Here is a 64494-nt window from a genome sequence, read left to right as displayed (position 1 = left end):
GTCCTGAGCCTTTTAATCCTCTTCCCAGTTTGATTTTCAATTAGGCACTTCCACTGTTTAAATGTTTTGAATGCATCACTTTTGTGTTTCAACATATAGACCCATACCTTTCTGGAGTAATCGTTCACAAAAGTGATGAAGTAACTCGCCCCACCCAAAGTTTTCACTGAGGTAGGGCCCCATATATCAGAGTGAATATAATCAACTGTGCCTCTGGTGTTATGGTTTCCAGTGTTGAACCTTACACGAGTTTGTTTCCCAAAGACGCAATGTTCACAAAAATCCATTTTATGAACATAATCTTCACCAAAAACGCCTTGTCTATTTAGTTCATCGATCCCCCTCTGGCTGATGTGTCCTAGTCTTAAATGCCACAGTCTGGTCATGTCGTTCCTTGTCTCAGAGAGTAGATTGTTCATGAGTGGGACGGTGTTACCTTGTAGGATGTACAAACCGTTTGTCTTTATGCCCTTCATTTTCACCAGTGCACCTGATGTTACCTTTAGGACTCCATCTTCGGCTTTGTATGAGTAGCCTTTAGCATCTAGGCTTCCAAGTGATATCAAGTTTCTCTTGAGGCCAGGAACATATCTAACCTCTGAAAGTGTTATGCAAGATCCATCTGTCATTCTAAGCTTTATGGAGCCTATACCAGTCACCTTGCATTCAGCATTATTGCCCATGATCATTTTCCTCCCATCACATTCCTTGAAAGCTTCAAACCACTCTCTGTTTGGGGTCATATGAAATGTGCATCCCGAGTCCATGATCCAATCATTTTCCACTCGATCACTTGTGACGGCCAACACATCTGAGTTTTCATAGCCATCAGAGACCATGGCTTCATCTGTAGAATCTGTTTTCTTTGTCTTCCCCTTCTTTTTCCATTCGAGACAGTCTCTTTTGAAATGTCCTTCCTTATGACAAGCATAGCATTTCAACTGTGTCCTGGATTTTGATCTGCTTCTACCCTTTCTTCTATCGTTATTGTGATCCCTCCTTTCGTGTCTTCCTCTTGTGAACAATGCTTCAGGATCTCCTTCCTCCTTTGATGTCCTGCCATTGATTTCTTTGGACTTAAGAGCAGTCTGTACTTCATCCAAAGATAGAATTTCTCGAGCATATTTCATTGTGTCAACAAAGATTGAGTAAGTCTTGGGCAATGAAATCAAAACCAATATCGCCTTGTCTTCATCTTCTATTTTTATATCAAGATTCTCCAAGGAGATAACTATTTTGTTGAATTCATCCAGGTTATCCTCAATTGACATGTCCTCTATCATTTTGAATCCGAACAATTTACCTTTCAGATGGATTCGATTGAAAAGGGTATTTGTCAAGTTCAAGCTTGAGCCATACCCCTGCAGCTGTGGATTCTTTATCCACCTCACGAAGAACACGATCACCAAGATGTAGGATAATTGAACTGTAAGCTTGTTCGAAGATATCAGCCCTTTCCTCGGAGCTTAGATTTGACGGTAATTTCTCTTCTCCCTCAAGAGCTTTAGCAACTTTCATTTGTACCAAGATTGCTCTCATCCTCTTTCTCCAGATTGAGAAATCCGTCTTCCCATCAAATCTTTCAATATCTATCTTGGTTACCCCCATTCGGGACATCTTCGTGGAATCCTAAGCCTGGAGCTCTGATACCAGTTTGTTGTGAAACAATCACGGAATTTATCGATCAAGATGAATCTAAGAACTCAATTACACACAAAGATTAATCAATCGCACCACTGTATAAAATCAGAGACACAAGATATATAGTGGTTCGGCTAATAGCCTATGCCCACTTTCGAACCAGGAGCAAAGGATCTTATTAGAATTCTCAAGAACGAATTTACAGGGAAAGATTCTGTCAAGAAGAAGAAAAACAAATGCATGTGCAAGCTGGAAGAAAAGAAAACCGAAGGAGACTGATCTCATTTATTCACATCAGCCCCACATATATACAAGTCAAGTGTCTAACCACTTTTCTAACCGCGAATCCTCTACTTAGCCAACTGAGCATCCTATCAATCTTCATCTTGACTCAGGTTGACCTGTACATGCCTTTGAGAGCCGGATATAATACATTGGTAATTGGTCAACAAAAATCCGGATATCTCCACACTGGTATGATATTGTCCACTTTGGGTTTTAACCCTCATGGTTTTGCTTTTGGAACCATCCAAAAGGCCTCATACCAATGGAGATATCATTCCATCTTTATTAACTCATGATCTTTCTCTAGATCTTTCAATGTGGGACTTTGGTTGTATCCCAACAATCCTCCCCTCAAACGAAGTTCTACTATTATTCTCATGGTCCGAGCCTCCCCTCAAGCCTTATTCGTCCTCCAATCGAGGTTACTCCACTTCACTGCGTTGGAGCGCACGCCTTACATGAATACTTGGAGCATAACCCACCTCGAGAGTTTAATCAAGGATTTTTACCGGGAGCCTTCACCTCCTTCGTTTAGGTATCGAGGATTCTACCCACACGGCTCGATCTAGACCATGGCTCTGATAACACTTGTTAGGACCAATGGAATCCGGATATCTCCACACTGGTATGATATTGTCCACTTTGGATTTTAACCCTCATGATTTTGCTTTTGGAACCACCCAAAAGACCTCATACCAATGGAAATATCATTCCATCTTTATTAACCCATGATCTTTCTCTAGATCTTCCAATGTGGGACTTTGGTATCCAACATCTTCTCCAAACATATTTCTAAACTTTGCGTTTTGGTATAAAAAGTCTCCCATAAAGCGGAGTCTTGTTCAAAATTGGACCGGCGTACGTATGTTCCCTCGAATCCAGCAGCTACATGATGCATGGAATTTTCACTCCATAACTCAATTTTTACAACACTGTTCCCTAACGAAGAATCTGAGAGCTATTCAAGTATTCCACGCTCATTTACTGAGAACAGGCTTGTTCTTCGTCTCCCCTAACCTCCAGACCAAGCTCATATGCACATACACCACATGCCTTGACAGAAACAGTATTAAAACGCTAGCCTATTTCTTGAAATGTCTCGATCCCAAAAACCCATTGCCCTTTAATTCGATTATATCTCATTTTTCGCAACATGGGTCCAACTGTTTTGCCCTCCACACGCTTTCTTTCATGCATTCAAACGGTGTGTTTGTTGATTCTTACGCTTTCTGCTGCGCTTTGAAATCAATTTCGTGTTTGGAAAATGTTTTCCTTGGTAAATTGATGCATAGCTATATAAAGAAGTCGGGTTGGTTGGCTAGTGTGTTTGTGGGTAGCGCTTTGGTAGATTTTTACGCGAGGATGTCGTGTATTGATGACGCGGCTATGGTGTTTGATGAAATTCCAATGAAGAATACTGTATGTGTTAATGCGCTTTTGTCGGGTTACACTGGGGCAAAAATGTGGGATCAAGGGGTTAAACTGGTCAGGGGAATGCAACTGTTGGGTCTGGAAGCTGATAATTTTACATTTTCTGCAGCCTTGCAGTCATGTACGGGGTTATATGATGTAGAATTGGGTAAGCAGATTCATGGGATTGTTATGCGAAAAGTTATAGAATTTAGAACTGATGTGTTTCTGCAGAGCCTGTTGATTGAAATGTATGGGAAATGTGGACTCTTGGAGAGTGCAAAGAATGTTTTTGATATGGTGGGATATAGAGAAGGGGAGGAGATGCGGAGGGATGTTATTTTGTGGACTTCGATTTTAGGAGTGCATGGAAAAAACGGAAATTATGGAGAAGTCGTTAGGCTGTTCAATAGCATGCTGAATGAGGGGATTAAACCTGACGGAGTGGCATTTTTGTCAGTTATTTCTGCTTGTGCCCACACTGGCCAAGTGGACCTTGGGATGAAGTTCTTTGAGTCAATGACTCTAAACTATGGGTTAAGTGCTGGTCAGGAGCATTATAGTTGTCTTGTGGACTTGCTTTGTAGGGCTGGCGAGCTGGAGAGGGCATGTAAATTAGTAAATGATGTATCAAATGCTGGATATGAGAGCTGCACTGTTTCCTTGTGGGGGGCGTTGCTTAGTGCTTGCACCGAGCGTGGAAATGTCAAATTGGGAAAGGCGGCTGCTCAAAGAGCTCTGGAGTTGGAGCCTGGCAACGTCGGGATTTATGTTTTACTGTCCAATATGTATGCTAAGAATGGTATGTGGGATGAGATTGAACAATTGAGGGAGTTGATGCAAAGAAGAGGATTGAAGAAAGATATTGGATGGAGTTTGATAGATGTAGTGACTTGATGACATGTATCAAGTGCCATTAGCTGACTGCTATGATTTTTTATTTTCTTTGCTCGAGTGTACATACTATAGGACTGGTATGTGCAGCGGTGATATCAAGTTGAAAGGGTTGATGATGGACATTCAGTGGAATTAGTTAGATTTTGGTTTAAAACCAGTCCCGTCATAAATCTACGTTAATGAAGACTACTCAACAGTTTGCTACATGAGTAAACCTTAATCAGATCAGTTTGATTTCTCAAGTTACTTGAAACCCTATGATTTGAGTCCTAATTTGGATTGAAAGGTGAGTTGGGAGGTTTGATTATCTTGAAACTCGGTAAATGAGCAGGGATTAGTGTGATGTCCTACGTCTAGACTCTCCACGTCTTTTTCCTATTAGCAAATTGGTTATTAATTGATTTTATGGAGTTCAATCTTGCCCATGGTGGTTGAATGCTTGTATCAAAGTTGGAGAACAGCTGCACACCCAACCAAATTTCAATCCATTTGGAATTTGCTCCACAATGGAACTCCACATTAAACTATGGACTTCTTAATTTAGTTTACATGACTGGACTGGCGCAAGCTCACATTACAAGACTGAAAGGCAAGTGATAAATCGAGTATAATTTATTCCAAACAAGAGAATTTATTTTTTACTCCAAATTTTGGTTCTTGCCGTAATTTTTGTTGGATGAGAAAATATCAATGTACATGGAGACAATGGAAATATTGAAAAAGAAAGAGAATCTTCTTCTTTTTTAAAAAAACATTTTAACTCAAGTTTGTAATGAAATAGTTAACTGGATTTCGAGGGCTAATTAATAATTTACACAGTTGCTATAAATTTGTGGCAGAACTTGTCATTAAAAATTTGTATGAAGTTCTGATCGTGAATCTGCGCTCAGTAAATTGCCAGGAAAAGAAAAAAGCTGGTCAAATTTGTAGCACCTTTGAAAAGTTGACTATTTGAGGATCATATTTACATGGAATATCGGTATCCAACATTTAAATTGTGTCTTTGAGAATTGAGACATGACATCACAATTGATATTGTGCCAGCCTCTAGCTTCCAGATACTCATGAAAATAAATAATCTACTAACCTGCTTTTCATTGTAAGCTTGAATCGAGGGTGCAAATACACTGAGAATTGAGTTGGCTTGTGAGTTATTCAAGCTTGCTTGGATGTTATTGGATTTATATTCGAATTTATTGAATTCCAGTAGAACTCTAATATGTTCAAAGATACTTTCATGTTGAATTCAAGCTCAATTTTTTGAGTGCAGAATTCGTGGGAGACTTGCAAAGCAAACTAAGAAACTCGAGCTATTTAAGCTTTTGCTCAATAGAGTTCTATAATTCAGTTTGAGTCGACTAAAAAAATTTGAGCCCAAGTTCGAATATGAAAAATATACTAGCATTTGACTCCACTCAATTTGTCTGGATCCCTAAGTTGAAGCTGTGCACACACTTATGTTTGATAGTCAAAACATACTACTCTCAGAATCCAATGGATATATCTTTTATGTAGTTTATTTATCTTCCTGACATTGATGTTGTATGCATTCGTTGCTGTGTCAAGTAGTTCCATATTAAACAGTAGACTAGGTTCATTACGAAAGGCCATGGCAAGAAATTCCTGTAAGTATCATTGTTGTCCCAAAACTCCAGGTCATTGAGAATGAATTTTTACTTTTCACACACCCTCACGTGTAAGCAGGATACTGTGAAATATAGCCTAGATTATTATCCAATTTGTAAACATGTACATTGGTTGTATGTACCGGGAGGATTGAGCTTGTAACCTACTTACTTTAGCCAGTGTTATTCTTTCCCAAAAGCTCGATTGCTTAACTAGCAGGCTAACAGTAGTTCTATATATACTCTAATAATTATTTCTTTAATAGTTTGTTTACTATGATTTGAAATACCTGCAAGTCTAGGTCTACCGACCCGAACTGGTGGGACACAATCTCGTTCTATTGTACTGAGGTTACGTGATGCTTTTCCATTCCTGGAACCTAATCAGCAACTCATATGGGCATGTCTACATGGATGAAATTCAGCTGAGAGGTTTTGATTTTGTCGAAACCGAGATGAACATTTTCTGATAGTTTTGTTAGAGTTGATGTGATCAGAAGTTGAAAATTTTTAAATACTTGAATTATTTAGTCTTTCAAGATTGCGGGTTAGTTCCTTTTTCTACTGGTTCATATATGTCTATCTGGTGAAAGATCTTCTCGTTTTTGCTCACTCGAAGCTGGCGATTATTTGGTTTTTTGCAGCATATCAGGTATGAAATCCTTATCTTTAAATGTGACTAGTTCTTTTCGTATAATTTTTTCGGGGTCCTTTGATTTAATTCCTGCACATTCCCTTGTTTTCAGATGGTGTGATATATGTAGAGCTGGATTGATTGTTCTCAAAATATGGTTGGGAATCAAGGCTTTTTGTGCATCAAAACTTTGTTACATTTGAGCTGTTTCTTGGCCCAACTTTCTTGAATAATCACTCTCCTAAATCCCACCCATGTCGGAAATGATGCATGTTATATTCTTCCTTGATTTGAACCTAATTCCATCTCAATTGACCTTTGTTTCCTGCCTCTTCACAGCCACGATCATTATTGTTGCTAATTTATAATCTAAATATCCGATTATCAACCATAGTTTTATGTCCTTTCACTTTTGTTCACGTCGGGAAAAGCTTGGTTTTCCATCTTGCGCGAAAAAAACTTCCAGTTGGATGGTAACTAATCTAATACTCATCCAACGTACAGTTAAATCGTCACACGAAGGATCTGGATCATTACATGGCAAGTGACTATCACATTCTTTCGTCGTTAACGTCGTGTTGATTGTGTACTAGGTCAAATTGATAATAACGAACAGAATAGGAATCTCATTTTTCGTGACTAAAATTTCCCAGATAGGTGGTGGTGTTCAGGTTGAATATAGTTAATTTTTTTACTTTGTAAATATTGATCTCAGAAGCGTATTTGTGATTACGGGGTGGTTTGAGATTTTTTGGAAGGGAATTGTGGGAATGATATCTGATAGGGGCCTTACTAAAGGCAAGAGTAACATGGGATTCATGTGCCATACGGATTGAATAGTCTTAATCCAATAAAAAGTGAAAAAGGGGATTTTGATTTTTGATTGATGGATAATTGTATGTTGGGGAATATATTATCCGTGATATATAAATTTAAAAGAGCGCACACAATCGCCCCGTGATTTATGAAATATTTAAACATGTATTAAGTCGCCTTGTTTATTCTAAGGATGATATACCGTATCATGCTGTAACGAAATTATATATCGTATCGATAATTATAGTATACACAAATTTTACATCGATATCATATCGACATTTTCTTACATATAATTAGCATACCGATTTTATCGAAATTATACGGTATATCTAAATTTCAGTATGGTATCGATATATACCGTTTTATACCGGAAAAAATCTTACATTTTTATAATTTTATAAATTTATTGTTTTAAAATATTATGTATTTTAAAAAATTTATATATTATTTCGATATATACCAAAATTTTAAAATTTCATATCGTTATCATACTTAAAAATTTGGTATTGTTACCGTATCGAAATCTTCGGTATATCGAAAATTCAGTAATTCGATATTTTTTCAATATAGTAATCTCAATATACCGAAAATTCGATATTTTTTCTCATATATATATTCTATTTTGTCTTGAATATATTGACATTTTGTTCACGTTCATTGCCCTATATAAAAGTTATTGACCTCTCTCATTTTGATAAAGTTGTCGAATTCAACCAAATCATGATGATCGTTACTTAAAAACATTGGGTTTTGAAAATCAGTTAATAGGGCTACCCTTGTCCCTTGGTTCGATAAAAACAAAATAAAAATCATAGGCCTTTTGTGTAAAAATAATTGTAAAAATAAAATAAAAATCATTTGGCCACTTGGGAAGTACAACACATCATTGCGGAATATTGATGGTAACATCCATATTGAGTACACTCCTGACAAAATTTCTATAATTAGCAAAGGCTCAAGTCTGTGGTCACCATTTATCTTTTTAATATAGTACAATTTCAGCATAATTCAAATTTTGGGACGTGTATTTGCATGTTCAATGTGGTGAAGATATAAAAGGAGCCAATACACGGCAAAAAAATTTACTTAAATTCTTCAACCGAACAACGTACACAAGTATATACGACGAATGAAAGCGTGCAACAAATCAGAAAAAAGAAAGCTAAGCAAGAGATCATACGGCGCTACAAGTAAAGTCATGTCCAACATGTCATACACCTTAACAGCGTGTTATATATAGACGGACATATGACAATTGTTTAATTCTATCTTATATAACTCATTACGACGAATTAAAATTAGAACAATGTGTATTTCTTCGATCTGTGATAAATATATTCGTAATACCTTCATCCATACTTGTATTGGGATAGAGAAGAAGGTTGGTTGGAAGTTTTAAAAAACTGTACTTTCAAGGACTTGAAAGGGTACACGAGAGAGAAACAAAAGGAAAATGGGAGCATCGAAAGCTTAATTTTACTTCTTTTGTATCTTTTTGATCCATTGGCACAAGTGACGGAGCCAGAAATATGGCTTTACTCGGACTAAAATTTTAAAATCTAAGATTTTTTATTATTTTAAATTAATCTATCCGAGCTAATATCATATTATTCCAAAATTATACAAAATTTACATATAATTTTTTTTAAAAAAAATTAGACCACTCGGGTTTAGCTCATGTATTTGTTGATTGCTACAGAACATGCTTTTACTTTTATTTTTCTGTGATGATGATGGCCATGGCATAATTTATTCTGGGATAGGGACTTATCTTGTGAGTGGTGCTATTTTACTTACATGTGGTCTCAACTTGGACCGGCAAAGAGGGAAATAATAGTTGATGTTGGTCGTATCCATCAACTTTTAAGATTTTGCAATATCGATCTGCATATTTAATCAAGGTAAAGTAACTTTGATGTTTTGTCATGTTGTTAGATAATTCGCGATTTTTGTCCATTAATTTATAATTTTTTTAATTTTAGTCATTTTTCAATCAGAATGTTAAAATATCGGACACGTCGACTATTTTTCTGTGCTAAATCGGTACTATTTCTCAGTACTGCATCAGCTCTCAAATAGAAAATTACTGATAATTTCTGATATTTATCCGTTGGATCTGAATCTAGTGGTGAGGCATTTCTCCTGCTGTTGGTTTGGATGTAAGAGGACCACACTGCCACAACTTGCAACATGATTTTGATGGCATTCTTCGTGCGTGGACCATTTATAGAGTTTTTACCACACATCTTACTGTGAAATTGGCTAAGTGGTTAGTCAGTAAGAAAGATATACATGTATCACACTTGACTCGTTGGATGAAATGATAAATTATAATTTGATAAATTGAAAGATAAAAATAACATAATTATTTGAACTCGAATTATTATAAAACTTGAGTGAAACGCGAGATGATACGATGATGTTAAAGATAATCATTTACACTGCATCATAAAAGAAATCCGGTTAATATACAACGACCTTTTTTCTGAGTTGGATGAGATACATTGTTACAATTGGATCTCGTACTCGTCTCAGATTTGGGACTTTTGGTGCCAGATAAGTGGCAAGTCATCAACATGCAACAACCTAGATCTTTTACTTTAAATGATATTTGTTATATATATAATATATCATATTCTGTGCACACTATAATAAATTATATTTGCATAGCCGTGGATATTATAAGCCATGTACATCAGTACATGCCAGCCACAAAATTGGTTAGGCTCAATAGGGATGTTTAGAAACTCAACCGAGCTGAACTATACTGTAAAATCAAATCAAACCACATTGGTTTTTGACATAAAAAATAATATTTTTCATAAGTCGGAGATCCGTCTCACAAAATTGACATGTGAGTCCGTCTTATTAGAGCATTTGTGTTTAAATGCTTATGCATATTATAGAATTTTACAAGTTATAAAAAACTTTAAACTTTTAAAGTTGTAAGTATGCATAAGCATTTAAACACAAAATGCTCTAATAAGACGGACTCGCATTTCAATTTTGTGAGACGGATATCCGACTTATGAAAAATATTATTTTTTATGTCAAAAATTTTACTTTTCCATTATAAATATGAAGCGGGTCGACCATTCGTACTGATATAGATTTGTGATATAGTCTCACAAGCGACACACTCATATTCTGATATATGGTTTTAATTTATAATCATTTTAATTAACGATAAAATGAAATTCTTATTCAACTTCTACGATGCTGCTTTTTTCAAATTAGAATATCTCACAGATTAATTCACTATAAAACTTAAAATATCCAAACCATACCAAATCGAATTAACCGAAATTCATGGTCTAGTTATGATAGAAATTTCATGGTTTGAGTTGATTTGAATTTTGGAAATCATTAAAATATGAGTTGGTTCGAATTTATAATTCAAGGATTGAAACATTCTACCCAAAACTAATTTACTAAACATCATTTTTATACATTCTTTAACTAATATTGAAATTTGATTGAAGTGATCATTAAGTGCAATTTTTATATAATATTACCAAATTAGTTTTTATTTCCCTGTATTTAATGAATTTTAAGCTTACCTCATTTGCATGTATTATAATTTATGTGTTTAATAAAAAATATAAATGTCAAATACAATAAAATGAAGGAAAAAAAAACAAAATTCCACTATATTAATTTTTTGGATGATAAATTTTATTTGTCCCCAAAAATAAAATTTGTTCCATCCATACATGTGAGTGGTTCCGTTTGGAATAAATATGAATAAATTAACGGTTTTGTTCTTCAATGCTTACACACAACCCCAAAAACCCGTGCTTTGTCTATCCCCTCGCATTCCTCATTTAATACATTTCAAATTCGTACCAATGATATTTGTATTTTAATTTTGTATGAGAGAACTTTTCTTTGAGTCATTCGTGAAAAAATATTATTTTTATGTTAAAAGTATTATTTTTTAGTGTAAACACGAGTATGATTGATCTGTCACACGAATAAAATTCGTGAAAGTATCTAACAAGAGGCATACTCTTAAATGAAATGATGATGAATAGGGGATTAATAATAGAAAGATAATAAATTGAAAAACATGAAAACATAATTGAATTTAATTTTTAACTTTAATTATTATATAACTCGAGTAAATCGGTAGAGAAAATATCGACACGGAGTTTTATATTTCGTATCAATCGGTGTCTTATTAACACTTCACAATAGGTCATTGTTATGTTATTTTCAATACTCATATAAATCTACACTTAAAATCTAATCTAATCTAATCTAATATAATAAATATACATGATTTGACCAATACACACATATTACATATACATGTTGGTGTGAATAACAAGAAATTATTTAAAAAATTTCAGAATTACCCATAATATGTCATTTTACTCTAGAAGAGTGTGAGTTACATATGATTTAGAAATTACAAAATGTGGAAGAAAAATATACACACAATCTCTTAGGGCTTAGCCTCACCCCACCCCCCGAGCTCCAACTTTTGTGGATAAATACCTCCGCAATTCTATCCTTTCCAAACCACACCACCCAAACTTCCGTATCCAAACTCTTCGTTTTCGAATCAAAGCTTCAAAAAAAAAAAAAAAAAATCCAAAATGGCGATCAAGAAACCAGCCAAGGTCTCCCAGGCAACAGCCCTGAGGCAAATCTTGAAGAGATGCTCCAGCATGGGTAAGAAAAATGGCTACGACACAGAGGATGGGCTGCCGGTGGACGTCCCCAAGGGCCATTTTGCGGTGTATGTGGGCCAAACCCGGAGCAGATACATAGTTCCCATATCTCTGTTGGCTCATCCCGAGTTCCAAGTCCTGCTGAGGCAGGCGGAAGAAGAGTTTGGATTCGATCACGAGATGGGACTTACTATCCCCTGCGAAGAAGTCGTTTTCAGATCCCTGACTTCTTCCGTGCTCGGATGAATTAAGAACTTGAAATATTGCATATTTTGGCGTTCACTTAATTATCCATGAAATGGTAGGCTGGATAGCTAATTCTTGAATATGGAAAGAGAAGAAATTGTGGTTGGCAATATGGGGAGAGATGGCCAAAGATGAAAGCAGCAGATTTGTGCTGATTTTCATCTTTTTTTTTTTAAATCTTTCCTGGTTTCATTTCTTCCTTTTTCTTGGTTTCATTTTTTTCCCCTCTCAACGGGGAAAAAAGTTTACTTTAATCAACCCATGAATCATGAATTATTAGTATTTTATGGGTGGTTGGATTTGTATAAAATTAACTGATTCTGTAATTTTCCTCACTGTGGTGTTTGTTCACTCACACCCATGAGAGAATGAAAAATGTGTTCCTCGTCTATTATCAATTAACGATTTATTGTTTTAATATTGACTCAATTATGTCATGAAAATTTTATTGATTTTTATTCTCAGGCATATAAATAAATTTCTTTGAATATAGTCAAAACATGTAATTAACGTAATGAAAATTTTATACTATAAATATATAATAAAATTTGAAAAAAAGGGCTCGAATTCAAACTAATTAAATACCACTGCACGATTTCTTAATTAAGTCATCAGATCCATTGTATGGACAAAATGGTATGGGACGATAATAACATTGCAATCTAACGTTGTCTTAAATAGATAATCTTATATATTCATGTTTTTTTCTAGACGTATTTGAAATTTTAATCCCCGAGCATTAGTATGTGTTTATCACGAAAATTGCAGGGCGTGTCAGGAACGTGTTCGTGCCAAATGTTACATGATCCGACTTCGTTTATCAAGCGTTGCGATTCTCGATTCGACCGTTAGTTATAGTTCCTTCGAAATAGCTCAAAAACGTAAACAAAGAAGGAGGAATATGACAAAATTATAGAAAGAATCCATTAACAACATCAAATATCATTATGTCGCTATAAACTTGACCAATATTTTTACAAAAAAGACTGATGAACATATGGAATATTTGGAATACTTTACTGCTAGAACTAGAAATTGACATGAACAGACATAGAATTAATAAGGATTTCTACAGAGCTTTTGCTGTAGCTTTTTGTGTTGATTTTTGTCGGGGCCTTTTCCGATCCTTTTTGCTGCTTTTGTCACGCTCCACATGGAAGTTTCAACCACATTCCACGACCATCCACGTTGGGTCATGGCTCAACTTCTGTCATCGTGCTTTCTTGGACCGAACTGCAACTCTTCTTGGGCCAAAATTTTTGGGCTTCTGATTATGGGCCTCTGAGTTATTTTTAGACATAAAAGTATGTAACTTAATACACATATTTTATTAGCATCGATTCTCACACACAAGTAAAATGTATATCCGACAATCCACATTTTTTTATATAGTAGGTTGGTGATATATTTTTTTATAGAACTAAGAATGAACATAGACCATGTGATATAACTTTAGGACAACACCGGGTATTATCTCATTAACCCAAACTCGAAAATGAAATGCTGGAAATATGCTTAATTGCCTCGTTTGCTAGCTTTTGCTTAAAGTCATAGCGAGAACAAAATTTGGCCTATGGCTAATATACGTATCAAATAGTTAATAAGCAAGTACAAGCAAGTGTACATTAATGTACAACAAACATTTTTGTTATATTATAAAGTATTTTTATTATATAGTAGTAATCTTTATCACATTTAATTCGTGGTCCAGTTTAAATATGTGGTCGTGGAAGAAAATTAGTTACACATCGGGATTGACGGATTTTACCAGGTTCATTATTTTTTCTTAAAAAAAAAAGACAAAGTATTGCAATATATATATATATTTTTTATAGAAAAGAATTTAAAATTAGCTTACCGTTCTCATCGTGCAAATCTTTCCAGCAAACGTATATTGGAGAAATAGAATATATTTTATTTTTAATGATTCATATTATGTGCACTATATATTATTATTTAATTACTTATTTATAAAACATGATGGGCTTAAAGTAGCCATTTTTAGGGTTATCATGTAATTGTTGAAATACTAAAAATACCCCTCACATTACAAAAATAATAACTTTCACCAGGAGGCAAAGAAACAATTGACACCATTCAGGATGAGCAGCAGCTTGTGAAAAAGTGTGGTTCAATGATAGAGGAAACACTATGAACAAAAGGTCGATAGGTATTTGAAAGTTTGTGATATGGAGGAACAGAATGTAGGGGATGAATGGTAGAGGTGTGTTGGGTTTGATTATTTAATAGAGTGGGGCCACGTATTAAATAAAATAATAAAAAACTCTCATCTCACATCGAAAATATTGCAAAATTGAATTTAGAAATTAGTTATAAATATAATTCAATTCCTTCAGTTATTGTATCCCAAAATCAAAAGCTTTTCAGCTTTGATAAAAAGAGAGTGCATAGAAAAAAAGAGTGTATTTTTTTCTTGAGTGCGAGAATTCTCTTTGTGTGAGTTAGAGAAATTATTTTCTCGGTATACTCGGGTTGGGAGTGTGAGAAATATTGAGTGTATTGGTGTATACACTTGTTGTAATATTTCTTCCAGTTATAAAAGTTGCAGTGCTCCGTGGACGTAGCCTATATTGGGTGAACCACGTAAATCTTTGTGTTCTTGTTGGTTATTTTATTCCGCAAGTTTTGGGTACTATATTATCATAGTGGTTGGCATCGCTTCGGGTGTAATTCCCTAACAAGGTGGAGAGCTCTTGTGATGCAAGACAGTAGTAATCACGTAAATGATGTGGCCTAGCTAGTTGAAACTCTATAGTAACAAGTGACATGAGACATATTTGAAGAGTCCGAAGGAGGACCAAAATCATATGATGAAGAAGTAAACTAGTTGGCAAGATACTAGAGGGGAAAATAAAGATTGATAGAAGATGAGGGAAGATCCTTAAAAGGGAAAGGAGACACCATGGAAATGGACATCTCGAGATACGTATATTTCATTTGTCGTGAGATTGTGCTGCTTGTAAGCCTTATATTCTGGGGGATATCGCAAGAAAACAGATTTTTGAGCGATAGCTTAAATGTGTAGAACCGTAACACAAACACCCAAATGATTTTAGGTGCAGGTATGAGGGAACTTATCGGTAAAGAATTTCAAATGGAATCGGAAAGAGGGTGTTCTACCGATCAAATAAATAGTCGCAACGATGCAATCAGTCCAATAAAGTAAGGGAACATGTGATTGGAACAATAGAGCCCAAGCTACATTGAGAATGTGTTGATGCTTCTTTTCCACAACATAATTTTGTTGTGGATGATCAACAGAAGAATGAAAAGAGAAAATGGCTTTAGACATGAAGAATTATGAGAATTTTAACTCATGACCATTGTTTGATCGCACAAACTTTATGTTGACACCAAACTGTATGAATATGATTATTTAGATTTTTCATTTTGTTAAAAATATTATTTTAATAGCATAAAAATTTCTTTGATTTTTTAAACATTGATAAATATATATATTTTTATTATTTATATACACATTTAAATATTTAAAATTTAAATATATCAATCACTATTTTAGACCTTGAAAAGGCGTCCATTTCTTCCCACTCGAACCCTACCCTTGAAATAAAGATCACAAGACAAATCTCCCCTCGGCCCTCCCTCTGCCTTTCCCTCTCCCTCGGGAATCTTGATTTTTCTTTCTTTCCTTCTTTCTTTCTAGCTGTGATCGGAAGAAATGGCGTCGTCCGGACAGGTGAAGGCATCTCACATATTAATTAAGCACGAAGGCTCGCGGAGAAAGGCCTCCTGGAAGGACCCCGACGGCAGCCGCATCTCCGCCACCACCAGAGACGCCGCCGTTGCGCAGATGAAGACCATCCGCGATGATATCCTTGTTGGAAAGTCGAGATTCGAAGATGTTGCTTCTCGATTATCTGACTGTAGCTCAGCCAAGCGCGGTGGTGATCTTGGTGAATACGTTAAACCCTCGCTGTTTGTTTCTAGAAATGGAATGTTCAGTTCTTCATTTTCGTTATGCTTGAGGGTTTTGGCTCCATTTGGTTTTTAATTTACCGTTACATTGTTGTCTTTGAGTAAAAGGAATCTGATTTGGATGATTTAAACGCTGTATTGCCAATATTGTGGACAGAAACGAAGCAAGAAATATGATGTGTTGGAGGAATCTACTTTCTTTCTAATCGACTTGCTAGTTTCCATTCACTTTTTATGTAGACAACTTCTAAATTTTGATTGAACTTAAATTACTAGTGGAGATCATTATACCAATTTGATTTGACTTCGCTTATAGGCAAATAACATGATACCATTCATTATAAAGAAGATTCCTCAAGCCGAAGGAGGGATTGGTAGAAGTCTTTGCGTTGAAATTATTTTTCCATCTTATAAGACTAATTAATTATGCCTACTTCACATTGTTTGAGAAATTTATTGATTCTTAGCATGTGAGTTGAATTGTAAAAATCTGAGAATCTTTTCTGTAACAAATGTCTGTATTTAGTGGTACAAATTACAGGACTTTGCATTAGCTTTGGTAGCATTATCAGATTGCATAAAATTGATTTTGCAATTGTTAGCCCATAATATCAAGATAAGAGTGCAAACCCAAAATATAGCTCTTTTAGGTGGAAGACCTTCTAAACTTCTTTACAGCCCTTAATATATTGTGGAGAAGAGTTGGAATCTTAAAATTTTCCACCCTTGAAGCTGATACTGACGATGGACACCTTGTTTGACTTTTACTAACCTATTATGTTATTTGACCGCGTATTTTTCTTACACACTACAGTTGCACCAATAGAACCTCATCATGCCAATTTTCTCAGGTTATTTTGGTCGTGGCCAGATGCAGAAGCTATTTGAAGATGCCACATTTACTCTGAAGATTGGAGAGATAAGCGACATTGTTGATACCGATAGCGGTGTTCACATTATTATGAGAACAGGTTGATGTTGGTGCACTACAAGGTAGAAAAAGAATTATGATTACTTGCAATATGCCGAATTAAGACCGTATTATTGTCGCGGCACCGATCATGTTTCTCATCTCATGAATGTGATTCATTAGAGCAATAAGTTTCCTTCTATGTAACTGTGTTTTCTGAACTTGGATGACTATCATCTCATGAATGAGTTTCATTAGAGCAATAAGTTTGCTTCTCTATGATTGTGCTTTCTGAACATGGATTATACTATTGTGAACCAGAGAATTTGACTGGACTCAAATGATTGTCAATTACCCTTGTGATCCTTGTAATTGTGCACCAATTTCGAATGGCCTGGTGGTAATCATGGTATGATGTGGAGGATAGGGGAGAGTTAACCAATCTTACATTTGGATTATGATAATTGCTTCGTTTCTATCATATGATTGGTGCTGTGAAAATAGTTCCTTTTGGGACTTAATCAAGCATGTCTTCAAGAATGCAAATAACTTGATATTGATTGTTCCACGATCGATGAGTTCTCTTTTACCACATTTTTTTTGATGCGAGAGAGTTTCAAGGGAGAAGAAAGGTTGGAAAGATTCCAGTCGCCACTCTCTTTATGCCATCAAATTTTGTTATATCAACGCTTCATCTTTATCTCCTATGGAAAAGTTCGTACATAATGCCGCTTTAATTTGTCAACCCATTATTCATCCTCTTTTTCAAAGAAAGCCAGTATTTGTGCGCATGCCGAAAGTACTTGGATATTTTATGCAAGATCAAATTTATTTGTACTTCAATTTTTGTTAATTCACACCCCATTTAAAATATAAAATTTGTTCATAAAATGAGATATTACATTATTATTAAAGTAGAGAATTTAGCGTAATTAACTTTGGTTTTATTCTTTTATATACAAATAATACTGATATTTTCAATTATAAATATTTTAATAAATTTCTATATCATTTATAACACTATATCTTAGAACGAATTTTTTTTTTATCTATTGAACTTTTAAATGATTATATCATAAAAATTAGTGTAATTTTTTTAAAAAAGTTTTTTTTAATATATATTCTCTAATTTTTTTAGAAAAACTCAAAGGACCAAAACATAATGCAAATTCAATTTTTATTTTTATTTTTTAAAAAAAGAATGCAAGTAACGACATAATATGTACCATCAATATATTTATTTGACCAATGTCGTTAGTTATCAAGATGAATGGGGACAGTCAACTTTAGGCGCTGAATGTGTTTACAATTTAGATCTTTTACCCCAAAAGCGTCGCACGTCATTTTCAGAAAATACGGACCATAATTAATTAATTGAAAAATCAAACTAGAAAAAATGTATCCCAATCTGTGGGCTGTTTCATCACAGACCAATCAAAGTTTACCTTGAGACTCTTTTTTGTCACCAATAGATAAGTGCAGAAAACGAACAAAACCTAGCCCCGCCGATTCGACTATCCGTAGTTCATCTCATCTCCTCTAGACTCCGATGGCCGCCGCCACCAAGATTGCCACCCCCACGGCTTCATCATCCTCTGCTTCCTCGGCCCTCCGTCTCTCGTTCCCCCCTCCATCGCCTAGGTTCTTCCCCTCCATGTTACCAAAAGGCCTTGGGAAACCCCTCCATGTGACCTCCTCCAAAAACCCAATCTCAGATATTGTCTCCGGGTACAAAAACCTACCACATACAGATTTAAATCCTTTTTTTCCGAACTATGATGACGATAAGCCGAGGGAAGAGTGCGGGGTGGTGGGAATCTACGGTGACTCAGAGGCTGCCCGTCTGAGCTACTTAGCTCTCCACGCGCTCCAGCATCGTGGTCAGGAGGGTGCAGGGATCGTGGCGGTGCACGATGGCGTGCTCCAGTCGGTTACAGGAGTTGGGCTTGTGTCCGAGGTTTTTAACGAGTCCAAATTGGCTCAGTTACCGGGAGATGTCGCCATAGGTCATGTAAGATACTCCACGGCTGGGTCCTCCATGCTTAAAAATGTGCAGCCTTTTGTTGCAGGTTACCGGTTCGGCTCTGTTGGGGTTGCCCACAATGGAAATTTGGTTAATTACCAGGCTTTGAGGGCGGAGCTGGAGGACAACGGATCGATTTTCAACACCAGTTCGGATACTGAGGTTGTTCTTCATTTGATTGCCACCTCGAAAGCGAGGCCCTTTTTCATGAGGATTGTCGAGGCCTGTGAGAGGCTTGAGGGAGCATATTCTATGGTTTTCTTGACGGAGGATAAGCTCGTTGCAGTTCGTGATCCCTTTGGGTTTAGGCCGTTGGTTATGGGTCGAAGGAGCAACGGGGCTGTGGTTTTTGCATCGGAGACTTGTGCATTGGATTTGATCGAGGCGACATATGAAAGAGAGGTTTTGCCTGGTGAAGTCCTTGTTGTGGATAAAGAAGGGGTGAGTTCCCTTTGTTTGATGCCTCATCCGGAACCGAAATCTTGCATTTTTGAGCATATCTACTTCGCACTTCCGAATTCTGTAGTTTTTGGGAGGTCTGTGTATGAATCAAGGCGTGCGTTTGGTGAAATCTTGGCTACAGAAGCTCCCGTGGATTGTGATGTGGTGATTGCTGTGCCGGACTCAGGGGTTGTGGCAGCGCTTGGTTACGCAGGGAAAGCAGGGGTACCGTTTCAACAAGGATTGATTAGGTCTCATTATGTGGGGAGGACTTTCATAGAACCCTCGCAAAAGATTCGAGATTTTGGTGTAAAATTGAAACTTTCGCCAGTGAGAGCCGTTTTGGAGGGGAAGCGTGTCGTGGTGGTGGATGATTCAATTGTAAGAGGAACCACATCTTCGAAGATAGTTCGATTGATCAAGGAGGCCGGGGCAAAAGAGGTTCATATGAGGATTGCAAGTCCCCCTATCATAGGTTCCTGTTACTATGGGGTTGATACTCCTAGTGCGGATGAGTTGATATCAAATAGGATGAGCGTGGAGGAGATTAGGGAGTATATTGGCTCAGATTCACTTGCTTTTCTTCCGTTTGATAGCTTGACAAGTCTGTTGGGAGATGATTCTCCGAACTTCTGTTACGCTTGCTTTTCGGGGAAATATCCGGTTGAGCCAACAGGAAAGGTGAAAAGGGTTGGTGATTTTCTTGATGATGGGTTGATTGGTAGTATGGAGTCCATTGAAGGGGGTTGGATTCCAGGGAACAGGAGCCAAAAAGAGGTTAAAAAACTGACTTGGAAACAGGAGGTTGAATGCTCTTCCTAGTTATATTTTTCAAATTTAGTTTACTTGGGTTTTCATAGAAACAGCAAAGTTCATAGTTATGCAGTGAACGGCAGAGTTTTGGGTGTGTTCTGCTTTATTCAAGTGTGGTGTGTTAATTTTTCAAGATTAGGCCACATTTGGTACCAAGGTAATTTCTTGGAATGGATTCAACTGTTTAGTCACGAACACCATTCCAGAAGAAACATACATTTCTCAGATTTTCCATTTCGAACAATATATTTTATCATTAGCTTCGTGTATGAAGATGAATGATAAGTATTTTTTTAACATATTACATATACACATAAAGCATCCCAGTATTCAGATCATCACAACCGGAGGGTTAAATTATGGATGTCTATAGAAAACTTGCACATAAAAATATGGGCGACGCAGGGCCCATGAAAATAATTGTCATCATATTGATGAGGCATCACTTAGATACTCAAGAATCCCAGTGAATTAGTGAAATTTAAGTATATGTAGCATGCATGCACTTTCTGCGTCATAACGAGTTAGCAGGCGGACCAGAGCTCGTAACCCTGCCCACCACTTGGCAGGGTGTTGGGCTTCCGCCGTTAGACGGGTTGAGAATGAGATGACTCTTGAAATCTATGTAGCTCTGATGTTCTATCAAGTATTACACAGTCTCTCGCCAGTTTGTATAGTTTCTGTAATAGCATACTCCAATGTCTCACGAAGCTGATCTTGTAAACAAGTCCACAAAAAAAACTTCTCAATACTTCTGCATCGATTCTCTGGAAAAATGAAAATAATTATAAATAAAAGAATCAACTAGAATAAAAAAATAGATTATAACAATCTTACCATAATACATCTAAAATTTGCATCACCAGATCTATATCCATGTCATGCTTGTAGATCAAATAAGGTTATCAAATAACAAATTATTTTATCATGCCACATCGCGTACTTATGTGTTATGCCCGTATTTTTGGTTGTCGGCTCACCCTCAACAATAAAATTGTCACAATCCTCGCATGCATCTATATTATTTTTATGATGTTCAACTCAATTATAGTTTCACCGTCCTTGTTGGGTATATTTATGAAAGTCGTTCCCATCAAATTTTGAAACATATACGTGGGCATGCCGAACGCTAGTATTCTTTGTCAAATTCATGAGAATATAGCATTCATTTAAACTACAATGAATGAAAAAAGCTTAACTAAAATGCCAAATTCTATGCATATCTAACTTGAAATTATATTTGATTTCTTGATAATTATTTGGTTGAGTTCCATCTTATCCAACAAGTCACGAATCTCACTTACTGAGTGGTTAGTAGTATGGGTTTACGCGAAATAACATTTTCACATGCATGAACAAACTTTTTTGCGATATATTTACAATCGACATACAATAATGTGTTTAATTCACAATTTATAAATATTACCTTTCGCCAAATGGAGGGAATGAAAGGATTTGATAATTGTGATAATCGTCATCCGGAATTTTGCCAAATGGATCCTGACAAATAAAAGTAATTCTAGACATTGCTCAAACCTACATCAATAATACATAATTAGACATGATAATAATTGTGCAATAAACAAAAAAATATTTGGAAATAATAAATAATTTCTTAATAGATATCTATAAAATGAAAATTGGTCATGCTATTTCACCTTTAACGATAATTGATGCGATACACAGTTCACTATAGATAAATGCTAGTACAACACTTCCCAAATGAATTTAGAAAGCTGATTAATGTCTCATAGAAGATGTAAGTACATCAAATTTATTGAAAAACCATCCGAATCAGGTGACATACATTCTCCAATAATCATCAATGCCAGACAACGAGTATACTGCTTCATTTATAAATTTGAGCTATTTTCGTTAATCAAGCTTGATCTACAATATTGATCAGTACCAATTTGTTACATATGTAATGATTTATATGTAGCAGAAAACTCAACCATTCAGCACAATTATCTTGCCATACATGTAGCATAAAAGTCTAATCAACATCGATGAAAATAATTTCATTAATATTTAGATCACATACCAACTGAACATTTTGCAACGTTATTGTTACATGACCAACACGAAGATGGAATGTATGTGTCTCCCCAAAGGCTCGTGGAGTAGGCGGCGACTTGAGGGCTGAAATATGAGGCTATCAACCCCAAATGGTTGTCGATGTACGAATGTACGTTCTGAGGGCCTTAGCTATACTGGAGGGATAATACTTAAGTTATAAAGCATGATTATAAAGTAATGCAGTTTTTGGGTTATAATGTCTAGGATCAACAAGTAGACATTCATGTTACCCCATAGTAGTGTAGAGGTACGTGAGTACTGACTGACATATCTAGCTAAACATATATGCTTATGTGTTGCATTTTACTAGTCATATGATTTATGATACATGTTTTATGTCATGATATCATGCAACATTTGCATATCATGTCGATCTTATATCTTTGAGATAGCCAGTTCAGTAGGGCCGCTCAGCCCTTTCTTGTAGACGATTGAGTAGTTGGCATTAGATCCGATGGGACAACATGCTATGTGACCCAGGACTTTGTAATTTCGCGTCTGTTTGAAGTATGAGAGGCTCCCAGAGGTACGATCTACGACGAGACTGCATGTTCTCTGCGCCTTTTTTTTTATTTGAGCACGAGTTTCCATTTTAATCTCTAATTATCAATTCATGTTCATGCATGCACAGATAGGTTTATATACTCGTACATTATGTACTTGACGATTTGTCGCTAGCGTCCTTACTTTCATCTTGGACACCCTATTCTACGGGACATGTCTCAGGTTGGACAGATCAGGAGGAGCAGACAGGAGGAGTTCCTATCAGGAATTGGTTTAATTGTTAATTCTTTAGAGTTTTCCAGATGCTAGTTCTATATGGTTGTATAACTTTATTCAAGTTTTCCGCTGGTGTTTCGAAGGANACAATACATCATCAAACTATATCTTTTGCAAAGACTTTAATAAGAATATTTTTTGTAATTTATTTAAAAAAAATAGTATCAGAATAATTTATTTACCAAACACTCTATTTTAAATAAATTAAAAAAATTTACTCTTATCTTCAAACATTATCCACTTATGAATTTTTTCACTTCTTCACAATCTATAAATTTAATGATCTCGTCGGGAAAAAAACATCCAATAAATTTAATCACTTATATAACTGCATAACTTTATGCAAAACATTTAGTTAATCAACTTGAATTAGCTTTGATAAGAAGCTGACAATTATAATTTAGGTATTTAAATGCAATAATTAAATTTTTAGTCAATAACATTTTTTTTTAATCCATAACTTTAATTTTACTATTGTTCACATTCAAAATTTTTGAAACGTTAAAATGCGTGTTGCTATTTGTAGTCTGCAAAGTTAAGGCCCATTTCGTTGGTTCAATATCAATGGACTAAAGCCCAGGTAGGCCCAACAACATGGTCTGATGGTCGATTTGTAGTTTTAGCTCACGCACTTCCCGCTGGGTGCAGGAAGACTCTCAAGTTCAGGAACCCTAACCCTAATATTCTTGTGATTGGGCTCCTGTTTTAGCTGCATACCGTGAATTTAATGTTCTGCAATTTAATCAGAGATACATATTTTCTGTTATAACTTTGTAAGTTGTTTATCTTCATAATTTTTGTTTTTTGTTCTTTAAATTCTAAAACTGAGAATTATGATACCGAATTTTAGTGGTGGATTGGCGAATCCGTTTTTTTCGTTATAATTTTCGACCATATACAATTTTTTTTCGGCAAGAACCATAATATTTTTTTTGATATAAAATTTTGATGATTGAGCTAGTATTAAGAAGTGTGAAAATTTTATTGTTTTGCGATTTGATTTAGTGTAGTTTCATGTACTTAGGAATTAGTTCAACATGAATCCTTTTTGTAGATGGAGCAGGAAGTGGTGGAAGCAGAATTGGTATTGCCCACTCACATGAAGTTTAAGAAGATTCAAGTTTATGAAAAATACCCGAAGGGGCAAACCAAAGCAAGATGGAAGCATCTCAAGCAGATTATTCCCGCTGAGAATTACCAAAATTATCCCCCCCATGAACCAAATTGTAAGTTCTGTGCACTTGTGTTCTAATCAGCTCATTTCAATCATCTTTCTTCGGTATGGTTTTAGCTTCATTGATCATATGTGAAATTGCAGTTGCTTTGTGTAATGACATTTGGAAAATGCATTAATATGAATACGAGCTTTGCATAAATATGCATAATTTGACCGAACATTTAGCTACATCAAACTTCAATACTTTGAATTTATTCTTTTTTGATTGTGCCTGATGTTTGATGATGCTAGCAGACTACAAATCCATTGATATTCCTAGCCCATAAAGGATTGTTTGATAATCATGGTAAACTAATAGGGAAGACAATATATTAGTACTTAATTCATTAATCAAATCTTTAGATTTCATCTCAAGACTGCATCAAATATTTGGCAAAGCAGTGGGGTTAAAAACGAAAGCATTCTAAAATGTCTTTTGTTGCTTTGGGTGTTGGCTATGCTTTGGGTGTTTGACTATTCTCAAGTTGGTGGAGAGGTTTCCTTGAACCAGCTTTATACATTCATCTTCATGATCACATATCTCTGTATTTATTGCCGAAGCATGGCTATTTGAATGGACATAATGCTGAAATAATTGGGTGTGTGACTTTGATGAGAAGTATCAAATAAACCATTTGGCATAGCAGATGAAGAACCTTTTTTTCTTTGGAAAAAACTATCATCTATTCTTGTTTCCTTAGGAAACTAAATGATCAATTTTTATTTATGAGCTGGTCTGGTCGCCTTTGTTTTTATTTTTCCTCCTTTTTTTGTTGCATCAATTTTGTAACATGTCTACATTATATTTGCTAAAATAAATTATATTAGAATGAGTTCCAAATTCCAATTCTGCCAGATTGCATCCTGAGGTATTCTTGGAGTCCAAAATTGATATACCTGATATCCACACCTTTTAATTTCGTGTTAAGCAACATCGTTAAAAACCCATTTCTACCATGTATTGTGGGTCTCAAAATGAAATATTCGATAATTTATTAGTGTTGCATTTTCGGCTCAACATTTTGTTTTGTGGATTTGTGGTGATTTTCTTTTTCGTTCTGGGTATTATCTGCAGATGTCAACATCGAGTCACCACCATCTATGCATCCATGCAAAAGAATTTGCGATATAACTGGATTTGAGGTTAGTTTTCTTTTTTTTTTTTGTGTCGTATTCTCTGTTTATCAAGGGATAAAGAAATCTATTTCCGGTGGTAATGCATTGTGCATGAATATTGGTGTTCTATCGGGAAGTGATTTCCAGTTTTATTTTAGCCTCTTTATTTTTTTTATTCACATACCATTTATGATGTTTGGATGCGTGTTCCTGCATTAGATAGGCACTGGTACATACCCGTGCTTAGTTAGAATCATATAGGTTTCTACAACTCTATATCGGCTTCACAAAAATTTTTACTGCCTTACTATTTGATATTTTGATGACTATCAAAATCAAGTATGAAATGCTGTTCTGTCACCAGGCACCTTACTTTGATCCAAGAACCAAGCTTCGCTACGCCAATACCGAAGTGTTCAAGCTGATAAGATCGCTTCCAAATGATTATGTGCAGCGTTATTTGGCTCTCAGAAATGCTGCCATTGTCCTGAGGTAGAACTGTATAACTAGAGAAATATATTCTTCTTTGTAGAAATTTCTCTCTTGTTGTCTGAACTGGAGCATGTCAGATTGGATCCTGTATCTACGTGTACTATTGATGGTGAAAAATTCAATATATGCAAAATCTACACGTGCTCTGTTTTCTTCATTGCGTTGAACACAAACAGAGGAGCGTAATTTTCTGAAAATTATAAAATAATTGCGTAAGCGGGTCGGATTTACTTGGCTCGGTCCTTAAGATATTGATAAATCGAGTCAAATTGAATATCCTTAAATTCTCTTAAATTTTTAATCAGGTTTTAAGTTTTATTAGCTCGATAAGAATTCGATTCGAAATTCGAAAAAAATCCAATATTCTATATCAAATTATAAGTTGGTCGTGTAAGTTCTGACTTTAATTGCAATTTATCAAAGTATCTTGATGTAGAAGTTACTTATATTTTTAATACAACTCCAACTTTCGAAATGACGAGTGTATTTGAGTGGAGAATTTTTTATTTGAAAATCGTTTGGAAGAAAATAAAAATAATATTTTCTTGGGTTATTAATCCTAAAAAACACTTAAAAATATTTAATATGTGATATTTGAATTTTTTCAAAAGTAAAAAAACCGTGGTTATAGAAAAAGTGCTATTGAGTGAACACGTTTTTACACCACTTTTATTTCCCCGCTTTTACGGAGTTTCAAAAGTCCATAACTCCATTAATGGTGTTTTCTATACACATTCCAGAACCTCACTCCCCGCAATCATTCGCAGTCAATCGGTCATCCATTCAATTTCCAATGCGTTTACCCTAAATTATTTTCAATTATCTTCTTCGACGATGATTCTCGCTTCTCTGCTTCGTGCTGCGTGGATTGCTGGGATTCTTCCCATTTTAATCGCCTTCATACCTTCTTCCAAAATCAATGCTTTGCACAATTTTGTGCTAGGGCTCGCTAAGCGTGGAAAGATTATGCAATCTTCTTCCCAAGTGAGTAATTTTTTGGGGTTGATTGATTTTGTTTCTGTTTCCGTTAATTGATCCGCTTGAGCTTATGTTGAAGTGATTTTTTTTTTCTTTTGTTTTTTATTATGTTTTCAGTATTGTGGTTGAGTATTTTGATGCTTTTTGTTGGTGGTGATGTTTGTTTAATGGGCTTTGTTGTCTTTCACTGCTACAATTTTTTATTGATTGTTAAAAGATGTATTTTTTGGACACATAATTGTATAAATATAATCTTTGCCATCAAATTTTTTTTTTCCATTTCAGAAATTCACGGTTCCTCAGAAATACTTTTGTCATTTTTACATATTGGCGGTTATATGGACTACATTCCTGCTCGTTTCCACGTGGATGTATGCGTACAGAACTGCGCCAAGAGTTTCTCAGCCATTACTATATTCCAGTATAGTCAGTCACTTGACGGGAGTTTCTCATGATTTTTGGTTTCATGACGGGAGTTCATCTCTGAAGAAAAGCAAGTATATGATTTGGAAATCTGTGTTTTTGCTTTTGTTGATGGAAGCTCAAGTATTGCGGCGTCTTTTTGAATCCATATACGTGTTTAAGTACAGTCCTTCAGCTCGAATGCATATTTTTGCCTATCTGACAGGACTATTGTAAGTATTGACTTTTTTTTTCTTTTTTCCTTTTGTTTTTTAGATAGTGTCGTGTCTTTGGTTTGTCTTTGCTCAACTTTATTTGTAGAGCTATTGACATGTATGTTAATGCGCGGTAAATTCGTTTATTTATTCCAAGTTCAGTAAGCAAATACCTGTCGAGTTTCTAGAACTTATTTGCTTTCATTACTCTGGCGCTTTCTTGTTGGATTATGTCAAAAAACTGAACTTTACTGCTTTATTAAAATGAACGCCATGCTGATTTCAGCCTCATCTGATTACTTCTTTTTTCTGACAAGTTTCTATACAGCAGCTCCACTGTCCCTTTGCTCCAAGTACGCCTTAGAGGTTCTGCACTTTGTTACAAAATTAGGTGCAGAGTTTGTTGTCAAAGGGAAGGATAGAATGAAAATCGCAGAATATGATGTATGGGGACATGTGAATCCTCTCTGGCAACTTAAATGGTATGCATGGCTTGGTGCTGCTGTTTTCTCCTTTGGTTGGATTCATCAGTATCGTTGCCACGCCATTCTAGTAAGTTTCTGTAATGCTATTAATTACCACGTGTATCGGTTCTATGGTATCTAACGAAATTCAGTACATGCACAAGCTGCAAATTAACTATATTTTTATGCTTGCTTTTACTTATATCTGACATGAACAAAATACCAGTTTACTCACGTGCCGAGAGCTTACCGTATTTTCTTCTGTCCTTAAAAAACGCAGGGATCATTAAGGGAGAACGATGAACAAGTTAATGACTATGCAATCCCTCACGGGGACTGGTTTGATTATGTTTCATCCGCGCATTATCTGGCTGAAATTGTATGACATTCTTCTATAGTAGGAACCTTATTGCCTTTCTGGAAAACAATTTTGCATCCAAATACTGAAAAATGCTCCTTTTGGCTATGGAGGCTCTATTTACTTATAACTCTTTACTTTTTCTTATATAGGTTATATATGGTGGACTTGTGATTGCCAGTGGGTTTTCTGATGTTACAATATGGTTACTCTTTGGGTTTGTGGTATGTCATTCAAGGACCTTGAACAAATAACGCACTGTACACTTCGGCCACATCTGATCGCAAATTTTTGCTTTGTCGTGTTTAAATTTTGCAGGTGTCAAATCTTGCCTTGGCTGCAGCTGAAACCCAGAAGTGGTATCTTCATAAATTTGATAATTATCCTAAAAACCGTCATGCGATCATTCCTTTTATTTACTAATGTTTACTATTACCCTGTATATGTACTTTTGTATACATGTTTATGTACTTTCTTGTGCGATGTTGAGTCGGCGATATATTGTATTGTATTTTCTTGTATGCTATATGGATTAATGTATGTGCCTTCCGGCTGTTGAGCAAATGACTACTTGAAGATTTTACGATTGCAATTCTTTTAGCTAAAGTATTAATGCATCAACATATTTGATTTATGAGAAGTTCTCTCATCATTTGTTATTGCTATTTAAAAGAATCAAACTCTGAGATTTTTTCTCTGAAAGAAATCAAATTTTATAGCTTCGAAACAATAGTGTTAGCTTATAATGTTCATTCAAATCTCTGGCCAAAGATTAAGGTCTAAACATGAGAATTCATGCACGGTGATCTAGAAAACGTTTAACTTCCAAGTGGAGATCAAACTAGGCTGTTCATTAAAAGAATTTAATCTCTTTAATACGAGGTAATCAGTTGAATTGGTATTTTGCTAGGTCTCAAGTCACCGATTGGATAATTTTTACAAGAACAGTAAAACGAAAGGAGTGTGAAATACATGACTGAAATACAAGTTCACAAAATAAATCTAAAGATTGCATATATCAAAGCTAGAATAGAATGGAAGAACATGTTTTATTACTTGATATTCTATCAATTCAACACACACTCTCATAATGCCAACATACACCAATAACACTATAAACATGAAAGATAATGTCTTTCAGGAGTGAAACACATCTGGTTTATGAACTTGCTCAACAATCTCAATATATTTTATTTTTACGAGATCAAGATGGTAGAATATCGATTACAAATTCAACTCATGCATACAAATCTATACCCCAAAATTTGGCAGGTTGATTGGTTCGATAGCCGCGATCCACACTCTTGATCAGTTCCATGTCTTCTTTGGCAATCTCGAAGTCGAATACTTGAAAATTCTCTTCCAATCTATCAGGTTTTGATGATTTAGGTATGACAACTGTGTGTCTTTGAATACCCCAACGAAGAGCAATCTGAGCCACGGTCTTATTATACTTCTTGGCAAGACCCTGATATATAGAAGCAGAATTGAGAAGTTATTAAATCAACTGGTGGATAAAAACGAGTTGTGCAATGTTAAAATAAGGTAAAGTATAGATAGAAGTACTTTAAGAACTGAGTCGTCCAAACATGATACCGAACCAAACAATTCGGTGTTAGCTGCAGCGCCTCCAAGAGGGGTGTGCGCTGTAACACAGACACCGTGTTTCTGGCAGAACTTAACAAGAGAATCTCGTTGGAAGTAAGGATGTGTTTCAATCTGATTCACTGCAGGCTTCAATTTGGCATAGGCTAAGAAGTCTCGTGTTAGATATATGTCATAGTTGCTGCACAAATGATGATCAAAGGCATTGCAACAAAATGTTTGATTACAAAAGTAAATATAACGTTAACGTGATATTTACATTTTAGGATTTACTCATATAAATAAAGGGCAACGAAATTTTAATTAGATAGACATTTTCTGTTCATTGCCATGGTGCAAATTTTCCCAGAATTCCACTACGCTGGGAGATTTCCTATGCATTTATTAGTGGATGGGAACCATAAATCAGCAGAAGATCAGAGACACTTCTACAAATCATTATGACAGAAGTAATTGCTAAAAAATAATAAATCTTCTGAGATCGTGGACTATATGTTTGTATTTCCTTGAACATCAGCAGATAATTATTTATTAAACAATAGTTTTTTTTTATTTCTATTAGTTCATAAAAATTCACAAGGGGAAAAAACTTGGCATAAATTTTAATCATTGAATTTCCATCATTGCCCGGATTATGTCTATTGGTACAGAGTAACTTAAAAAAAGCACAACTTTTTAGTACATAAAAAAATTGTGATACTATTGAATTTGGTTACTGCTCCGCTAACATTACCATATCATGTCAAAAATAGATGAAAACGACATATTTTGTTGAAGAAATTCGTTACTTCCTAAAGATTAGCCTTAAACCAACTAAAGACAGACATCATGGAAAAGGATTATATCAGACTTACCTGATCCCAATGCTCCGCACTAAACCCATCGATACTAAATCTTCCATGGCATGCCATGTGGTCTCCAATGACACTGTGGTATCTATGTCCAACACACCATCCTCTCCCAAAGCACTATCAGTCGTGCCAACTCCTGCATCAATGCCAGTACGGGGATGAAAAAGCACTCGGTGATAAACTAAATGTAAAAAGGTTTAACAGCTTGCAATGCATCACAAAAACCAACAACTTCAAACAGTTGTAATCACAATGAACACATCCTTCCAAGCACCGCCTATTTCTTCGATTAAAACTGAATGCAAGAGCTAATCTGTGAATATCTAGCCAAATATAACAAAAATCCAACCACGCTACAAATACAGACAGTGGATACAGTATCACAGATGCAAAACATACCCGTATGCCTAATAGCAACGGGGAAATGAACAAGGTACAAATCTAGATACTCTAGGCGTAATTTCTTAAGGCTGTCCTTGCAGGCCTCAATGACATGGCCATGATCCGAATTCCAAAGCTGCAAGCAATTACACAAGTTTTTGATTTACGCCAATTTCAAGAAGGCTATGTATGGAATGATCATAAATGGAGTTCCACGGTGACTAGCCTTGGTAGTTATGAAAAGATCCTCCCTCTTCACAAGTCCTTGATGAAAAGCTTCGGCAAGTGCATTCCCAACTTCTGCTTCATTTTTGTAGTCCGCTGCGATCAGGTACCGACAATAAAAGATATTAATTTAATGAAATCGTGAAAGGAAAAGTACAACATGATTTGGGAGCTAATCGAATGAATCCAAAGGAATAGTGAAGTAATCACAGAAGGTGAATGATGTCCATTCATAACAAATTTCTCATGTTTCAGTACAAAGATTAAATACATCAGTCCAAAAAAAAAAAAATTCCGACAGTTAGAATTTTTTCCCCAAAAACTTAAAGCATCGTATGCACCACTCCAGACTACACCATTAATTAATCTTGAAAAATTATGGGCAGTTGAATACTTACTTTTCAACTGACTCGAACTAAAATAAATCTTCAAAAATATTAAAAACAGGTCAGTCACAGCAATTGGTGGATAACTGGATCAAGATACCATAAAAGGCTATGTTTTTTGCCAAGCTCAAAAATCCACCCACCAAAATGAAGATTAAGGAGTTGAAGGTGCAAAACCCAAATCGAAACCAACTAAAGGACAGATTCCTAGTGTATACACAAAAAATAACATCACAACATACCAGCACAATCAAAGTGACGGTAACCAGTCTTAATAGCACGGAACAGCAGATTCTTTATGTCCTTCTCCTCCATACGCCAGACGCCTAGTCCGATAATCGGCATTTTGAAGCCACTGTTCAACGTAATCACCATTTTCACAGAGCTTCGTTTCCTTTCTATATGCTTAACTTGGTTTTAGTGAAGAAACTGGTTGGGGTCATTTATGGCATGTCGTTTGTTTTGCCTTCGATCCAATTTTCGTTATTGTTTAGTATGGGCCAGTCCAGTATCGTTTGGGTCAAATGGTCCTTTCCTTGGACCAAAATGGCCCGTTTGTGGTGTTCAGTTCACGAAGATGATAGTGGCATGATTGCTTTTTTTTTTTTAACGAAATAAGAATTTCATTAAAAATTGTAAAAAGTATGTGTTATAGATACACTGATCATCTCCAAGAGATAAACAAATGACGTGTTAGTTTTTAAGTTGAAGAGAAGTGAGCGTTCTGCCTTCTCTGTGAAGGACAAATTTCTATCAAATATAAACATGCTCAACTAGGGATGTAATCGAGTCGAGCCGAGCCGAGCCGAGCCGAACTCTTGAATGTTTGAGCTTGGCTCGTTTATAATCGAGCCGAGCTCGAGCTTTATTTAACGAATATATGCATGGCTCACGAGCTTATTCAAACCTTTATCGAGCCTAAACAAACTTAATAAATATGAATTATACATTTAAAATTTCATTAAATTAATTAAAAAGTAAATTATATATTTAAAGAAAATAAATTATTCTTATTTAAATTTGTAAATTTATTATAATAAATAAATTTAATAGATTTTTCTATATATTTCATAAACAATATACAAAATCAATAAAATAAATATCAAAATTATTCTTATTTTCATCTAAAAGATTACTCATGAACTTACCAACGAACATGTTCACGAGCTAACAAGCCGAATACTGTCAAGCTTGAGTTTGGTTTGTTTATCTTAACGAGCCTCATTAAACGAGCTCAAACGAGCTTTTATCGAATCGAGTTTCGAATAGCTCACAAACGGTTTGGTTCATTTACATCCCTATGCTCAACTGACTCCGACCTATCAGGCCGGTTCTCATGGTTTAAATCAAGTGCTGTGCTTGAGAATAGTAGCAATAATGTATCGGTCAAGAACCTGAAAAATTAAATATTGAAAAGGAGTGTTCTTTCTATTGTTGTTGTTTCTTTATTTATTAGAGTAGGAGTTCAACAAACCAACTTAAAGTTTAGGCTTTATTAATTCTTATGTTACAAACGGTCTTTATTTTAATAATATTTTATTTTATATGAATATTCATATAAATGCATAGATAAATACTTTAAATATGATTTGTTATGATATTGTCGTACATATGATGATGATCATGAAACAAATTTAAAAGTTCCTGCATATTTTAAAAATAATCCTAGACGATTCAACTGCATAAAATAAATATAAAGGTCACTTGAGCTCGAGACTAGCATTTGTGATGTTGTATAGCACATTTCATTGGTACAGACATGAAGATGTTCGATCATACATTATAAGTGCTCATATGATTACTCTCTCTTGGATTTTTCAAGTACTTATCATTTATCGAATGAATAAATTTGCGGTTATGGTTGTACAACATTAGTCCTTACAATTCGTGTTGAGCAATAATAAGTTTCGGAGTTTGACAATCCAATCAGTAATCGAATTGAAAACCCGAACACAACAGTGATCGAAATGATAGCACATAACTGATCTTAGAACTGAAGAAGACTTATCAGACTGAAATAGACTAAGTAGAACTGAAGTAAATAAACTAAAGTTCTCAAAAATATAAGTAAGTCTTAAAACTGATGATTCGGAGATTGACAAATTGATCGATATCAGAACTGAATGAGTTATTCGCAGAACTGATATAAGCAGAACTAAAATACTCAAAACGATGTTAATAGAGCGTTCAGACTGAAAGGACATAAATTAGAACTGATTACCAATTATAAGACCAGCTGAACTGATCAGTCGATCAGTTTGACTCCTGATCAGTTGGTCACGTCATTAGTTGCAGTTTGAATCTCAGTAGACAAACTGACATTTCGTACCTGAGCAGAACAGTCGACGCATAACAGTCTGATACATCGTACTGCCGTCAGAAGGATGTCTGCATAAACAAAAAGACGACTCAAGACTATAAATAGTTGAGTATTTCATTTGTGGAACATATATAACAAGAGACGATTTTAAGCGAATATAAGTTACACAACTACTCAAAGAACGATCTAGATAATATTCTAAATTAAGATTGTATATGATCTAAATAAGATTCTAAATAAAATTGTAGATGATACATGTAGATTTATTAAGTCTAGATTCTAGACTAAATAAATACATAATATCAAAAATTGATATTATGATCAAATCTTATAGTGAGAATCATATTATGATTCTACCTTATCCATGCTATTTATTAATATGAGATAACATTGATGCTAAACATTTTTTCTTTCCTTTTTCAATCAAAATTCGGCCACCTTCTTGTTTTGAACAAGAAAATTCATCCACCACCTGTCACCATCACAACACTGCCATGTCTTCGTCACAGCCGCTGCACTTGGGGAAATCATCGCATTAAAAAAACATGCACGAATTGTTGCAAATAGAGTATAAATTTAGGGAAAAACTTGTGTGAGACGGTCTCACGGGTCGTATTTCGTGAGATGGATATCTTATTTTGGTCATCCATGAAAAAATATTACTTTTTATACTAAGAGTAATATTTTTTATTGTGAATATCGGTGGGGTTGACTCGTCTCACAGATAAAAATTCGTGAGACCGTCTCACAAGAGACATACTCATATATTTATCAATTTAATGTACTTTTGTGAAAGCATCGAGTATTTAATGTCTGTATATTAGGTGCATATTTTATACATAGTATCAAATTTATGTTCCTTAATTTCATATATTATGATTTTAAATTCAATTTTCAATCTAGAAAAGTGTTTTGAGATGTTCCCTTAAACCAGTACCGAGACTGGTCTCATTTATATCTAATTTCAATGAAATTTTACCTACAACACCTCGGACCAGTACCTTAACGACATTCTACGAATACCCAGATTGATCGACAACATATCAAATTGTATAAATATTCTACTATTTTCAAATTCTATGATAAAATGCATCATGTATTGTATGAATACCATATATCCAATTTGTCAATTTTACTACTCAAATATCATATAAACAACTTTTCAATATGTAAACTCAATTTTGCTGGAAGAACTTGGACTTGTATTGGTCATTTAATAAACCTACTACTGAGATCAAACATATATTACTCAATAGACAAGAACACATATTACCCAAACATCACATTGCACAGATAAGTAACACTAAACACAAAGATATATTATCGAAGTGCTTAACATCTTCTACAAACACAATAATCTACAATCCACGCTATTAAGTCAATGACATCAAGTCAACATAAACCACAAATATAACTATAAATTCTCAGCAAACGACAACATATAAGAAACTTAGTCCATAACCAGACAAAATCTGTTATAAAACAAACTACAAAAGCATAAGTTCCAACCATCGGAGATTTTTTTCTAATCATCGGAGAAAAACAAATTAACTTTTGGTATAACAATAATAATTTTATAAAGTGAAAAAAAATGAGAATAAAATATTTTACTTTTGATGATTCTTGGTTGACATTATAATTGAATTGTATCATAAATATTAGGTATACAAATACATACATTTGAGTTGGTATATAACACAATAATCTTGTGTCCCTGTAATTTTCTTAGCTAAAAGCTAATAATTTGTATATATTTTAAAGCATATAAAACTTGAAACTTCAAACACTATGATGTATTTTATGTTTTTTGCTAAATATCATATTATTAATGTGATATTCATACACAAATAAAAATGGGGATGAAAATTGTTGCAGTAATTATCCTGAAATACAATGTGAGGTAGAATAATAACACCATGATCTTGTGTTGCTCCGCGAGATTGACCTACCCTGTCAACGAGAATAACCTCACACTTTCATTCCAAAAAAGAATTACGCAATTAGGACATGCGATTATGTTAGTCGTAATCGCTATTATGTTAGTCCTAGATTATGCATATGAACCGCATTAATTAATCAAACATAAATGGTTCTGCCCTAGAGAGGCCCTGTACATCTTTGGACTCGAACAGGAAAGGAGGATAGAAAACAGGATTAGATTCCAAGTTGCTCCCGAGAAACTGAGTAAATCCCGAGCATCATCAGTTAGCGAGGGTTCATCTAGCCCAGCCAAGATTCATCTAGCTTGACCAGGGTCCTCTCTCCCGACCAGGGTTCAGGTCATCCGACCAGTATGTGTTACCATGCATCATTAGCATAACAATAAGTGCCTAGAACAAGACAAGACCAGTATGGATCACCATGCATCATTAGCATGACAATCAGTGCCTATGACATGACCAGAACAGTATAGGTCGACATACCTATTGATATAGAACAGGGCATGAGCAGCAGCTGTCAGAGAACATGGCATGGGCATATGTCTAGTAAGGAAAAGTGTATATGCACTATAATCGATGTCATTTTCTCCTCTATAAATATTCAGGTTTGCTTATTTGGGAAAGATATATTGAATTCTAGTGTATTCAATAAATTCTATTTCTATTTAGTAAACCTTGTACTGACTTAAGAGTCGAATTGGCCAGGCCTGAAACCCTTCTGGCGCCCACTGACATTTTGTTGTTGAGTGTCCGCAGATCGTTTGACCCAAGCTCATCTTACCCTGTCAAAGGTACTCTCAGGTCAGACCACCCGGAAGACCAGACCAGACCACCCGGGGTCATCCCACTAGCCAGGCTAGACCACTCGGGAGACCAAGTCAGACCACCGACTAACAAGGTCCATCCATATATCCATCAGGCCAGGTCAGTTCAGACCACCTGGGGCCATCCCACCAAATCAGGCAAGACCAGACCTCCCAAGGTCATCCGATCAAATCAGACCAGACCACCCGAGCTCATCCCATCAGGTCAGGCCGGACTCATCCCATCATGTCAAAATCTTCACAGGGAAAGTACACATCTCTGCTCGGTAGATTGCCCACCTAACTCACTCAATCTACTTGCCTTCATCATTGGCGCCGTCTGTGAGAAATCAGATATATAAACGTAGATACGATTTCCATTAAAATAAGCTTGACCAGATTGACACTCATATTTTAACTAATGGCTCTTCATTTGGGCTCAAATTTCGGCAGCTATTTCTAGATTGGCATGGAATGACATTTGGCTATGTACTCAGTAGCGTGCAACTATATTGGTTACTTAATTCAGCTCAACTAAGAAATCTCACTCTACCATAAATGAATTCGGATTCAGTAATTCCAGATTAGTTATTTGATTTTTAATTAAACTAACATAGTATGATAAGTAGGAAAGTTAAAAATCCGATATATATGAGGCACGGGCACCTTATTCAAAGTCCGGGAGACACGAGGTCCTGCCACCTTATCTAATTCCAGGAGACATGAGGCCTTACCTTATTCAAAGTCTGGGAGACATGAAGCCTTGACACCTTATCTAAGACCGGGAGACATGAGGTCCCGGAAACTTATTCAAAGTTCGGGAGATATGAGGCTCCAACACCTTATCTAAGTGGGGAGACATAAGGCTCTGGCATCTTATTCAAAGTCCGGGAGATATGAGACCCTGACATCTTATCTAAGTCCAAGAGACATGAGGCCCCGACATCTTATCAAAGTGCGAGAGGCATCAAGATCCGGTTACTTTTCAACACTTAGAAAATGAATATTTTCATCGATAGCTAAACAAGTATAGTGGAGGAGCTGAGGCAAAATGTCACCTCACATCGTCATCAAAGAAAGATTCAATGGCCTTGTACAGATTGGAGAAGCCTTCCATGTTCGCAGGGATAATGTCATCCTCTTCAAATTGCTATTTTTTATTTGTACGAGTCAATCTGAAAGTAAGAATTAACTATCTTTCCGACGGAGTCCAAGCATGACTAATCGGGACAGCGAGTATGAATCTAGTCCGATTATTTAAGGAGAGAGTGGTGGTACCCTAGAAAGGCCCTGGTCATCCTTGGACTCGGGCAGGAAAGGAGGACCAAAAGCAGGATCAGATTCCAAGTTGCTCCTGGGAAATTGAGTAGAGCCCGGGCATCATTAGTTAGCCAAGGTTCATCTAGCAAGGCCATGGTTCATCTAGCCCAGCCAAGATTCACCTAGCTCAACCAGGGTCCTCTCGCCCGACCAGTATGGATTTTCATGCATCATTAGCATGACGATCAGTGCCCATGACAAGACCAGACCAGTATGGGCCACCATGCATCATTAGCATGACAATCAGTACCCATGAAAAGACCAGAATAGTATGAGTCGCCATGCCTATTGACAGAGGACAGGGCATGGGCAGTCGTCAGAGGACATAGTTTGGGCATATGTCTAATCAGGAACATTGTATATGCACTATAATCGAGGTCATCTTCTCCCCTTATGAATAACCAAGTTTGCTCATTTGGGAAAGATATATTGCATTCTAGTGCATTCAATAAATTATCTCTCTACTTAGTGAACATTGTACTGATTTATGCGTTAGAGTAGCCATACCGGAAACTCTTCTTGCGTCCCACTGACGTTTTGTTGTTGAGCGTGTGCAGATCGTCTGACCCAAGCTCATGTTACCCTGTCAAGGGTACTCACACACCAAACCACCCTGGAGACCAGGTCAGACCGCCCGAGGTCATCACATCAGCCAGGCTAGACCACTTGGGAGATCAGATCAGACTACCCGGGGTCATCCCACCAAGGCAGGCCAGACCACCCGGGATCATCCATTAGGCCAGGCCAGACCACCTAGGATCATCTCACCAAATCATGTCAGACCACCCGAGCTCATCCCTTTAGGCCAACCCAGGTCATCCCATAAGGCCAAAACTTTCACAGAGAAAGTACACATCTTTGTTCGCTAGATTGCCCACCCAACTCACCTAATTTACATGGGCATCACTAATAAAAAAATGAAGACCGTCTTCCAAAATTCTCGGTTACACCATCTTCCACTAAATTATTTGGGTAAAAAAATTGGTCGCAGATGTAAGCTCACGTCGTGCGAAATAGAGATGACAATTTTCTCCACAGATTCAGAGTCATCACATTGTGCGAGGTAGGGATGGCAATTTTCTCCACATATTCGAAACCCGCGGAAAAAAACCCGTAAAGGGGATGGGATTTTTGCTTTTTTCGGGTTCAGAGATTTTTTTGAATCAACGTAATATTTCAAGACGTGTATGAGAATATTATCTCCATCTCCGAACCTACCCAAAAATAATATTATTAATAATATAATGATATTAATTTTTTGAAAATATTAATAACAATATAGATATTAATATTATCATTAATAATAATTGTAATTTCGGGACGGGATAATAAGTTCGGGTTCGGGGCCCTGTCCCGTCCCATCCCGTCCCATTAATATTTTTGGAAAGAGAATGGGAGCGGTAATGTGGATGGGGATTTGATTCTCGCGGGTTCTGATTTGGGGAGTCTTCGAACCAAAAAAGGGAATCGAGACAGGTATGGATTGGAGATGCTATTGCTATTGCCATTGCCATCGTCATCGTCATCCCTAGTACGAGGAAAGATTTTGTCGTCTTAAAAGAACAGATAGTATGTCTACATTACCATGAACCCCGAGAGATTGATGGATGCTAGCCCTCGGAGTCAACTTCCATAAAAAAAATAGAACTCACATGATCTTCAGTGCAGCTACATCAACATGGTTTTGATATTGCAACATCAGTAAACTCATAAGCGAGTAGTCATAATTATAGATCAAATAAAATTTAAAAATAAATATAAAACAATAAGAAGCAAAATCATAAAATTAAATTAAATCTTACCCAACGATCTCTCAAGAAATGATATCAATTAAGAACGAAGAATTGTGAAAAGGAATCTCGAAAATACATTTTAAAAATGGAATTTTCAGGCGGGTAAGACAAAGCATTGTAGTTCTTTTGACTAAATCAAAAACCCATAAGATCACTCAGCTTTTCTTGTGTGAAATTGATTACTTGTGAGACGGAGAAATTTGTAGTAAACAAATCATTTTCTGGGGAGTAGATTTTTTGTGAGACGGTCTCACGAATCTTTATTTGTAAGACGAGTCAATCATACTGATATTCACAATGAAAAGTAATACTCTTAACATAAAAAGTAATATTTTTTCATGGATGACCCAAATAAGAGATTTCAGAAAATATTATCCGTGAGACCGTCTCATATAAGTTTTTGCCTTTTTTAGGGAGGCCAGAACAAATAAATGAGTGGGTGAGAAGAAATTTCCCCTGTGGACTGATAGCAAATTTATGTTCTTTTATCAAATATAATTCTTTTGCTCATTAAATTTCAGCTTTAAAAGAGTGCAAAATAATTACTTTAATTTGATTTGAGAGTGTAATCTGTCAAAAAATTAATTTTATATTTTAGGGAAAAAAACACAAAATCTGGACCGTTAATTTCATCAGCATCCATCACACATTACTGCAACACCCCGTGGTATATAAGCCGTTCCTTGCGTTCAACGGACGCCATAAAATCTTGACGAAACATTTGGCGACGTACGCAGTAGAGAAAAACAGGAAAGCGGCATGGCGGCGGTAGTGAGCGCGTGGGCTAAACCCGGTGGGTGGGCCTTGGATTCCGAGCAGAACGAGGCGGGGCTCCTTCAGCAGCACAATCAAGATGTTTCCAGCAATAAAGGGGCCGATACGGTGGATTTTCCTTCCCTTGCCACCGCCGCGTCCACGCAGACCAAAAAGAAGAAACCCCAGACCCTATCCCTTCAAGAATTCTCCGCATATGGTGCTGCTAAGACGACGAAATCCGAGGCTTCCAAGGGCTTCACTCCTGATGAACTCTTGTTGCTCCCAACGGGGCCGCGTCAGCGTTCTTCAGAAGAGCTCGAGCAGAACAAGCTCGGGGGTGGATTCAGATCTTACGGCGGCTACAGGGATGAGCAGCCGCGCCGACAGGGAAGCTTCAATCGGGATCAGAGCCGTGAATATGAGCCATCTAGGGCTGACGAGAGTGATAGTTGGGCAACAGGAAAGAAATCATCTCTGAATAATGGATTCGAGAGGAAGGAAAGAGGTGGTTTTTTCACGGATTCACTGTCTCGAGCGGATGATTCCGATAACTGGGCTGCAAACAAGAGTTTTGTTCCATCGGAGACGAGGAGGTATGAGAAAAGAGGAAGCTTTGGATCAGATTCGAGTAATTGGGGGGAGGGAAGGAAGGCTGGCGGAGCATTCGATAGTTTGCGGGAAAGAAGAGGGGTTTCTGAATCGAATGGTGTCGATTCCGAGTCATGGGGGCGTAAACGAGAGGAGGAGAGTATTGGAGGTGGTGGTAGGCCGAGGTTGAATTTGAAGCCAAGAACACTACCAATGGATGACGGGGAGAAGGGTTCTGGGATTAAGATTGATGCAAAACCCAAGGGGAATAATCCCTTCGGAGAGGCGAGGCCGAGGGAGGAGGTGTTAAAGGAATTGGGACAGGATGTGAATGAAATTGAGGAGAAGCTCGAATCCACGAAGATCAAGGGTGTTGCAGCTGATGATGATAAGGAGAAGGGCTTTTGGAGTGGAAAGGGGAGAGAGACGGCTTGGAGAAAGCCGGAGTCTGTTGATTCTCGACCGGAAAGGTTGGTGGTGCATTTGGTCATGAATTTACTTTAATTTTTTCGTTTTTCATTACAAATTTACTTTAATTCTGGATAGTATTAAGATGTTAGATGGTGCAATTGATTCTTTTGTCTTATTTTGGGATATTGATTAATAGCTTGATTGAAACAGTTAAATAATCAGATTTTCGAATTTTGGTATTGCTGATTGAAAGCTTTTGCAGTGTTTTTTATCTGTGCGCTCGCTTTTCTGTAAATAATGGGATTTTGGTCATGTTAAGTTGATTTACTTGTTTGTGTTTTCTTGGTTATGATTGGTGTTTCAATATGTTTAGTGCTAGTGTCTGTGTGTGTGTGGGTGGGGTTAGGTCCTGTCAGGTCTCCTTTGGCGCAAGCATTTATCAGCACCACGGCTTAGAAGACATTTGAGTGAGCGATGTGTAGAACTCCGTTATCTACAAAATTTTCTTGTCTTGGGTTTTTTATTGCTGGGGTTAGTGGTTCCATTGTTATTGTTTGTATTCTCATAGCAGGAATGAGACTCTTCTCCATTTCATCCTGGATTAACTATGCTCCATACTCTCACGGATGTAGGTTTATAGGAACAATCGTACAACTCAATGCATGAAGTTATTACTCTCAACTAGCCATTATGGTTTGATTAAAGTTACCCCTAGCTAATGAAACAAAGGAGCGGTGATCGGCATATTGTCATATCTGCATATTGTTCTTGTTTATTGATCTTATCGGTGCATCGGTACTGGATTTTCTTTGATTCTTGTTGTCCACATATTTGGATGATTCCGAAATAATTCAAAAATAAGTTGTCCTCGTCAATATGCAAGAAATATCATAGCTGGCTTCGAAATGGACATCACGGATTTTCGACGAAAATAGGCGATTTTTGTGATATCATCTTGAACTTTGTACGCATTTTGTCTACCTTAAAATATTTACTCATAAACTATCGTCCATTGACATTAGTACTGTTTATGTAGAGATGAAAAATCTGCAAATGGAGCTACTGAGAAATCTGAAAATGAACATGCTGAAGGAGAAGACGCTCGGATGTTCTGAGCCAGCGGGTGTCACGCCAGAAGAAAGCATTCAGATATGGTATAATATTTGAATCTGTGAGCTTTTTATATTTTAAATTTTTTTGGGTGTCCTATTGTTGGATGTAATTGCAAGACACGTCATAACATCAATTTTGGTAAGAGACGAATAGATTTTTAGTGTTTTATTGTTCTTTACACTGTTTAGATTTGATCTGCTTCAGTTCAAATTGTGTTCTTTATTGATTTTGAGTCTGGGCTGTTGTGTATGTTGTTCAGAATTCATACAAATTGTAAATTGAATTTTCACCCATAATACTTGAATTTCACCCCTGAAATTGTTGCTGATTATAATTGTAATTATGACTCCTTAAAACTGCTGTAGAAATTCTTGTTTGGAGGGAAACTAAGCTTCAGGATTATGAGATGAGTAAAACTCGCAACAAAAAATTGTTTGCTATTGATAAAATAATTCAAGAAAGTTGTGCAACGAGTGGCGTTAATTAATTGACATTCATAACCCATTTTTCATTCAAGGATTCATTAATCTGTTCGAAGAAAAGAAAATTACCAACCCAATGTAGTAGATCAATGTTTTTTACTATAAATTATTTGAGACTGTGATCTGGCAAACGAACAAAGTTTTGAATTCCAATATCTCAGGCGTGCGAAGGGCCTAGCATATGGTTACTGGACGAGTTTGATCCTAAAGCCACCCGATATTTAACAACCACCAAAAAAACCAAAATTAGTCGCGGCAGACGGGAGGAAATTGTCCAAAGATTAACATGATCAAGAGACCGCACCGAACCGTGTCGGCTGCGCGTGCATGTGTTTTATCGAGATCCAGTCTAACAACGTTCTTCCTCTTCTAAAAACTTCTGGTATCTTTCGGGGTCAAACCTACATCTTTCCATTCACCACTCACCATTTATCCATCAGTATAGACCACCCCTAGCTTTTCATAGATTGTATTTTTCAATTCCAAGGACACATTCGACCTAAAGAATATCTAAGATTTCTCATAGTTCACAATCTGGCCTTATGCTAGCTCATTATTGTGAAGACAGTATTTGACTAAAGCACATTCCTCAACAGTTTCCTTGAAGAATAAAAGGCTATCATCAACGGGAAAAAAGATTAGATATTGATGGCTCTGTGCGAGCTACTTGAACACCATGGAGTGTGCCTCTACGTGCTTCTGCATACCCATTTCTCAGTAAAAATAACGAAAAGATAAGGAGAAAGATGATCCCATTGACTAAGTCCACGGTGGGGAATGATGGGGTCGATCTCATACCCCATTTTTCACCAGAATATATCTTACTGAAGAGAGAAAAAGCATAATAAGGTTGACCCATTGTTGATGGAATACCAATTGAAGCATCATATTTTTCAGGAATTTCCACTCGAGGCGATCTTATGCTTTTTGACATATCAAGTTTCAAAGCAGCCTCGCCTTTATTTCCTTGTCTCTTTCTTTTCAAGTAATGCCCAATTTCAAAAGCGATGAGAACATTATCAGTTATGAAGCGGCCTGGTGTAAATGAACTTTCCAAAAGAGAAACAATATATTTAAGCTCACTTTTCAGTCGATATGAGAGCACCTTTGACACGATCTTGAATAGCACATTACATAAAGGTATGGGTCAAAGATCAGAAACTCTTGATGGTCGTTTCTTTTTCGGGATAAGAACAATGAGTGTATCATTTAGACCCTCCGACAAAAAACCGTGATTTAAGAAAGCAAGACAAGTTGTTGGACATGAGTTCCCGTGACGTCCCAAAATTTATGGTAAAACCTAGGATTTAAACCGTCTAGACCAGGGATTTATCTGGGTGCATGGAATGAAGAGTTGTCAGGACCTCTTCCTTAAAAAAAGGGCAGAGAAAGAAACTGTTCATGATCATCGTCGATACATCTAGTAACGTGGGGGAAGGATATTGAAAAGGGAATGTTGATCATTTAGTGTTGTGTTCAGGGCACACAACATGCAACGGAAATTTATTATTTAACATGCACGTAAATTTTACAAAAAAATAGACATCGAATTTAAATTATGCACAAGTACGAATACTTGTGCAATGTCTCATGGCAAAAAAAAATCACTAGAAAATTATGTAAATCATTTACACCAAAATAATACTAATGAGAATACCAAAGCAAAATTCTTTGACACTCCAAGAAATTAAAATGCATCAAAATAAACCAATACTAAAAACTAGATGCATAAAATAAAAACGTATTGCTTAAAACCAAACGAAACCACTCTTCGATCAACACTCTGCGTTAGTGTTGTTCTTGAGTGTCGTCAACACCAATCAGCAACACGATATATGTGAATCAATCACTCAAAATCTTCACACGACACTCTTCAATACTGAACTTGTGTATCTTCAGAAAACTCCAGCAGCTCTCTTCTCCTCTTCCAGTCGTGCTCTTCTCATCTCAATATTCTGTATATATACAACAATATCTTGGTCACCTTATCTTCCCATAAAATCAATCCTACAAATATGGAAACAAGAGTTTAATATGCATAAAACTCGTTCAAACAAGGATACAAGATCTTAGAGATAAATTACATATTAAAATTAAATCTTATAATATCTAGAAACAAGTCAACCAAGATATTATCATCTAGAATTAAATCAAACAAAATTTTATAATATAAAAAAACAAAATCTTAAATTTATAATATCAAGTTAACAAAATAATAAAAGAATAGAATATTTTTTCAGATATGTTGCTCTTCAAAACCATTGGAAGTAAAGAGACCGTGAAAATAATTCAAAATCGGTTCGTGAAGCTCATATCCCATGTCATCTTGAAGTTGAGCAAAATTATTATTGCGCCTGTGAGTGGAAGCATAATTGTGGAAAAGTTATAGTTTGCATCCCCTGCCTGAAGCCAAAAAATCTTAGATCGTTGTTTCCAGAATATTTTCTCTTGCACCAATAAGGAATCGAGCTTTTGTTTGGTTTCAATGATAAGCATATCTGTGTGATCATCGCAAACCTCTTCAAACTACCAAGTTTATCTCGACAACGAGTGATTGCTTTTTTAAATCTAAGTTTCACCTTATGAGAGAAATCGGATGAAGGAATTCACCTCGTTTCTCAGACTGTGATAAGATGTCATTGGAATCCCGGATACAACACCAGGGAACCGTTGATCTTGTCAAAATAAAGCAATTCCTCCTACACAAAGAAGATACCTTTGTACCTCAATTTTATTTTTTAAAATATCGATATTTCTCTAAATAGCTTTAACTTCCATAATGAACACAAAATTGGGCCCAAACTTCGACACAAAGTCCAAGAGTTCTTGAGTTCCAGCTGAGCTGAGGGTACTCATAATGTTTGGCGGCCTCTGAACCCGCCTCATAAATGTTGTTTGGGTATGGATGAGAAGTCTCCATAATAGTTAAATGGACCACCGCATGGGCATCACGTGTATGTGGTGATCACGTAGTCAATTGATATTACTTTGCCCTTGCCACGCAAAGTCCATTCTGGTTTCCCGTCACTAACATTTCGCCTATAACATCACAATTAATCGAGAACTGACTGAAATCATTTGAGAAGTGAGTGATCTTTGGACCCACTTTCGTTGTCTTCTTAGAGCCCGTATACGTCGGAAGTTCTTGGAAGGTATCCGACGATGGATCGGAGCGAAGCCAACATTCGCCAATCTCATTGGGTGAAGGGCTTGCACGAAGCCAAACACGAACAAATTTTCAACATATTTGTCTGGATAGTTAGAGAAATTTTCACAAATTTATATTGACCAGATCACATAAGAAACAGAAAGGGTCGTATTTAAAGTTGGCCCAACTCCAAACTTCACTTGCTAGGATGGGTGTCCAACAAGCCAACTTGTGGTTTGAGATTTTATTGACTCTAATGTAAAACGATCTTTATTTTAATAATATTTTACGATTTTATTCAGTTATGTCATTACGCTTTATCTATATACTCATGCAACATTCATACATAAACTCCTTGAATATAAAATATCTACCAAGAGGTCTGTCTCGCAACGTAAGACCATGAAACTCATTAAGAAGTGTATCATATATTCTAAACAAGTTCCTAGTCGAATCAGTTGCCTAAATAAGGATAAAAGTCGCTTGAGACTAACATCTGTGATGTAAACGTCATGTTTCATTGACGAGGGCATGGAGATGTTCATTCATATAGATGGGTGATCATATGATGATGCATTGAACAACTCTCTCTCATACTATCCAAGTGATTCTCACTTATCGAGTGGAATAGTCCACATTTATTGTTGTACACCATTAGTTCTTTGATCCAGGATAATGTATAGGCTATACGTACTAGCATGCACTTTGATCCATTTATCGACTCCATTGAGGATCATCAGGTGGAGAGGTTGGGTGTAGTTTCGAAATACGTAAGAGCAAATGCATTGTAGTCGAGGGATTCACCATTTGCCTACGGGTGAAGATATCCTATGTGATCTGATGAATTAATAGTGCAAGGAGTCTCTGGCTAGAGCAAGAAATGTGCTTTGAGGAAAAGTGTTTTCCTAATTGCACATATCATGCCACTATTAGTACTCAAAGATAAGTCACATCGTTATCGAATTCATATGCAACTCTCGATATATTAATGGTTGCAATTTTGATCGAGATATATGTGTTGAAGGGACCGTACTGTACGCTAATCATAACTTAAGGTTATTGCATGCACTATCAACGATACCTAATGAATCATGGAGCGATGCTACTAGAAGCTCTTACCATGATCCGATCGGTGCAATCAGAAATGAGTTCTGATATTATTGATCAAGGCGTTGATGAAAAGAATTGGACTAATTAGGGTAAGATTTAAGTCTCACCTTGAGCTACTTTTTTTTAACTTGCTTGTGGCTACGTTATTCCAAATAATCATCTCACCTTGGGCTACTTTTTTTAGTTGAGTTAGATTTAAGTCACGACCTCAACATGGTATCAAATCTAAGACATACCGCTATGTATTGAACTACACAATGGGCCACCTGATAATGTAAATTTCACGTTGGGTTTGTATATATAGACTTAACAATCCTCTCATTTGAGCTAATTTTTGAGGTTGAGTGAAATACAAGTAAGAAAATTCAAACCGTAAGAAAATTCAAACCAACAAATTCCATATCTTGGCTAGAAAACAATCGCAAAATAGTATATTTTTTGAGTTTCAAAATCTTTCAAAAAGATAGTTTAAAAAATTGTTGTTGAACAGCAGTATTTGTTCAGCTAATTAATGAATTGATCTAAAGTTCACATGCCTCAGCCCTCAGTAGGTAATTGTTCATTTAAGAGCAACGTTCAATTATTATTAGTGGGGGCTGTATTGCAAATCCCTATACATGTGTCTTTAAAAAATAAAAAAAATAGATGTTGACCTCAGAAAATACATAAATTTGGATGGGTGGCTGTCAAAAAAATGCGATCTCCACAGCGTTGAAACTTCGTCTCTTCAGGCTTAGGCCCGAGATCTATTCCAGGTGTCGCACAGCTTTTGGATTTTGGAAGACGAGACCCATTACAATGATGGTAAAAACTTGTGTGAGACGGTCATACGGGTCGTATTTTGTGAGACGGATCTCTTATTTGGGTCATCCATGAAAAAGTATTACTTTTTATGCTAAGAGTATTACTTTTTATGCTAAATATCGGTTGGGTTGACCCGTCTCACAGATAAAGATTCGTGAGATTGTCTCACAAAAGACCTACTCTTCAATGATTGCTTCACTTTAAATTTATTTTTTTTATTCAAATATAAAGAATAAATCAAATCTAATCGGATACCAATACTAAAATTTATGGATAAAAAATAACCCACACCACACCATACCAAACCACCCTTGTGTCTTCAATTTCACCATTAACACACACTTTCGCATACAGAAGATGACGAAGCCACAAGCAAGTTCAATGATCTTTTACTTGACTATAGTTTGCTTGCTAGTGGGTGTTAGCGGCGCTCAAAAAGGCCCCAAATCAGTACAAAAATGGTTCAGAAAGCTACCCCACGCCAAGGAAAAACAAACCCAACTTCATTTCTACTTTCACGACCAGGTGGGTGGGATAAATCCGACGGTTGTTGCGGTGGCTTATGCCAATTCCACCTTCGGATCACCGACGATGTTTGGGCTGGTCATGGTAGTAGACGACCAACTAACGGTCGGGCCAGATCCCAGCTCCAAAATCGTGGGACGAGCTCAGGGGATCATGAATTACGCGTCAATGCAAGAGATGGGTATGCTAATGACGATTAATTTTGTTTTCACTGGAGGGAAGTATAATGGGAGTACTCTGAGTGTGGTGGGCTACAATCCAATTCAGCGTAAGTATCGGGAAATGGCGGTGGTCGGTGGCTCGGGAGTTTTCCGGCTGGCTCGCGGCGTGGCTACGGCGGAGACTGCTGCGTTTGATGCTAAATCGGGTAATGCTATTGTAGAGTACAATGTCATGGTGTTGCATTATTAGGATTCTCTTTGTTTTTTCCTCTCTTTCTTGAATACTTCTAAATAATTACTGCCTTTTTGGCATCGACGTGATATTTTATATTTTGATTTCAGTAATACGCCAATTAATCACTTGCTTATTTTGTTTTGATTCTACTATGCGATTAAGATAATTAATTAATTAGAATCCATAATTTGAAGATGTCATATTATGACAATTTTCATCGCTTTTCTTGCCCTCAATTAAACTCGGACCTTAATAAATGTAAAGTATTGAAAAGATAGTAAATCAGTTCCAGAAAAGGAGGGAATGAGAGCAAGAAACTTGGGCTGGGTGTTAACATTTGGTTAAAAATTTACAGGACATTGTCAGATTATATAAATTGGGTGGGTTGGTATGTGAATTCAGAAGCGAATTGATAAATTCCAAATAATTCACTACAATTGTGGAAAGAAGAACGATTCAGGTCCGATCATAATACCCTATAGATATATCATATATTTCTATTTCTCATGTGGCAAACAGCTTATATCTCTGATTTCAAGAAAGCAGACCAACGACTAAAATAGATGTAGANTATATATATATAAACATGAAATGGACATAACTACAACCAAAAGCTACAGCCACCAAAATTTTGTCCAACATCACTTAAAAAACCTTGCATATTCAAAATCCAGCTACAAGGAAGAATATTAGGAGAAACAAGACAGACAGTGTCCTTGAAAGTACCCCAGAGAACACGATTAATGACTTTTCCAATCTGAATGTCCTAATCTTCCCAAGACCAGCCAAACGACCATTGTCCCGAACAAGCCAATTCTACCAGCATCTACCTACGCAACGAACAAGAAGGAAGTATCTGCAACAAGAAAGAAGTATCTGCATATGGAAAAGGAAATACCATAATGGAGTCAAAACTGAAGCAAATACAGGAATAATTTTTAAAAAATAAAATAAAATAAAAGGCCTGATCTAAAAAAGAACAATGGAGTAACAAACACCAAAAGCATCACAAGGGCCTTTTTTACATATTCAAGTGGAATATAAATTGCATTCAATCATCCATCAAAACCATTTGAGAAATTATCGACCACTTGCCTATAAACTCTGATAGAAGAAAATTTAACCATTCCTAGCACTTACTAAACCACAAAGGAAATTTGAAAGTTGAAACAAATAAGGAATATTCAGCTGTAATTAAAAAAAAGAATATTCAGCTGTAATTTAAAAAAAGGCATAAATACCTATGTCGATTGCTGACTTGCTAAGGATTGCTGGCAAAGAAAAAATTTGGAATACACAAGGGCTGTTGATCATATCATCCACTTTCATCATTATCCATATTGCACAGGTTGAGACAAACTAAGAACTTTCTTGACTAGAGGAATTAATCCAATCAACACTATTTGAAGTTGCTCAGAGCTATTGAGTCGGACACTCATTTGGCCAGACCCCTTATTATTAAGATTGATTCGGCCAACCAAGTTTTCATGTCGTCCGATGGGGATTTGGGTATGAAAGTTGCAACCAATAGCAAGATCTCCATGCCAATCCATTACAGAGATCCCCAAAGTGGACAAAAACCGCCCTAAAGGGTGGTCTTTGTCTCTCAGAGTTGCTTCAAGGCTACCACCATAAGCCACATCCCCACGTCCATACATGGCACCACCAGAAACAACTAACTGACCCCGTTTGCCGAAGAGTAACTTATCCTCTAATTTTAGTCCACCAGTCCAAACATCACCCAACAGAGTTGCTGAAAGACCAGCAACAGCCTTATTTAATCTGTGATTGCTAAACCTCGTCTCTGTTCGTAGAGTGTAAGCAAAGTCCTTTCCAACTGATTGCATGTCAAAGCCTAGCGAAGTTGCTTTCCCTTTACCATGCTTCACCGAGCTAGCAACTTCCATTTGAAGGTTTCCGTCCTTTTTGTCCTTCGAAAGTTGACAAGAGAAAGATACCGGTACCTTGTCCTTTACCACAAACAATCTTTCAACATTTATACCATCATAACCAATGTCATGGTCCCAACCATTGGGTTCTAGGACAGCTCTTACAAGCCATGGATTGGAGGAATCAAGAGAACGATATCGATGGGTAGGATTATCAGAATCAAAAGAAGCTGGCAGAGCCAAGTCTGGCATGGGAACTGGCACTGATGCAGCAGCACTGGCCTCTTCTTCTGCATTTTCACCATAGTCAGCAGGTAAATTCTTAGCCTCTTCTTGAATTTTCTTTGCCATCTTCCGCTGTTGCTTCTCTTCCTTCAGCTGCTTCTTCATGAAAAGTCTTTCCCTATATTCAAGTTCATCATAGTATGCCTTCCTTTGCACTTTATTCAGCTTTTCCAGCTGTGCTTTAATCAATGACCTGAAAGGTGGTAATTCATCATATTCTGATGATTCTGAGTCTGAGTCCGAGGAATCATCCAGATCATCTATGATATCATCGTCATCACCAAATTGCTCTGACGGAAGCTTCACTTCAGGTCTTGATTGAAGAAGAGATGAAAGAAGGAAAGGTAAAGGAGGTGATCTTGTTCTAGGAGCAAAGGATTTTCCAGGAGGGCCATCTTGCAACTTCAATAGTGTATTTGCTTCAGCCAAGATTTTCGAAGCGAAAGACAGAAGCAACAAGTGTGGTTTCCAAACCTGACCATTTGGCAATACTCTCTGTCCAGCTCTATTTGTCCTGCATGCTGAGTGGTTCTCCACCAAAGAAACGGGATTCATTAACCGCATATCTCCAGCAGCCTGCCGAATTGCTTGCTGGACAACATAGGACCTTTGGGTCACAAAGGTATCATAACTAGTAGCTGTGCCGTTAGGACCTTCCGGTGGGGCAGATGCAGCATGAGTCAGAACGACAATAGCATTGAACCATAATGACGGGCCAAAGATTTCCGTGATTGTCCGCAGCAATGGCATGTCTCCAAAATCTCTGCTCTGCATGTCCAATCTATCAAGATACAAAACAATATCAGGTGGTGTTTTCTTTATAAACTTTTTGACAGAATGAAGGATTTTTTCATTCTGGCACTGATCTGACCAAGAGGGTAAAAGCCCGGGCGTGTCAATCACACGTACCCTTATTCCCTGCACAGTCCCAACAATATCCTGAACCTTTTTAGTCCCAAACTGAAAAGCATCAGTGCCAAACATAACTTCATCGAATATGGAATTTATAGTTGCACTTTTACCAACCCCAGTTTTTCCAATAACCATGATTGTGCATGTGAAATCTAAGGGTTCTTGTCCAGCTGCCTCAAGCTGCTCTGCCACTGCACTTGCACGATCAAAGCTGAATGCAGCCACACGACCACCACTTCTCCCTTGTAGCTGTTCAGCCAAACCCAGTCTATACAAAACTTGGGCCACGACTACATTATGCGGAGTTTGACCAAGCCTATGAGCAAGACGCAAAAATTTAACCCGAATCATCTGGAGCTTTTCACGGGTCTCATCATATTCCTCAGCCTCTCCATTTGCAGGATCCTCAATAAGCTGGTTCTGCATTGGAGAAACTGCTCCGTTCACTCTAGGCTGTTGGACAACCCTCGAGGTGGGCTCTAGTAGAGCTGCAGCACGCCCAAGGCCAGCAGGACGAGTTGAAGCTAAGTTACTGTTGGCTGGTGGAATATCAGATGCAGACCGAGACCCGTGTTCTTTATTTCCAGAATTGCTAGGAGCAGGTTTTATCGGCAAGGCAGTTTGACCAAGACTGGTAGATTGGGGGCGTATAGAATTTGCAGAAGAAGCGGCTGCTTCAGATATGTTTTCCTGCTTTCTCTTGACTGAATTATCCTGGAAAACAGGTTCCTGCACCAGATCATGTGGCTCACTGACTGCAGGAAGAACTAGAGAAGGCCTTGGAGTGGAGGTGTTACCAGATGACGACGAAATACCAGTAACTGATCCAACTTCCTGTGCTCTACTCCCTGAGCAACATTCTTCCATTTTCCCATCCTTCGCTCCTTCCATTTCTGAGCCTTCAGCAACATCTGAGGAGACCCCAGGACTTATAACCACAGTAGAAACACATTTGCTTTCCCCCGAGACAACATCCAGAATATCAGACTTTGCAACTTCCACACTTCGAGATTCTATTACCATCTGTCCATTTTCTTGTTCTCCAGCGTGATCCTCTTCGCTTTCACTAAGCGAATTAGTTGGAGTCCTTTCAGTCTGTTGACCCTGATAATCTGAACCCGGAACAATAACTCGCTCATTTACAATAAGATTCGGTTTGCCATTTCTTAAAATATCACCATTCGACTCAGACTCTGGTCTCGGGCAAACTTCACTTCCTGTAGATCCATTGGCATCTCTAGTTTCTGCTGATGTGTCATTACTCTGTTCTTTCATGGAATCAGTATAAGGAATCTCTATGCCTTTATGATTCAAAGTGCCACCCAAACTGACATCGCTCTTTATACCATTATCAGCAACCTGAAGACTAGCATCACCTCCTTTTACTTCATTAGCATCTTGAATTTCAGAAATCTCAGGAATACTTCCTTTCATGTCAGGCTTCTCTGGATCCATCTCAGCTCCTTGTAACTCTTCGGCTTCTGGAGGCTCTGACATTTGACTTATCTCCCCTTTTCTAGCACCGGCATCCACAATGTCTTCTGCATCATCGGAAGTCAAAGTTTTGAAAGAGATTGCAGTTTCTGGTACCGCATCCTCAACATTTTGCAGGGATTCAGGCAACAAACTGTAAGATTTAGTAACAAAAGTAGTTGAATCAGCAATTTCCACTGAGTCATCTTTCCCATCCTCAACCACACCATCATCGATTGTTCCATTATTCTCATTCATCAAATGTTCATCCTCCTCTGCATCACTCACTAGATTAGTATTTTCCTTATTGCTCTCCATGATTCCACTTGATTCAATTTTTTCATCTTCAGTCGTAACACTTTTATCTGAATCAACCATGGTGGGTTCTGCCTCTTCGAATACTTCATCCTCGTCTGATTCCTTTGATCCATCCTTACCAAAGGCAACATTGTCCTTTACTGTTGGCTCAAATATTTGACTCTTGCTGCCCTGCGTCTCCTCTAGTTTAGCCACATCAACAACAGCATAATCATTTTCCATCAGAAACCAATTTCCAACTCCTAGTGCAAATAGAGGATTTATAATGGTGAGAAAGCATAACTCAAACTTCGAGATCCTTGACAAAAAATTTTAGAAAGAACATGACAATCATTCATAGCCATAGTACATATTCCAACCTCCCAAACCACTAATGTAGTAGGTAACACTAGTCACTGAGTAAAATCCGATACATGTGTGTAACGTTAGGTGACTTGTAATAAAAATATATTTTTTTATAATTTTTTGACAATAATAAAAATATATTTTTTTATAATTTTTTGACAATAGATGAATGTGGGCTGTGGGCACCCGTTTTCCATTATATAAATTATTACTTTTAGAGCATACTCATCCATACCATTAGAATATTGAGTTCCTTAAGTCACATATTAATATGAAAAAGAGTCAAGTTCACGATACAAAATCACATTTCTTTGCTTTACCATTGAGATGAAACAATTTTTGGAATTTAAATTTGATGTACCAAAAGTCGCTGTATGATCATATAAATTGATAAACGCAGATATGTACTTATATTGCACCAATTGAGATCATCAGCTTGTGTATTTTTTCATAATAATGCACACATAAATACAGCATATTGTGCTCACACTCACAAAGATTATCGAGAAGATATAAAAAACAACACAACAGAGAAACCTTAAACCAAATTATCAATAGAGCCATGAAAAAACACAAAAGGAAGGTGGAAAAATTGATACAAAAATCTGCCCCAAAATACTAAAAAGCACAAGCATCAAAAACCCATTTATGAATTATGATGTACACGAAATGAGTAAAATACCAACACAATAACCCTTCTGCACATAAGCTCAATCATAATCACTCTAGTCTTACATAAGCACATAAAGGAGCATTCCAAATCAGATCTTAAGACCGAATCTAAATTAGGGTTTTTCATCACTGAAGAGGAAGCAAACCAAATGCCCAAATAATCAAACAATTCTGAGCAGTGGAAATTAAATAAGAAAACTCACCAGAATCAATATTCGATTTGGTAGTATGTTTTGAAACACGATTCAAAATTTGGAGAGAATGAGATACGGGTATGGCTCCGCAGTGGAGAAGGGGAAGTGCTTTTCCACCTACCGAGTATTTGAATATATAGCTGAGAAACTAACTTTGGCAGCTGAAGCTGATGATGAGACTGGATCTACGGCTGAAACGAGCTTTCGATTTTGATCTAACGGTAGAAAAGGTGGCCCTCGGTTCCATCGTGAAAATTTCTGCTCAGTGTACATGGAGACGTCGACTTAAAGGGGAATGGATTAGGTGTGATGCGGAACAGGATGATGTGTCAATTACCAATTAAAAGTCACGTGCTTTTATACTATAGCCTGGCGTGAACCATACGATAGGGAATTTCCTCGTGGTGTGCTTTTTTTATTTTTTGGTTTTCTTAAAAAATATTTGAAATATATATTTTTAAGAATAACAAAAACTTGTGTGAGACGGTCTCACGGATCGTCTTTTGTGAGACGGATCTCTTAATTGGGTCATCCATGAAAAATTATTATTTTTTATGCTAAAAGTATTTNCTGCAGCACGCCCAAGGCCAGCAGGACGAGTTGAAGCTAAGTTACTGTTGGCTGGTGGAATATCAGATGCAGACCGAGACCCGTGTTCTTTATTTCCAGAATTGCTAGGAGCAGGTTTTATCGGCAAGGCAGTTTGACCAAGACTGGTAGATTGGGGGCGTATAGAATTTGCAGAAGAAGCGGCTGCTTCAGATATGTTTTCCTGCTTTCTCTTGACTGAATTATCCTGGAAAACAGGTTCCTGCACCAGATCATGTGGCTCACTGACTGCAGGAAGAACTAGAGAAGGCCTTGGAGTGGAGGTGTTACCAGATGACGACGAAATACCAGTAACTGATCCAACTTCCTGTGCTCTACTCCCTGAGCAACATTCTTCCATTTTCCCATCCTTCGCTCCTTCCATTTCTGAGCCTTCAGCAACATCTGAGGAGACCCCAGGACTTATAACCACAGTAGAAACACATTTGCTTTCCCCCGAGACAACATCCAGAATATCAGACTTTGCAACTTCCACACTTCGAGATTCTATTACCATCTGTCCATTTTCTTGTTCTCCAGCGTGATCCTCTTCGCTTTCACTAAGCGAATTAGTTGGAGTCCTTTCAGTCTGTTGACCCTGATAATCTGAACCCGGAACAATAACTCGCTCATTTACAATAAGATTCGGTTTGCCATTTCTTAAAATATCACCATTCGACTCAGACTCTGGTCTCGGGCAAACTTCACTTCCTGTAGATCCATTGGCATCTCTAGTTTCTGCTGATGTGTCATTACTCTGTTCTTTCATGGAATCAGTATAAGGAATCTCTATGCCTTTATGATTCAAAGTGCCACCCAAACTGACATCGCTCTTTATACCATTATCAGCAACCTGAAGACTAGCATCACCTCCTTTTACTTCATTAGCATCTTGAATTTCAGAAATCTCAGGAATACTTCCTTTCATGTCAGGCTTCTCTGGATCCATCTCAGCTCCTTGTAACTCTTCGGCTTCTGGAGGCTCTGACATTTGACTTATCTCCCCTTTTCTAGCACCGGCATCCACAATGTCTTCTGCATCATCGGAAGTCAAAGTTTTGAAAGAGATTGCAGTTTCTGGTACCGCATCCTCAACATTTTGCAGGGATTCAGGCAACAAACTGTAAGATTTAGTAACAAAAGTAGTTGAATCAGCAATTTCCACTGAGTCATCTTTCCCATCCTCAACCACACCATCATCGATTGTTCCATTATTCTCATTCATCAAATGTTCATCCTCCTCTGCATCACTCACTAGATTAGTATTTTCCTTATTGCTCTCCATGATTCCACTTGATTCAATTTTTTCATCTTCAGTCGTAACACTTTTATCTGAATCAACCATGGTGGGTTCTGCCTCTTCGAATACTTCATCCTCGTCTGATTCCTTTGATCCATCCTTACCAAAGGCAACATTGTCCTTTACTGTTGGCTCAAATATTTGACTCTTGCTGCCCTGCGTCTCCTCTAGTTTAGCCACATCAACAACAGCATAATCATTTTCCATCAGAAACCAATTTCCAACTCCTAGTGCAAATAGAGGATTTATAATGGTGAGAAAGCATAACTCAAACTTCGAGATCCTTGACAAAAAATTTTAGAAAGAACATGACAATCATTCATAGCCATAGTACATATTCCAACCTCCCAAACCACTAATGTAGTAGGTAACACTAGTCACTGAGTAAAATCCGATACATGTGTGTAACGTTAGGTGACTTGTAATAAAAATATATTTTTTTATAATTTTTTGACAATAATAAAAATATATTTTTTTATAATTTTTTGACAATAGATGAATGTGGGCTGTGGGCACCCGTTTTCCATTATATAAATTATTACTTTTAGAGCATACTCATCCATACCATTAGAATATTGAGTTCCTTAAGTCACATATTAATATGAAAAAGAGTCAAGTTCACGATACAAAATCACATTTCTTTGCTTTACCATTGAGATGAAACAATTTTTGGAATTTAAATTTGATGTACCAAAAGTCGCTGTATGATCATATAAATTGATAAACGCAGATATGTACTTATATTGCACCAATTGAGATCATCAGCTTGTGTATTTTTTCATAATAATGCACACATAAATACAGCATATTGTGCTCACACTCACAAAGATTATCGAGAAGATATAAAAAACAACACAACAGAGAAACCTTAAACCAAATTATCAATAGAGCCATGAAAAAACACAAAAGGAAGGTGGAAAAATTGATACAAAAATCTGCCCCAAAATACTAAAAAGCACAAGCATCAAAAACCCATTTATGAATTATGATGTACACGAAATGAGTAAAATACCAACACAATAACCCTTCTGCACATAAGCTCAATCATAATCACTCTAGTCTTACATAAGCACATAAAGGAGCATTCCAAATCAGATCTTAAGACCGAATCTAAATTAGGGTTTTTCATCACTGAAGAGGAAGCAAACCAAATGCCCAAATAATCAAACAATTCTGAGCAGTGGAAATTAAATAAGAAAACTCACCAGAATCAATATTCGATTTGGTAGTATGTTTTGAAACACGATTCAAAATTTGGAGAGAATGAGATACGGGTATGGCTCCGCAGTGGAGAAGGGGAAGTGCTTTTCCACCTACCGAGTATTTGAATATATAGCTGAGAAACTAACTTTGGCAGCTGAAGCTGATGATGAGACTGGATCTACGGCTGAAACGAGCTTTCGATTTTGATCTAACGGTAGAAAAGGTGGCCCTCGGTTCCATCGTGAAAATTTCTGCTCAGTGTACATGGAGACGTCGACTTAAAGGGGAATGGATTAGGTGTGATGCGGAACAGGATGATGTGTCAATTACCAATTAAAAGTCACGTGCTTTTATACTATAGCCTGGCGTGAACCATACGATAGGGAATTTCCTCGTGGTGTGCTTTTTTTATTTTTTGGTTTTCTTAAAAAATATTTGAAATATATATTTTTAAGAATAACAAAAACTTGTGTGAGACGGTCTCACGGATCGTCTTTTGTGAGACGGATCTCTTAATTGGGTCATCCATGAAAAATTATTATTTTTTATGCTAAAAATATTTTTTTTATTGTGAATATCGGTATGGTTGACTCGTCTCACATATAAATATTCGTGACACCGTCTCACAAGAAATCTACTCTTTTAGAAGTAAATTGGAATATTTCAGGTTTTTTGGGTTTGGTTTTTGGAGGAAAATTATTTATATAGGCATTATATTTTATGGAAATATTGGAATAATTTGATTTTTTTCCTAGTAGTGTGGATTGTTTTAAAATTTTAAAATATTTTATATTAAGTTAATATTGTCATTATAACAAAATAAAATAATTTTCAAATTATTAAACCAAATTTCGACGCGGAGGTTCATTATCCATCACCATTGAAGCTTTTACTGGATGTCTTATTCCAACTCATCGTACTATTTTAACGCGGCTTTAATTTAAAATAATATAATTTTTGCATCAAATATAAAATTGTTCTTCAACCCATCAACTCTTAAATCAACTTTAGAAATATTTCATATTATTTTATTTACAATAATTATTTTATTCTATAAACAATTTATTTATAAATTAAATAAATAAAAGAAAATATTACACTTCCTAAAAATAATTTTATTCTTATAAACAATTAATTATAACTTAATTTATTCTAACGTGGATTATTCTTACTATTACACTCATCTTATTTAAAAGTAGGAATTACGTTTGGAGGTTGGACGACGGTCGACGAAATTTTGGCGTCGATATCGAGGAACGGTGTAAGGTGTAATATTAAACTTGGTTGTGAGAATTCAAAATTTTAGGAGTTCTAACCAAAGGTGTAATATATGCACTTGGTTGTGTGATATTCATCTTCGATCTATAACTTTTTTCGAGAAGTGATATTTTATTAAAATCTTGTGACATCTTGTCAACATAACGAGTTTCTTTTTTAGAGCTCTTAGGACAAAATACTAATAATAATCGAACCCGAGCGAGAAAATCAATTGAAAGACCATTGGGACTAAAACCCGGCCTAAGTTATGAAAATTATTCTAAATATATTCAACACCATAATTCATAAATAAACGACAAACACATATAAATTAATCTACACTACAAATTAGTAACTGAAAACTAGAACAACATAAATCATGACATGGACTAAGCTTTGCTTAATATTGTGCTTTCTCAAAATGAACTGCAACAAATTAATAAAGACAAGCGCAAGCCAGTTGAGCAAAAAGTAAGGTACTGATGGCAACTTCCACCAAGCCACAAGGTCAAATCTTGTAAACCAAAAACGAGACATCCGATTTAAAAAAAAGATTTGTTTTAGTTTTAGCAACGGTTTTATGAATAAATTTTGCTCATATTTACAATATTTTTTGCATAAAAATAATTTTTTCTCATAAATTATCCAAATAAGATATTCGTCTCACAATTTTTTTTATTTTTTTTGTTGATGTTTTTTTAAGGGTTGTGGAAGTGTGGATTTATCCAAGTCTAAATTATCTCTCCTTGGGAATGGATAAGGAGCGCACATGTAGTAGTATATATTGGGGGATCTCTGGGTCGAAGCCCAAATAAGAAGTCCAAATGATACTATTCTACGTTCCATGGGCTATAGTAACCATTTTGGTTCATCCAATCTCATGTTCAAAGGTCCACGCCGCACAGCTGCGACCAATCTGAGGCGGCGCTGCTCGCCAGAGCTCTCATGTTGCCCTTACTGCAATGTCCTCTCTCCCCCATTCACCTCGCACATTGACAGCTTCCTTCGGGAAGTTCCACACAAAAAATCGCAAGCATCCTTGTATTCTCCAGAAATCTCTCTATCTCACCTCAGATCCCAAAGGATTCCGTTTGAACTCTAAAATTATTTCCAATCTCGTTCAACAATGCGCCGATGCGAAATTCGGTAAAGAGGGTAGATGGTTTCACCGTCATTTGAAGATGACGGGTTCAAAGCATCCCGGCACTTTTCTGTCCAACCATTTGATTAACGTGTATGTGAAATGCGGTGATCATGAGAAGGCTCGTGAGGTGTTTGGAAAAATGAGTGTGAAAAACTTGTATTCTTGGAACAATAAGCTTTCCGAGTATGCGAAGTTGGAGAAGTTGAAGCCGGCGAGAAGGTTGTTCGACAAAATGCCTTGTGAGTTGGAATACGGTGGTGATGGCATATGTGCAGAGTGGGCAGTTTGATGAGGCTATAAAGCTTTATTTGCAGTTGAGGAGATTGGATATTGACTTTAATGAGTATAGTTTTGCTGGTGTTGCAACAATTTGTCTCAAGTTAAGAGAGTTGTGCCTTGCTAAGCAATTGCACAGTCAAGTTCTTGTTGTTGGGTTCTTGTCAAATTTGGTTTTTTCGAGTTCTATTGTTGATGCGCATCCAAAATGTGGCGAGCTATGGGATGCTAGGAGGTTGTTTGATGAGATGATAAAGAGGGGTGTTCTTGCTTGGACCACTTTGGGTATCTGCTTTTGCTCGATGGGGTGATATGGATTCTGCTCGGGAAGTATTTGCCACGATGCCCGAAAAGAATTCTGTTTCTTGGACTGCTTTGATCGCAGGATATGCCCAAAATGGAATGGGAATGAAGCCCTTAAGGTGTTCATGGATATGATTAGGCATCGCGATGAAGCTGATTAATTCACTTTTAGCAATTGCTTGTTAGCTTGTGCTAGCATAATTTCACTAGAGTGCGGTAGACAAATTCATTCATATATGATAACCTCAGGCCTAAGGCTTAATGCTGTTTATGTGAGCTCTTTCATTAACATGTATTGGAAATGTGGAAACTTAGAAATTGGGGAAAGGGTTTTCAATTCTACAAAAAAAAACAAGCAAAATGTTGTGTTGTGGAACACTATGATCTCTGCATTAGCACACCATGGTTGTGGAAACAAGGAATAAAAATGTTTGCAGATATGGCTAGAATTGCTGTTAAACCAGACAGCATCACGCTACTTACCCTTCTGAATGCTTGTAGACAGGCATTCGGGGCTTATCCAAGAAGGACTTATTTTGTTAGAGTCCATGACTCAAGAATACAATGTTAATCCTGATCAACAGCATTATGCTTGTGTCGTTGATATTTTGGGTCGATCAGGATGTTTTGATAATGGATAAATCAGCTAAGGCCATCTCCAATCACAAAATCTATTTTGTTGCAATTTTTACACTAAAATAGTGCGATTTCTGCATCAAATACAACATTCATGTCCAACCCATTTACTTCAAATCTTACATCAAAAAGAATATTCTCGAAATATTCTTGTTATTTTACATATATNAAAAAAAAAAAAAAAGAAACAAACCTCTGGCGCAGAGGAGTGGGAATGCGCTATTTTGGCAAAACAGCGCAACCTTCGTTGGGGGAAGAAAAGCTGTACCATTTTAGTTGGAGATGGTCTAAGGACTCCCCTAATGCATCAAGTGTTTTCTTGGTACGTTGCAGACAGTTTGACTGGTAGGATTTGACGGTGAAAGACTGAAATATAAAGATACATAGTTTTTTTTAGCTTTTATTATTATTATTATAAAACTTAACTCAAACGTTAAATCTCATCATTATTCGAAATAAATAGTTTTGAGTAAATCATTTTACTTTTTGGCGCTGCTCTTACATGTTTTTTTTTTTTATATATAAAATTGAAAAAGAGATACGTGCGTAACTTTGTTTTTTAAAAAATACAAATTTTATTATTCACTGTCGGCATTCCTATACAGAATTTCTGAACTCTTTCTAAGCATTTATTATAAGAAACAAAGAAAGATCTATCAATGTTCTCGGATCTATCTATCTCCATTGATTTGTTCATCAATCTATTGCATTATTCGAAGAAAACAAAAATTGACCATTATGATATGGTATAATTGCCTTTATCATACTATCAAGAAGAGGTTCCATTGATTTTTCTTCATAAAAAACGTATGTGAGAGGGTCTTACGGATCATATTTTATGAGACAGATATCTTATTTATGTCATCAATGAAAAATTATTACTTTTTATTCTAAGAATATTACTTTTTACTGTGAATATCGATAGGGTTGACCTGTCTCACATATAAATATTCGTCAGACTGTCTCACAAGAGACCTACTCTTCTCTTTTTTGGTAAGACAAGTTCGGAAATATTTTTTGTAATGTTATTTTTCCTATTAATTTCATTTCATTTGCTCAATCAAATCTTCAAAATAAAATTATTTGCTCTACTGAACTAAAATACAGATGATGTCTATATGTTTTAATATTAATCAATTGAGTGATTAAAGAAACGAGTCACATGTGGTATGGCATTGGACAGCCGTGCAAGTGGACCTAGAAAGAAATTAGATTTTTTAAAAAAAATATTATGTAATAATAATAATATCTATCCAATAATTCAAGCCAGCGAGTCCCACCACACCTTAAAGGTGCATTAAACTCCAATAGAAACATTAATTAAAATGAAGATGACATTACGTTTCTTCCAGTTTTATTTTACTAAATAAATAAACCAATAAGATATGATCATTGATTCATTGTCACTAAATATATATATATATATATATATATATATATAAACACACAAGGTGATTGCCGACAGAGACGAACTTAATATAAAGAAAATTGAAATAATTCTCTCATATATTAAAGTCAAACCTCCACACAACTAATCGATTCTTCCTGCTCCTAATTATTGGTGCATGGGATGGTAAAACCATTGGCCTCAACTCAAGAAAAATTCATCCAACAAGATGACAAAAAATTGTGTGTTCTTTAAAAATTTGGTCATGTAAGGATGAGTCTAATATCTCAACATATATTTTGTATCATATAGAAATGTAATTAATTACAAATATATTTTAAGATTAATTTCACTTCACAAAATACATATCTATAAACTAAAATGCGAATATTTCCATGCAACATACTTAACGTGGGTGCCTACAAACTAACTCCACGGTAGGTAAAATATAGATATACAGAAATTATTTTATATATATATATGTGTGTGTTGGAAACAAATGCAATGAAACGCATCTAATAGTTAACATAGGTGATAAAATGAAGTAAATAACGTTTCAACCTACATAATTACAAAGGAAAGGATCATAGATATTCCTACATTAATTGAAATTCTCATCTCCTCCGATCCTTCACCACCATGGGAGCCGTCGTCTCCCAGCAAGTCGAGCGGCGAAAATCAATATCCACGGAGAAAAAGGTCCTCGTCGACCTGAAACAAACCGGGGGAACCGATTTTCCATGTCACGACTACTGCCCGTCGGACCGGAAGAACTGGATGTCGTGTCTCGGCCCGGAAAAGCTTCGAATCAACCAGATTGTCTGGCCTGGGACACATGATTCCGCCACCAACAAGATCGGAATCCCGTTTGTCAGCCG

The 64494-nt window shown here is 36.5% G+C and overlaps 11 protein-coding genes and 1 pseudogene across 12 annotated transcripts in view; 10 read left to right on the top strand and 2 right to left on the bottom strand.

Annotated features, from left to right (window-relative positions):
• The first annotated feature begins 2773 nt into the window (after positions 1 to 2773).
• LOC140969075 (putative pentatricopeptide repeat-containing protein At3g23330) lies at positions 2774 to 7484 on the top strand. 2 transcript variants are annotated; one of them, XM_073430298.1, is made up of 2 exons: positions 2774 to 6510; positions 6605 to 7484. In XM_073430298.1, the coding sequence occupies exon 1, from the start codon at positions 2791 to 2793 to the stop codon at positions 4231 to 4233; it is 1443 nt and encodes a 480-aa protein (XP_073286399.1). In that variant the 5' UTR covers positions 2774 to 2790; the 3' UTR covers positions 4234 to 6510; positions 6605 to 7484. The 2 variants fall into 2 exon arrangements, with proteins under 2 accessions (XP_073286399.1, XP_073286394.1); XM_073430293.1 differs by having other exon boundaries at positions 2774 to 6965; positions 7086 to 7484.
• A 4338-nt stretch (positions 7485 to 11822) lies between these two features.
• LOC140959787 (protein SMALL AUXIN UP-REGULATED RNA 12-like) lies at positions 11823 to 12649 on the top strand. Its single transcript, XM_073417804.1, has one exon. It carries the CDS (start codon positions 11913 to 11915, stop codon positions 12231 to 12233), a length of 321 nt encoding a protein of 106 aa, XP_073273905.1. The 5' UTR covers positions 11823 to 11912; the 3' UTR covers positions 12234 to 12649.
• Positions 12650 to 15825: 3176 nt separating this feature from the next.
• Positions 15826 to 17460, top strand: LOC140969066 (peptidyl-prolyl cis-trans isomerase Pin1-like). Its single transcript, XM_073430284.1, has 2 exons — positions 15826 to 16168; positions 17042 to 17460. The coding sequence occupies exons 1-2, from the start codon at positions 15934 to 15936 to the stop codon at positions 17164 to 17166; spliced, it is 360 nt and encodes a 119-aa protein (XP_073286385.1). The 5' UTR covers positions 15826 to 15933; the 3' UTR covers positions 17167 to 17460.
• A 1105-nt stretch (positions 17461 to 18565) lies between these two features.
• Positions 18566 to 20611, top strand: LOC140969055 (amidophosphoribosyltransferase, chloroplastic-like). Its single transcript, XM_073430273.1, has one exon. It carries the CDS (start codon positions 18650 to 18652, stop codon positions 20384 to 20386), a length of 1737 nt encoding a protein of 578 aa, XP_073286374.1. The 5' UTR covers positions 18566 to 18649; the 3' UTR covers positions 20387 to 20611.
• A 3211-nt stretch (positions 20612 to 23822) lies between these two features.
• Positions 23823 to 26213, top strand: LOC140959776 (protein EIN6 ENHANCER). The gene is made up of 4 exons (XM_073417793.1): positions 23823 to 24009; positions 24291 to 24462; positions 25528 to 25595; positions 25933 to 26213. Exons 2-4 carry the CDS (start codon positions 24291 to 24293, stop codon positions 26062 to 26064), a joined length of 372 nt encoding a protein of 123 aa, XP_073273894.1. The 5' UTR covers positions 23823 to 24009; the 3' UTR covers positions 26065 to 26213.
• A 549-nt stretch (positions 26214 to 26762) lies between these two features.
• LOC140959771 (polyprenal reductase 2-like) lies at positions 26763 to 29069 on the top strand. Its single transcript, XM_073417781.1, has 6 exons — positions 26763 to 27044; positions 27324 to 27673; positions 27973 to 28207; positions 28400 to 28498; positions 28630 to 28701; positions 28796 to 29069. The coding sequence occupies exons 1-6, from the start codon at positions 26895 to 26897 to the stop codon at positions 28898 to 28900; spliced, it is 1011 nt and encodes a 336-aa protein (XP_073273882.1). The 5' UTR covers positions 26763 to 26894; the 3' UTR covers positions 28901 to 29069.
• Positions 29070 to 29565: 496 nt separating this feature from the next.
• LOC140969048 (NADP-dependent D-sorbitol-6-phosphate dehydrogenase-like) lies at positions 29566 to 32340 on the bottom strand. Its single transcript, XM_073430261.1, has 6 exons — positions 32168 to 32340; positions 31541 to 31635; positions 31333 to 31450; positions 30937 to 31069; positions 30044 to 30263; positions 29566 to 29945 (listed from the first exon to the last, which is right to left on the bottom strand). The coding sequence occupies exons 1-6, from the start codon at positions 32298 to 32300 to the stop codon at positions 29715 to 29717; spliced, it is 930 nt and encodes a 309-aa protein (XP_073286362.1). The 5' UTR covers positions 32301 to 32340; the 3' UTR covers positions 29566 to 29714.
• An 8434-nt stretch (positions 32341 to 40774) lies between these two features.
• Positions 40775 to 43218, top strand: LOC140969038 (eukaryotic translation initiation factor 4B3-like). Its single transcript, XM_073430255.1, has 2 exons — positions 40775 to 41915; positions 42893 to 43218. Exons 1-2 carry the CDS (start codon positions 40861 to 40863, stop codon positions 42969 to 42971), a joined length of 1134 nt encoding a protein of 377 aa, XP_073286356.1. The 5' UTR covers positions 40775 to 40860; the 3' UTR covers positions 42972 to 43218.
• A 5594-nt stretch (positions 43219 to 48812) lies between these two features.
• Positions 48813 to 49576, top strand: LOC140959761 (dirigent protein 22-like). Its single transcript, XM_073417770.1, has one exon. It carries the CDS (start codon positions 48871 to 48873, stop codon positions 49447 to 49449), a length of 579 nt encoding a protein of 192 aa, XP_073273871.1. The 5' UTR covers positions 48813 to 48870; the 3' UTR covers positions 49450 to 49576.
• A 423-nt stretch (positions 49577 to 49999) lies between these two features.
• Positions 50000 to 58899, bottom strand: LOC140957411 (uncharacterized). Its single transcript, XM_073414649.1, has 5 exons — positions 58616 to 58899; positions 56097 to 57637; positions 55532 to 55670; positions 50676 to 54493; positions 50000 to 50310 (listed from the first exon to the last, which is right to left on the bottom strand). Exons 2-4 carry the CDS (start codon positions 57615 to 57617, stop codon positions 50766 to 50768), a joined length of 5388 nt encoding a protein of 1795 aa, XP_073270750.1. The 5' UTR covers positions 57618 to 57637; positions 58616 to 58899; the 3' UTR covers positions 50000 to 50310; positions 50676 to 50765.
• A 1812-nt stretch (positions 58900 to 60711) lies between these two features.
• Positions 60712 to 62234, top strand: LOC140957403 (pentatricopeptide repeat-containing protein At2g21090-like; annotated as a pseudogene).
• A 1939-nt stretch (positions 62235 to 64173) lies between these two features.
• Positions 64174 to 64494, top strand: part of LOC140969028 (uncharacterized) — a 1252-nt gene continuing 931 nt past the window's right edge. The window contains exon 1 of the mRNA XM_073430247.1: positions 64174 to 64494. This exon is cut by the window's right edge and continues 931 nt beyond it. Within this exon, the coding sequence (XP_073286348.1) occupies positions 64256 to 64494 (239 nt within the window). The 5' untranslated portion in view covers positions 64174 to 64255.

Source organism: Primulina huaijiensis, chromosome 2 (assembly GCF_012295235.1).
Source record: "Primulina huaijiensis isolate GDHJ02 chromosome 2, ASM1229523v2, whole genome shotgun sequence".
NCBI lineage: Eukaryota > Viridiplantae > Streptophyta > Magnoliopsida > Lamiales > Gesneriaceae > Primulina > Primulina huaijiensis.
The sequence above is the reverse complement of the archived record's forward strand: the minus strand, read 5'-3'. Positions and strand labels throughout refer to the sequence as shown.

What these genes read in the sequence shown, in the direction of transcription:
- LOC140969048 (XM_073430261.1), bottom strand. Translation starts at nt 32,300, where the DNA reads ATGGTGATTACGTTGAACAGTGGCTTCAAAATGCCGATTATCGGACTA. An exon ending in CCGTCACTTTGATTGTGCTG is followed by an intron (nt 31,636 to 32,167) that starts GTATGTTGTGAT and finishes ACCTGATCGCAG; the next exon opens with CGGACTACAAAAATGAAGCA. An exon ending in ATCTTTTCATAACTACCAAG is followed by an intron (nt 31,451 to 31,540) that starts GCTAGTCACCGT and finishes AATTGCTTGCAG; the next exon opens with CTTTGGAATTCGGATCATGG.
- LOC140959761 (XM_073417770.1), top strand. Translation starts at nt 48,871, where the DNA reads ATGACGAAGCCACAAGCAAGTTCAATGATCTTTTACTTGACTATAGTT.
- LOC140959776 (XM_073417793.1), top strand. Translation starts at nt 24,291, where the DNA reads ATGGAGCAGGAAGTGGTGGAAGCAGAATTGGTATTGCCCACTCACATG. An exon ending in TCCCCCCCATGAACCAAATT is followed by an intron (nt 24,463 to 25,527) that starts GTAAGTTCTGTG and finishes TATTATCTGCAG; the next exon opens with ATGTCAACATCGAGTCACCA. An exon ending in GCGATATAACTGGATTTGAG is followed by an intron (nt 25,596 to 25,932) that starts GTTAGTTTTCTT and finishes TTCTGTCACCAG; the next exon opens with GCACCTTACTTTGATCCAAG.
- LOC140969038 (XM_073430255.1), top strand. Translation starts at nt 40,861, where the DNA reads ATGGCGGCGGTAGTGAGCGCGTGGGCTAAACCCGGTGGGTGGGCCTTG. An exon ending in GTTGATTCTCGACCGGAAAG is followed by an intron (nt 41,916 to 42,892) that starts GTTGGTGGTGCA and finishes CTGTTTATGTAG; the next exon opens with AGATGAAAAATCTGCAAATG.
- LOC140957411 (XM_073414649.1), bottom strand. Translation starts at nt 57,617, where the DNA reads ATGGAAAATGATTATGCTGTTGTTGATGTGGCTAAACTAGAGGAGACG. An exon ending in CAAATCGAATATTGATTCTG is followed by an intron (nt 54,494 to 55,531) that starts GTGAGTTTTCTT and finishes TGGCTAAACTAG; the next exon opens with AGGAGACGCAGGGCAGCAAG.
- LOC140959771 (XM_073417781.1), top strand. Translation starts at nt 26,895, where the DNA reads ATGATTCTCGCTTCTCTGCTTCGTGCTGCGTGGATTGCTGGGATTCTT. An exon ending in TTATGCAATCTTCTTCCCAA is followed by an intron (nt 27,045 to 27,323) that starts GTGAGTAATTTT and finishes TTTCCATTTCAG; the next exon opens with AAATTCACGGTTCCTCAGAA. An exon ending in GCCTATCTGACAGGACTATT is followed by an intron (nt 27,674 to 27,972) that starts GTAAGTATTGAC and finishes TTTTCTGACAAG; the next exon opens with TTTCTATACAGCAGCTCCAC.
- LOC140969075 (XM_073430298.1), top strand. Translation starts at nt 2,791, where the DNA reads ATGTTCCCTCGAATCCAGCAGCTACATGATGCATGGAATTTTCACTCC.
- LOC140969066 (XM_073430284.1), top strand. Translation starts at nt 15,934, where the DNA reads ATGGCGTCGTCCGGACAGGTGAAGGCATCTCACATATTAATTAAGCAC. An exon ending in CAAGCGCGGTGGTGATCTTG is followed by an intron (nt 16,169 to 17,041) that starts GTGAATACGTTA and finishes CAATTTTCTCAG; the next exon opens with GTTATTTTGGTCGTGGCCAG.
- LOC140959787 (XM_073417804.1), top strand. Translation starts at nt 11,913, where the DNA reads ATGGCGATCAAGAAACCAGCCAAGGTCTCCCAGGCAACAGCCCTGAGG.
- LOC140969055 (XM_073430273.1), top strand. Translation starts at nt 18,650, where the DNA reads ATGGCCGCCGCCACCAAGATTGCCACCCCCACGGCTTCATCATCCTCT.